General features: G+C 45.2%; 1 gene segment (V, D, J or C); it reads left to right on the top strand.

Annotated features, from left to right (window-relative positions):
- Nucleotides 1-36561: 36561 nt before the first annotated feature.
- On the top strand, nt 36562-51041 carry LOC137163320 (T cell receptor delta constant-like). The segment is given in 6 exon segments: nt 36562-36701; nt 41461-41513; nt 45924-46205; nt 47796-47858; nt 49750-49866; nt 50300-51041. Coding segments are annotated over 5 exon segments (654 nt in total).
- The last annotated feature ends 21048 nt before the right edge of the window (nt 51042-72089 follow it).

Raw genomic sequence — 72089 nt, 5'->3', positions numbered from 1 at the left:
GCTGGAAGGCACAGCTGGGATCTCAGGGGCAGCTAGCTGAGGGAGAAGCCGGATTTCAAGGCCCTACAAGCCGAGATTTCAGAACCAATACAGGGGTTTGTGTGTGTGCAGATCTCACCAAGTTTAATGGGAACTAGGAATCCCAACCGCAGTTTTTAGTTTGTGCAGGGGCCCCATCTGAGATTAGGCCTCAGTGGAGACACACAGAGTGAGAGACAGTCTCTGCCCTGGAGAATTGACCAAGAAATTCAAGTAGACAGGGGAAGAGGTTGGTTTCTCTTGCCTTTTTAAGAAGGGCGCATATGCAAATCGAGTGACCACATTTCCGGTTAGACGCCAGCCACGTCCCTGCAGAAAGCGCAGACACACTGTCTGCAGCTCACACACCCCCAGCCCCTCCTCTGCGCACACTCTCCTGGAGAACATGCTCCAAAGAACTCAGACCAAGCTGATGCTGTCGCTACCTGTCGCTTTCATGGCAGCAATTCCCAGAGGTGATTTCTTACCTGCACAGGGAGAGGAAAGTCAGTCTGACTGTGGGGCTGACTGCGATTATTACTATAGTGTTCATTTTTGTTTTGCAGGGGTCCATTCGCAGATTCAGCTGGTGGAGTCTGGGGGAGGTGTTAAAAAGTTAGGAGAGTCCGCCCGCCTCTCTTGTAAGAGCTCCGGGTTCACCTTTGGAGACTATTCGATGCTCTGGTACCGACAGGCTCCCAGGAAAGGACCAGAGTGGGTGTCCTTCATTAGCTATTGGGCCGGAACCGACAAGAGATACGCGGACTCAGTGAAAGGCCGATTCACCATCTCCAGAGACAATCCCAACAACCTGCTGTATTTGGACATCGGCAGCTTAACAGTGGAGGACGCGGCGGTGTATTACTGCCAGAGAGACACAGTGACTGGAAGGGAATCTAACCACATACAAAAACATCCCTTCACCGGCACAGCCGCCGGTGAAGGCACATTCTGGGCGAAGGGCCAGACACACGGAATTTAAAACATTGCCAACGCTGCAGTCAGAAAAGGGGAACGGCGCTGATTAGGGGTACGGAAAAGCTTCCACATGAGCAGAGATGAATAAGACTGGGACTGCCCAGCCTGGAAAAAGAGACGATTAAGGAGGGCTATAACAGAGGTCTATAAAATCAGGAATATAAATAATTTACTCCTCATAATGCAAGAACTAGGGGGGGTCACCCAATGAAATTAATCGGAAGCAGGTTGAAAACAAACAAAAGGAAGTATTTCTTCACACAATGCACAATCAACCTGTGGAACTCCTTGCCAGAGGATGTTGGAAGGCCAAAACTATAACAGGTGTTCAAAAAAAACCCAAACCCCACAACTAGAGAAGTTCATGAAGGATAGGTCCATCAACGGCTATTCATCAGAGGGCAGGAATTGCTGTTTGCCAGAAGCTGATGTTGTGAATCACTTGATGATTCTTTTTCTGTTCATTCCCTCTGAAGCACCTGGCCTTGGCCACTGATGGAGGACAAGATACTGGGCTAGATGGAACCTTGGTCTGACCCAGTCTGGCCATTCCTATGTTCGTAATCCCAGTCCCTGCCACTGGCGGTCAGCAGAACCAGTGCACACCTGCCTATCTGTGTGCACCCTCTCCCCCAGACCCGGCCCCTGTGGGGCAGCGCCCCTGCACCCCCTCACTTAGATCAGTGGCTCTCAACCGTTCCAGACCATGGTACCCCTTGCAGGAATCCGATTTATCTTTCGTACCCCCAAGTTTCACCTCATTTAAAAACTACTTGCTTAACAGAAGTCAGACATAAAAATACAAAAGCACCACAGCACGCTGTTACTGGGAAACTGCTGACACTCAATTTTACCATACAATTATCAAATATTGCACTTACATTTCGGTGGATAGTATATAGAGCAGAATAAAACAAGTCATTGCCTGGATGAAATGTCAGTTCGTGCTGACTTCGCTAGTGCTTTTCACGTAGCTTGTTGTGAAACTAGGCAAGTATCTAGATGAGTTGATGTACCCCTGAAAGACCTCTGGGTACCCCCAGGGCTACAGGTACCCCTGGTAGAGAACCACAGACTTAGATGATTACCAAGTAGCCTTTTGGGGGGGGGGTCAATCTTGCTTTGTTGCACCCTGAGCCTTGGGAGAGCTAGCTGGATTTCTAGCTGTGGCAACGGGCAGCAAAAAGGGGACAGTGCCAGATATGGCTAGCTGCTGGCTTATCTGACTCTGTCCTCTTCGCTGCTCGCCCTGCCCCAGGGAGGAATGAAACTCCGGTCTCTCGAGACCCAGGCCAGTGACTTAACCACTAGGGCCATGATTTTTCAGATGTGCAGGAAGATGAAGTTAGGCTCCCAGATCCCTCAGTGGCTTCAATGCACCTTTAATATCAGGAAGTAGGTGGTGAACTAGACACCTCAGATGTAATAATGCTAATACTGGGCCAGATGAAAACTCAGTGAAAGATATTAGCTACCCTCCTCCCTAGGATGCTAACAAACAGCTAAGCATGCAGGGGCGGGGTTTCTCTGATTTTAAATGAGGCGGGGCTATGCAAATTGAGCAACTGATTCTTGATTGATTCCCCCTCCCTCTCTGTCCCCGAGGATCTTGGAGACGCTTTGACTGGGTCTTTGCAGTTAGAAGCTAGTAACCTGCCCCCAGTTTGAGAACTGTCTCCAGATTTCCAGAGACCATGTTACTGTGGCTGCATTTTGCTTTCATTGCAGCAGCTTGTCATAGAGTCATAAAATATTAGAGTTGGAAGGGACCTCAGGAGGTATCTAGTCCAACCCCCTGTTCAAAGCAGGACTAACCTCAGCTAAATCATCCCAGCCAGGGCTCTGTCAAGCCTCAGCTTAAAAACCTCTAAAGATGGAGATTCCACCACCTCCCTAGGTAACCCATTCCAGTGCTTCACCACCCTCCTAGGGAAATATCCAAACATCCAACCTAGACCTCCCCCACTGCAACTTGAGACCGTTGTTCCTTGTTCTGTCATCTGCCACCAATGAGAACAGCCTAGCCCCATCCTCCCTGGAACCCCCTTTCAGGTAGTTAAAGCTGCTATCAAATCCCCCCTCACTCTTCTCTTCTGCAGACTAAACAAGCCTACTTCCCTCAGCCTCTCCTCATAAGTCCTGTGCTCCAGCCCCCTAGTCATTTTCCTTGCCCTCCGCTGGACTCTCTGCAACTTGTCCACATCCTTTTTGTAGTGGGGGGGCCCAAAACTGGACACAATACTCCAAATGCGGCCTCACCAATGCCGAATAGAGGGGAATAATCACTTCCCATGACCTGCTGGCAATGCTCCTACTAACGCAGCCCAATATGCTGTTAGCCTTCTTGGCAACCAGGGCACACTGCTGACTCACATCCAGCTTCTTGTCCACTGTAACCCTCAGGTCCTTTTCTGCAGAACTGCTGCCTAGCCCGTAAAAGGTGCTTCAAATTGTGGGGATGGGGGGGAACCAGGATTATGGCTGCGGAAATGATTAATATTGACTGAGCAGAGCTGGTGAGGAGAGATTCTCCCTGAATAAAGGCAAAGGGATTTTTGTTCTCTGTTTAGTACAATTCATTTGTCTGTTCCTAGCGGGAGTTGCTGAGAAGCCCCCAGACATTTTCATTTTTCTCGTGGACACCCCTATTTCTGACAGACCAGAAGGTTTTCCCGTCACATTCTGACTGAGCTAAAACAGCCGGATTTGTCCAGAAACGTTTCGACGGAATTTGCTTCCCCCAACTCCAACGTCACCCACCTGCTTTCCTTCCCAGGTGCGCGGTCGCAGATTTAGCTGGGGGAGTCCGGGGCGGGTGCAGCTCTCTTGCAAAGGAACCGGATTGACTTTCCGCAGGTACCCGATGTTCTGGTTCCGGCAGGCCCCTGGGAAAGGGCCGGAATGGGTCGCAAAGTTTGCCAGGGCTCGGGGTAGCACAAATTAGCCTAACTCCGGGAAAGGGCGGTTCCCATCCCTAGAGACAACCCCAAGAACCAGCTGTATCTGCGCAAAATCTGCGTTCAGCCCAGGCGATTGTCGTCACCTGACAACAATCACCCCCTCAACTCCGCTGTCCCTGTGCCCCTCCCCAGAGCTGGCCGCTCACCCACCCACTGCAGCCCCTGGGGGCACGCCGGGGGTGTGTGGGTGTGTCTGTGCACGGACAGGTTGCTCGCCGAGCACAGGGCGCGGGTATAAACACAGACACCCGGGTCCCAGAGCAGGGAAATAACCTGAACTCTGCTGGAGTCCCTGGCAAAGCGTCTGAACCAGAAATCCCCCAAATGCGGCCCTCAATTACACGGACGAATTCAGGGGAACCTTCCCAATTATCATTATAATTCATTAGTGGTATTATCTCGCGGCTGGGATCCCCAGCCATAGACTAAGAGCTCCCCCCCACATTGTGTTAGGCGCTGCACAAACATGGCGTCTTTCCTTCAGAGTTAATTAATTCAACTGCCCCTCGGTTATTTCTCCACCTTGGTAGCCTCGTTCAGCTGAGAGGAGCCCCCTGGCTTCTGTTTCCACTGCAATAAAACACAGGAGCATTGGTGATTAACTGGGATTAGCAGCTTCGAATCAATGCCAGCCTCCCCTGGGGGCTTTTAACTCAAGTTGTTAGCGGAGGGTGCAGAATTTCACTGCTTTTTTAACCCAGGTTAGTTAACCCAGGTTAAGAACATATCTCCTTGGTAAAGGGGTGTGGTCTAATTTAATTGCGCGCCTACAATGTGAATTACGGGACTGAATTACTGACGGGGAGCGCCGGGAAACCAGCCCCGTAATTCCCCTAATAGGTGTCGCATTAGAAAGTCTGGGCACCCTGCAGAACTGACACTCCCCTATTAGTCTTCAGGATATGAACACGGAGGCAGCTGCATTTCCGGTTTCACCCCCCCCACCCCCACCCCGCGCCTTGTCCTTCAGCCTGCAGGAGAGCCAAGCTGCAGGCCACTCTGCCTCTGCACTTCAAGACTCGTCCTTCCCTTCCCACTTTGGAATTTGCTCCCGAAAGAATCAGCTAGAAATGCTAATCTGGTTCCTGTTTGTTTTCATGGCAGCTGTTCCCAAAGGTGAGACACTGCAGCGGAAAACAGAGGGGAAACTCAGGATTATCATGTATAGTAGATTATTAATTGTACCTTTTCTATCCATCCATCTACATTGCATGTCTATCTATCTATCTATCTCCATCCATCCATCCCCAATGCACCCTAACTCCCTCCCTTTTCACGGTAGCTGATGACACTAGAACAATTACACTTAGAGTGTTGAATCTTCCTGCATTTTCTTGCAGGTGCCCGTTCGCAGGTCCAGCTGGTGGAGTCCGGAGGGGGTGAGACCAAGGCCGGAGACACTCTCCCGCTCTCCTGCAAAGCCTCCGGATTCAATTTCAGCAGCTACCACATGTACTGGTACCGACAAGCTCCCGGGAAAGGATTTGAGTGGGTTGCTAAAATCAGCGCGCCGTCGGGGAAAACCAAACAATACTCTGATCCCGTGAAAGGCCGATTCACCATCTCCAGGGACAATCGCAACAGCCTGCTGTACCTGCAAATGGCTGGCCTGAAGCCCGAGGACACCACCCAGTATCACTGTGCGAGGAGGCGCACGGTAAGCAGAAGCCAGTCTGAGCTCAGACACAAACCTCCGCCCTCCCCCTCGGGGTCCAGGCCCAGCGGGTTAAAGTCAGTGCAGTTAGCAGGTGGGGAGACATGGTGCACGAGGGTGCCTCTCTGCAGCAGGGAGATGTGACAGGAAACCCTGGCCCCACCGCTTGCAGGCTGCTGTAGCCAAATTTGTGCCATGTGGCTATGAAAATGCAAGCTCCTCTCTGTGTGCACGAGATAAAGCCAGCAAGCAGGGGTGTGTGTGCGCGCCGTGTGAACGCCTCCGTGTGCCAGTGAGGCAGCATTGGACACCAGAGGCTGCACAGGATTTGCAGCAACCCCCCGCAGCTCTGGGGCTCAGGTTTCTGCAGCAGCTGCTGGGTTGAAGGAGACTCTCCCCCCAGAGAAGCCAGTCTGCAGATCTCCAGCTGTTTTACTCTTAGCTGCCCTGGCGCCAGGTGAGTATCAGGGATGGGGGATACGGGCAGAGTGCAGGAGGCTCTTTGCTCACTGAGTCTATTCCATTTATTGCTTGGTTTGGTTATTTTACCAGGTGCCCTTTCCCGGGTGTGGCTGGTGGCAACTGGCTCTGCGGTGCACGCTCACCTGAGCTGTCTCTGGTGGCTCCATCCTTGCTGGTTGCTGGGATTGGTACCAGCAGCTGCCCCCGGGGAGGGCCGGGATGGATGGGGAGACGTAGACAGGGGACAAGTTGAAGTGGCGTCTCTCCAAGAATCACCCTCTCTGCGGATTCCTCCAAGCACCAGGTCTCCCTGCGGCGCCACTCCCTGACAGCGGCGGACACCGCCACCTATGACTGCGCCAGGACACAGCCAGTGACACAGAGACAGGGTGGACCAGGACAGAAAAGGAGGGGCGTCACCTGACTTGTCCCCGTCTCTCAGCGCCCCTTGGCTATTACTGGGGCGTGACAACGCGGGTGAGGCCGTATCTTTTACCGCACCCCACTTCTGTTCCCGAGACATCCGATCATAGATCTCACCGCACCCACCATGTCTCTCTAATATCCCGGGACTCCCAGAGCTACAGCGATACCGCAGAGAGGGTGAGAGTTAACACTGCAGGAAAGAGACATGAGGCAGAGCTCTGTGTGGTTCCAAAACTCATGGACTGTAAGGTCAGAAGGGACCGATATGACCGTCTAGTCTGACCTCCTGCACAAGGCAGGCCACAGAACCTCACCCACCCGCTCCTGTAACAGTCCCCGAACCTATAGCTGAGTTATTGAAGTCCTCAGATCATGGTTTAAAGACTTCAAGGGACAGAAAATCCACCAGCAAATGACCCTTGCCCCATGCTGAAGAGGAAGGTAAAAAAACCGCCAGGGCCTCTGCCAATCTGCCTTGGGGGAAAATTCCCTCCCGACCCTAAATAGGGTGATCAGCTAAACCCTGAGCATGTGGGCAAGACTCGCCATCCAGACACCAGGAAAGAATTCTCTGTAATAACTGAGAACCCACCCACATGAAACGTCCCATCACAGGCCATTGGGCATATCTACCACCAATAGTCATAGATCAGTCAATTGCCAAATTGGGCTGTCCCAATCCCCCTCCATAAATGTATCAAGCTCAGTTGTGAAGCCAGCTGGATTTTTTGCTCCCCTTGGCAGGCTGTTCCAGAACTCCACTCCTCTGATGGTTAGAAACTGGTCTCTCTCCACACCAACCTAAGTTGGTCCAATAAAAATGACCCCACCCACCGTGTCTCTCTAATATCCTGGGGACGCTCAACTGCACTGCAGGCAGCAGGAGAGAAAGTGAGACAGCCCCAGCTGGGACTACCTTGCCGGGCAGAGCTGCAGAGATTTCAGGAGAAGAGAGAGAGACACACACACAGGTGTGTGTACAGGGGATGCATGCGCCCATGTTTGGTGTGTAGAGAGCGGATAAATCAATACCGAGAGGTGTGTGATAGATAGGTGTATATGGGATAGAGAGAAGTGAATGAGAGGGCTAGATAGACAGTAGAAAGGTGCACACGTTCACACTGATGGAGGGAGAACGAGAGAGGACACACCCACAGAATTTCACACCCACGCATGACCCCAGTCCCCGCCTCCGAAGTCTTCCAGTTGCGAGTCACAATTGCACACAGCCCCTCCTCCCTGGACCAGGACACAGACGCGGACACACACACACACGCCGCTGCTGCTGCTGTCATTTCCCAGGTATTTATCTCCCCCAGAAGATGCATCGCTGACTGTGGGGCTCATTAGCATTCTCCCCGCCCCGTTACAGACATGCCCGGGACTTGGTGGCTGGTGCTTTTCACTCTCTTTCGCTTACCAGGTGAGCATGGATGGGCCGGCCTCTGGTAGAGCTGGGGGGGCTCAATGGAGAGTTTCGACTTACCCCTGCCTCTGTTTCCAGGTGCCTTTTCCCAGGTGGGGCTGGTGGAGTCCGGCCCTAGGGTGGGGAAGGTCTCCGAGCCCCTTGCTCTGTCCTGTCCTGTCTTTGGGGAATCAATAGCGAGCAGCGATTTTCTGTGGTACCGGATCCCGGCGTCTCCAGAGGCAGGACTAGAGCACATGGGCGTTATAACCCGCTCTGGGACTCCACTCCCTGCCTCGTCTCTCCGGGACAGCACCACCATGTCCAGAGACACTGCGTTGAACGAGGTCTCCCTGCAGCTGCTGTACCTGACCGCTGCAGACACCGCCAGGTATTACTGCACCAGCAGAGACGCACGGTCACACACAGACGGGGAGCCTGGGACAAAAAGCAAAAGGGTAAATTTCCTAGGGACATTCATGGCAATTAGAAACCGAGGGAGACACCAGGCTAGAGAAATGGATGCCTCCAGGTTAAAGAAGTGACTGAAACTCGAACCCCGTTTGCAATCCCTCCCCCTCTGCGGATATTCTAGTGGCACCAAACCTGAGCAAGATTCACTGTGTATGAAACACAGATTAAAAACATTGGGCCACATGGGGGCAGCCTGACTCCTAGCTTGGATGTGAGACTTCATTCCCCTGTAAGGAGCAGCCTCCCAATGCTAGGGGAGATAGAATCATAGAAGATGAGAGTTGGAAGGGACCTCAGGGGGTATATAGTCCAACCCCCTGTTCAAAGCAGGACCAATCCCGACTGAATCATCCTAGCCAGGGCTTTGTCAAGCTGCAGCTTAAAAAGCTCAAAAGATGGAGATTCCACCACCTCCCTAGGTAACCCATTCCAGTGCTTCACCACCCTTTAGGGAAAACGTTTTTCCTGATATCCAACCTAGACCTTCCCCACTGCAACTTGAGACCATTGCTCCTTGTTCTGTCATCTGCCACCACTGAGAACAGGCTAGCTCCATCCTCTCTGGAACCCCACTATCACATCCCCCCTCACTTTTCTCTTCTGCAGACTACACAAGCCCCGTTACCCAAATCTCTCCTCATAAGTCTTGCGCTCCAGCCTCCTAATCATTTTCATCTCTCCTGCTGGACTGTCCACATCCTTCCTGAAGTGGGGGAGTGTGTGTGGGGAGGCCCAAAACTGGACATCCAGATGTGGCCTCAACAGTGAGAAATAAAAGGGAATAATCACTTCCCTCGATCTGCTTCCAATGCTCCTACTAATGCAGCCCAATATGCTATTAGCCTTCTTGGCAACCAGGGCACACTGCTGACTCATATCCAGCTTCTTGTCCACTGCACCCCCAGGTCCTTTTCTGCAGAACCGCTGCTTAGCCAGTTGTTCCCAGTAACAGTGCAGGGATTCTTTCCTCCTAAGTGCCGGACTCTGCACTTGTCCTTCTTGAACCTCATCAGATTTATTTTGGCCCAATCCTCCAATTTGTCTCGGTCACTCTATATCCTATCCCTATTCTCCAGCGTGTCTTACACTCCACTCAGTTTACTGTCATCCACAAACTGGCTGAGGGTGCTATCCAACCCATCCTCCAGATCGTTAATGAAGATGTTGAACCAAACTGGTCCTAGGACGAACCCATTGTTACTGGCTGCCAACTAGACATGAGTAGTTGATCACTAACTGCTGAGCCCGGTGATCTAGCCAGCTTTTTATCCACCTGATAGTCCATTCATCCAGCCCAGACTGCTTTAACTTGCTGCCACGAATACTGTGGGAGACCATATGAAAAGCTCTGCGAAAGTCAAGATATATCACGCCCACCGCTTTCCCCACATCCACAGAACCAGTCATCTCATCATAGGAGCCAATCAGGTTGGTCAGACATGACTTGCCCTTTGGTGAATCCCTGCTGTCTGTTCCTGATCACCTTCCTCTGCTCCAACTGCTTCAAAACGGATTCCTTGAGGACCTGCTCCATGATAGTTTCCAGAGGAGTCACCAAGTCTCTTCTGACATTCACAGACCGTTTCTCATGAGCCTGGAGCAGCATTTGCTGTTGTGGGGCAGGTTTGTAGCAGGCTGGTCTCAGGCTGTGCTGTGGAATTACTCAGTGGGGTCTAGGTGTGAGGTCCTAGGAGTGGAGTTTGTACTTGTTCTCTGTAGCACCTAACACACGTCTGGTTGTAAGAACCACACAATAACCCGTCCTATTCCCTGGTGCCCTGACACCAACCAGAACTGACTCTCTGCCCCTCTCAAGTGGCAGGAAGTGGGGGTGACTTCATTTCCGGTTCCAAGCCAGGCAGCGAGGGCCCTGAGGCTGCAACAGGCACAAGCGGCCGCCCCTTCTGTTTGTGCAGTTAACGGTTAAACCCCTCCTGCCAGTGAGAATTTACCCTGCAGCTCAGTGAGAAATGCCAGCCTGGCTGCATTTGGTTTTCATTTTAGCAACATGCAAAGGTGAGAAAATGTATGAAAATACCGGGAATCTAGAGATTGTGTGTTTTTAATGGAAGAGTGTATCTATGTGTTTGTTGGTCTGTAAACCGCTCCTCAGTATCTATCTATCTATCTATCTCCATGCATTTCCAGCCATCTACGCATCGTCTTTCTTTCTTTCTTTTTCTTTCTTTCCCACAGTCGTATCTATACAATATTCCATGCACATTATCTATTTTTATGTATCAATTCCTCCACTATATTTTCCATCGGTTCATCCATCCATGTTTCCTGTGCTGTGTTATCTCTCTATTCATCCACACTTCCCCCTCTATTGGATTTTCACTCCATCTGTGCTTTCCTCCTGTATATTTAGCAACCTGTCTTTTTATCTCTGTTTCTTATATGCCTTTTATCACTTATTATGCTTCTTAATGTGTTTTATCCATCAGGTGTCGAGTCCCAGATTCAGCTGGTGGAGTCCGGTGGCAGTGCTGAAAATGAAGGGGGGTCCATCCGGCTGTCCTGTAAAGGCTCCGGGTTCACCTTCAGTAGCTCTACAATGTACTGGTACCGGCAGAGCTCTGGGAAAGGACCGGAGTTTGTCTCATATATTACCAGTGGGACTAGCCAACGCTATGCAGATTCAGTGAAAGGGCGAGTCACGGTTTCCAGAGACAATTCCCGCAGTGAGCTGTACCTGCAGATGAACAGCCTGAGACTGGAGGACACCGCCCGGTATTACTGTGCAGCAGACACAGTGAGGGGAAGCCAGTCTGGGCTCAGACACAAACCTCCCGCCCCGCCCCTGTGTTCCAGGCTCAGCAGATGAAAGTCAGCTCCTTTCGGGGGAGGAGAGACCTGGTGCGCTCAGTGCAGGAAGGGCGGTGTGAGCGTCACAGAGAGATTCTTCACTCCTTGTGCCTCACATCAAATGTTTCCTTGGCAGCTCGCTCTCTTCTTCCTGCAGCTGGTGGAGAAGTTCTCAGACACCCTCACGCTCCCCTGTGCAAAATGTTTTCTAAAAGCTTTTTTTAAAAAGTAATACAAAAGCCAGCGGCAATAAAAGTCTCCAAAAGCAATGAACAAAACCAAAAGATAATCACGTGAGGCTAAGCAAAACCAAGCTGTGAGCAGGGTGTTGGCACGGTGCTGAATCACTCTGTGGTATCACAATGGAGACGCTGGGTGAGCCTGAGTGCTCAGGGGTTCTGGGAGCAGGGCTCGTAGCACTAGACTGCGGCAAATCACTGAAAAGACCAAACTTGCACTTGGCACCAACGTGTGTCACAAAGGTTTGTCCAGACCCTGAGTGAGCAGCTCTGCTGGTGTGGAGACCAATGGTCACGGGCAGCGAATGGCCAGCTCGCCTGGTGTGGACATGTCTAGGTGTGTAATGGGGAATCTGGGGCGAGCTGACCTGGGCCAACCGACCCTATGGAATGACGTGACATTGGGGGCCTGGAGGGTAGTAGTTCATGATAAGTGAATATCGGCCAGTCCCTGCAGCCCCCTCCCTACTTATGAATTAATTGACATATGCTAAAAATTAAACAAAAATTATGCAAAAAAAAACAACAACGCCAAAATAATCACCAAAATGGATAAGGAATAAAGAATAAGAAATAACTACAAATAAGAAACCTCTTGGATAGCAACCAAATGAATTTCCAATACCCAGAATCAGTTAAAAATTTTGCAAGAACACTGACTGATAACAACTCTGCAGAATCAACCTGTGATCTTGAATGTGTGTTTAAATTCACTCACAATTCTTTCTAGGGGCACAATTTTTACTTTAAAAGCCTCAGATACAAAACATGGAACAAACATAGTCAAGTGTCAACCGGTTTTTACCATGAAAAAATCCCTCGCAAAGCCATGGAAAAACTGTTGCTTGAAAGAATGAAGGAAAGTGCAATTTGTCTAGCTCCCCAGTGTCTAACCCAGTGAAAGGGTTTGAGGAGGAGGTGACAGATGAAGACCTGGTGGGAAACAGAGAAAGAGGTGAAAGGAGCTAGGTGTTTGACTCTTTTTAGGGTAGGATTGGGATGTGAGTGCCTAACTCCCTTAGGCAGCTTCGGAAATCCCAACTAGATCACAAGCAGGTGGTGTGTGGAAAAGACAAGCACAGACAGAGTCAGTGTGTGTGAGACGAAAAGGACTCACACTCGCACACCGTGTTGCATCTGTTGCTTTTTATACAACATTAAGAACATGAGGAAAGCACATGGTGGGAGCTGAGTTCCCAGTCACAGCGTTTAGTAACCGGATGAAGACACAGAGTGTCTGGCTCCTTCTACACACGGCTGCTCTGATAGGCTGCGGGGGTTTTGCAGGAGAAGACAAGGCAGCCTCTAGAGGGCCCCACACTCTTTATAACACCCAATCCCTGCACAATACAGAGAGCCAGAGATCGAATCTTTGTGTGTGTGTGTGTGTGTGCGTGCGCGCGCCAGGATTTGTTACAGGTGTATGTGTCCAGGTTTCCAACCCCAGGCTCATCTTTCAGTCGACTCTCCTGAGCCTTCACAGCTCTGCTGGGTCAGGAGCTGAACTGCAGATTTTTTTTAGCCCTTCCAAATGCCCTGCTGAAATGATTGAATGTTTCCTCCTTGCGCTGGCCCTCGCCCCGTGTGAGTATGTGTGTGTGTGTGTGTGTGACTATTTGTGTTTCTCGGTGTGGGGCTGTGACGAGGGGTGTTGCCGGGAGAGCCTTTGCTCGCTCGGCGACGCATTAAACGACTTTTGGATTCTCCCCCCTTGTTTCTAGGTGCGCTTTCCCAGCTGCAGTTGGTGGCCTCCGGCCCGGAGACAGGGAAGGTCTCAGAGCCCCTCTCACTCACCTGCGCTGTCTCTGGGTTCTCCATCACTACTGAGTATTACTACTGGTACTGGATCCGGCAGCCTCCTGGAAAAGGGCTGGAACACATGGGAAGTATTTATCCATATGACGGGGATACAGGCTACAGCCCGTCTCTCCAAGGCCGAGTCACCATCTCTGCAGATAGCTCCAAGAACCAGTTCTACCTGCAGCTCAACTCCCTGACTGTTGCAGACACCGCCACGTACTACTGCGCCAGGAGAGACACAGTGACACAGACACAAGGGGGCATGGGACAAAAAGGGGGGTGAGCCAGATGCTTCGCTTCCCAGAGAGAGGGCACCTGAATTTTCCCTTTCCTTCCGCCCTCTTGTTCTTCACTTGAGGGTGGCTCTTTGCCAGCGGTAACCATGAACCAGAGAGAAGCAGAGACAGAGGAAACATCTGTGCTCGTGCCTGGGAAGCAGAGAGAATCTGTTACAGCAGCCCTGCAGTTTGGAACCTGCCCACCCCAGCCTGAGACTGTGACAAACAGGCTCTGCTGAGCACCCACGTTCTGTTCACTCGGGAGCTGAACTGCAGAGCTGTGGTTAGCTCTGCTCTGAGAATGAGGAGCTATTTCCTGGCTGCACTGGCCTTGGTCCCATGAGAGGGTGTTTGTGTGTGTGTGTGTTTGTGTGAGTATTTGTGTGTGTGTGTGTGTGTGAATGTTTGTGAGAGGTTGTGAGATTGTTTTTCCTTGTGGGAAAAAATATTTGTGGGTATGTTTGTGTGTGTATAGGGCAGATAAATCAATAGAGAGAGGGCATGATGATAGATAGACACACACACACAGGAAGCAGGCAGGCAGACAGACAGAGGGGGTGTATGAGGATAGCTAGCTAGCTAGAAGTTTATTGAGAGCGAGACAGAGCGAGGTGTATGGGATGTGTAGACAGACAGTAAAAAGATGCACAGACTCACACAGATGGAGGGAGACTGGAACAGAAAGAGAGGGAGGACCAGACACCCGGTGAATTTCACATTCGCACATGTGCTCAATCCTCTCCCAAAGTCTTCCAGTTGTGAGTCACAGTTGCACACATACGCTGTGCACCGACACACACACACACGGACGCTGCTGTTGTCATTTATGGGGTGTTTATCTCCCCAGAAGATGCATCGGTGACTGTGGGGTCATTAGATTCCTCCCCATTTCAGACTTACCAGGGGCTTGGTGGCTGGTGCTTTTTGCTCTCTCTGGCTTGCCAGGTGAGCATGCAGGGGCTGGTGTCTGGTAGAGCTGGGGGTTCGATCGAAAGTTTAGACTAATCCCCGCCTCTGTTTCCAGGGGCCCTTTCCAAGGTGGGGGTCGTGGAGTCCGGTCCTAGGGTAGGGAAGGTCTCAGAGCCCCTTATGCTGTCCTGTCCCGTCTTTGGGGAATCAATAGTGAGCAGTGATTTCCTGTGGTAGCAGATCCCGGCGTCTCCACAGGGGGGACTAGAGCACATGGGCGTTACAGCCTGGGCTGGGACTCGATTCACTGCCTCGTCTCTCTGGGACAGCATCACCATGTCCAGAGACACTTCGAAGAACGAGGTCTCCCTGGGCTGCTGTACCTGATCGCTGCATACACCGCCAGGTATTACTGCACCCGCAGAGATGCACGGTCACACACAGACGGGAAGCCTGGGACAAAAAGCAAAAGGGTAAATTTCCTAGGAACATTCAAGGCAATTAGAGACCGAGGGAGACACCAGCCGAGAGAGACGGATCCCTCCAGGTTACAGAAGTGACTGAAACTCGAACCCCGTTTGCAATCCCACCCCCCTCTGCAGATATTCTAGTGGCACCAAACCTGAGTAAGATTCAGTGTATGAAACACAGATTAAAAACATTGGGCCACATGGGGGCAGCCTGACTCCTAGCTTGGATGTGAGACTTTATTCCCCTGTAAGGAGCAGCCTCCCAATCCTAGGGGAGACAGAATCATAGAAGATGAGGGTTGGAAGGGACCTCAGGGGACATCTAGTCCAACGCCCCGTACAAAGCAGGACCAACCCAGACTAAATCATCCCAGCCAGGGCTTTGTCAAGCCAGGCCTTAGAAACCTCTAAGGATGGAGATTCCACCACCTCCCTAGGTAACCCATTCCAGTGCTTCACCACCTGCCTAGTGAATAAGCTTTTCCTAATATCCAATATTGATCTCCCCCACTGCAATTTGAGACCATTGCTCATTGTTCTGTCATATGCCATCGCTGAGAACAGCCTAGCTCCATCCTCCCTGGAACCCAGCTTCAGATATTGAAAGGCCACTATCACATCCCCCCTCACTCTTCTCTTCTGCAGATTAAACAAGACAAATTTCCTCAGTCTCTCCTCATAAGTCATGTGCTCCCGCCCCCTAATTATTTTCATCACCTTCTGCTGGACTTTCTCCAATTTGTCCACATCCTTCCTCTAGCGGGGGGCCCAAAACTCCACATGTTACTCCAGATGTGGCCTCACCAGTGCCGAATAGAGGGGAATAATCACTTCCCTCAATGTGCTGGCAATGATCCTCCTAATGCAGCCCAATATGCTATTAGCCTTCTTGACAACCAGGGCACACTGCTGGCTCATATCCAGCTTCTTATCCACTGCAACCCCCAGGTCCTTTTCTGCAGAACTGTAGCTTGGCCAGTTGTTCCCAGTAGCAGTGCAGGGATTCTTTCCTCCTAAGTGCCGGACTCTGCACTTGTCCTTGTTGAACCTCATCAGATTTATTTTGGCCCAATCCTCCAATTTGTGTAGGTCCCTCTGTATCCTATCCCTACCTCTAGCGTGTCTAACACTGCACCCAGGTTAGTGTCATCCACAGAGTAGCTGAGGGTGCAATCTACCCCATCCTCCAGATTGTCAATGAAGATGTTTAACAAACTGGCCCCAGAACCAACCCTGGGGCACTCCACTTGTTACTTGCTGCCAACTAGACACTGAGTCTTTGATCACTAATTGTGGAGTCAGATGATCTAGCCAGCTTTCTATCCACCTTATAGTCCATTCATCCAGCCCATACTTCTGTAATTTGCTGCCAAGAATACTGTGGGCGACCATAATAAAAGCTTTGCTAAATTCAAGGTATATCACACCCACCGCTTCACCCACATCCACACAGCCAGTCATCTCATCATAGGAGGCAATCAGGTTGGTCAGAGATGACTTTGGTGAATCCCTGCTGTCTGTTCCTGGTCACCTTCCTCTGCTCCAACTGCTTCCAAATGGATTCCTTGAGGACATGCTCTATGCTAGTTTCCAGAGGAGTCACCAAGTCTCTTCTGACATTCACAGACCGTTTCTCATGAGCCTGGAGCAGCATTTGCTGTTGTGGGGCAGGTTTGTAGCAGGCTGGTGTCAGGCTGTGCTGTGGAATTACTCAGTGGGGTCTAGGTGTGAGGTCCTAGGAGTGGAGTTTGTACTTGTTCTCTGTAGCACCTAACACACGTCTGGTTGTAAGAACCACACAATAACCCGTCCTATTCCCTGGGCGCCCTGACACCAATCAGAACTGACTCTCTGCCCCTCTCAAGTGGCAGGAAGTGGGGGTGACTTCGTTTCCGGTTCCAAGCCAGGCAGCCAGGTCCCTGAGTCTGCAAAAGGCACAAGCAGCTGCCCCTTCTGTTTGTGCAGCTAACGGTTAAACCCCTCACGACAGTGAGAATTTACCCTGCAGCTCAGTGAGAAATGCCAGCCTGGCTGCATTTGGTTTTCATTTTAGCAACTTGCAAAGGTGAGAAAATGTTTGAAAATACCAGGAATCTACAGATTGTGTGTTTTTAATGTCAGAGTGTATCTATGTGTTTGTTGGTCTGCAAACCCCTCCTTAGTATGTATCTATCTATCTATCTCCATGCATTTGCAGACATCTAGGCATCATTCCTTTCTTTCTCTTTCTTTCTTTCTTTCTTTCCCACTGTCTTATCTATGCAACATTCCATGCACATTATCTCTTCTTATGTCTCAATATCTCCACTATATTTTCCACCGATTCATCCATCCATGTTTCCTGGGCTGTGTTATCTCGCTATCCATCCACAATTCCTCGTCTATCGTAATCTCTCTCCATTTGTGCTTTCCTCCACTGTATATTTAACAACTCGTCTTTCTATCTCTGTTTCTCATATGCCCATTGTCTTCCTCTTATCACTTATTATGCTTCTTAATGTGTTTTATCCATCAGGTGCTCAGTCCCAGATTCAGCTGGTGGAGTCCGGTGGCGGTGTCGTAAATGAAGGGGGGTACATCCGGCTTTCCTGTAAAGGCTCCGGGTTCACCTTCAGTAACTATGTAATGCGTTGGTACCGGCTGAGCCCGGGAAAAGAAATGGAATTCGTCTCAATTATTACTGGTGATGGGACTGGCATACATTACGGAGATTCGGTGAAAGGGCGAGTCACCATTTCCAGAGACAATTCCCGCAGTGAGGTGAACATGGAGATGAGCAGCCTGAGACTGGAGGACACCGCCCGCTATTACTGTACAGTAGACACAGTGAGGGGAAGCCGTTGTGGGCTGAGACACAAACCTCCCGCCCCGCCCCTGTGTTCCAGCTCAGCAGATGAAAGTCAGCTCCATTCGGGGGAGGAGAGACCTGGTGTGCTCAGTGCAGAGAGGGCGGTGTGACTGTCACAGAGAGATTCTTCACTCCTTGTGCCTCACATCAAATGTTTCCTTTGGCAGCTCGCTCTCTTCTTCCTGCAGCTGGTGGAGAAGGTCTGAGACACCGTCATGCTCACCTGAGCAAAATGTTTTCTAAAAGCTTTTTTTAAAAAGTAATACAAAAGCCAGAGGCAAAAAAAGTCTCAAAAAGCAATCAACAAAATCAAAAAAAAATCCTGTGAGAATAAACAAACCAAAGCTTTGAGCAGGGGGTTGGACTATTTGACCCTTCTGGGCTCCCTTCCAACCCTAATCTTCTATGAGTCTATAAGGACAATCAAACAGAGGAATAATAATGAAATAAATAAATAAAATCCCACAGACCCTAAAGGATCCAAATCCCAATAAACAAATCCCACCCAACCCATTGTAAATAGCAGACACACAATATACTGACTGGTGTGCACCGTGTTTCCTTGAGTTCACCGGTAACGTTTTAGAGACACGATTTGGGAGAGGCAACTTGCAACAAACAAACAACGCCTCACCCACTGTTTAACGTGAACACACGTTATCAGCAGGAAGTGCGTGTCTTTGAAAGCAGCAAGCAAAGTGCAATGTCACATTCAGAATCCACAGCAGAGCGAAGGGACGAGTGTGCGTTTGTGAAGTGAGATGAGGAAGAGAGAAAAGGGGAAAATGTGATTTACCACATGTTAAAATCCTGGTGTGGACACGGAAGTTTTCATTCCTATGAATGATTCGACATAACAATTTGGGTCGCTGGGGTTAGCAGCCAGCTAATGTGGAAACTCTAAACTGCCTGGCCTACAGCACGGAGCATGTGTTAGCTAACACGTGGACAGTGAGTGAGGAGGATGGCAGCACACCACGTTCAGAGACAGACTCAGTGTGTGTGAGGGAGGAGCCGGACGTGAACACAAAGGGAGAGGGCGAGAGACCCGGAGACAGTGAATCCGCGTGAGTGGGTGTGAACTGTTTGTTACACGCGTGTGAACAGTTCTGGACACCAACCCGGGCCTGTCATTTCAGGGCTTTGTTAGGTCAGACGCTGAAGTGAAGATCTGATGCTGATTTTCGCTCCTCTTAAAAATGATTAACTGTTTCCTTGCTGCCCTGACCCTGGCCCCAGGTAAGTCTTTGCATCTCCGTGGGAATGTTTGCATGGCGGGGACAGCTCCCGAGATCCTTCACTGCCTGGACAGCTGAGTAAATGTTTACTTGAACTCTCCCGTCCGTCTTTCCAGGTGTGCTTTCCCAGCTGCAGCTGGTGGCCTCCGGCCCTGGGGTGGGGAAGCCTGGAGAGAACCTCGCACTGACCTGCACCGTCACTGGGGGCTCTGTTACTAGCAGCTACTACTGGGCCTGGGTCCGCCAGGCCCCTGGCAAAGGGCTGGAGTGGATGGGGTACTGGAGCAGTTATACCAGCTATGCCCCAGCTTTCCAAGACCGAATCACCATCTCTGCAGACACCTCCAAGAACCAGTTCTCCCTGCAGCTCCGCTCGCTGACAGCTGCAGACACCGCCACGTACTACTGCGCCAGAGACACAGTGATACAGAGACAAGGGGCCATGGGACAAAAAAGGGGGGTGAGCCAGCCGAGTCGCTTCCCAGAGAGAGGGCACCTGAATTTTCCCTTTTGTTCCACCCTCTTCTTCGTCACTTGACGGTGGCTCTTTGCCAGCGGTAACCATGAACCAGAGAGAAGGAGAGACAGAGGAAACATCTGTGCTCGTGCCTGGGAAGGACAGAGAACAAGGTCTCCCTGCAGCTGCTGTCCCTGAGCGCTGCAGACACCGCCAGGTATTACTGCACCAGCAGAGACGCACGGTCACACACACACAGGGAGCCTGGGACAAAAAGCGATAGTGTGTATTTCCGAGGGACATTCAGAGTAATTAGAGACCGAGGGAGACACCAGCCGAGAGAGATGGATCCCTCCAGGTTAAAGAAGTGACTGAAACTCGAACCCCGTTTGCAATCCCTCCCCCTCTGCGGATATTCTAGTGGCACCAAACCTGAGCAAGATTCACTGTGTCTGAAACACAGATTAAAAATACTGGGCCACATGGGGGCAGCCTGACTCCTAGCTTGGATGTGAGACTTTATTCCCTTGTAAGGAGCAGCCTCCCAATCCTAGGGGAGACAGAATCATAGAAGATGAGGGTTGGAAGGGACCTCAAGGGTCATCTAGTCCAAGCACCTGCTCAAAGCAGGACCAGCCCAGAGTAAATCATCCCAGCCAGGGCTTTGTCAAGCCAGGCCTTAGAAACCTCTAAGGATGGAGATTCCACCACCTCCCTAGGTAACCCATTCCAGTGCTTCACCATCCACCTAGGGAAAACGTTTTTCCTAATATCAAACCTAGATCTCCCCTACTGCAACTTGAGACCATTGCTCCTTGTTCTGTCGTCTCCCACCACTGAGAACAGCCTAGCTCCATTATCTCTGGAACCCCACTATTACATCCCCCCTCACTTTTCTCTTCTGCAGACTATACAAGCCCAGTTACCCAAATCTCTCCTCATAAGTCTTGTGCTCCAGCCCCCTAATCATTTTCATCTTGCTCCGCTAGAATCCCTCCAAGTTGTCAACATCCTTTCTGAAGTGGGGGAGGGGGAAGGAGGACGGAGGCCCAAAACTGGACACAATAATCCAGATGTGGCCTCAACAGTGAGAAATAAAAGTGAATAATCACCTCCCTCGATCTGCTGGCAATGCTCCTACTAATGCAGGGATTCTTTCCTCCTAATACTCTGCACTTGTCCTTCTTGAACCTCATCAGATTTATTTTGGCCCAATCCTCCAATTTGTCTCGGTCACTCTACTGTGATCATATCCCTATTCTCCAGCGTGTCTTACACTCCACTCAGTTTACTGTCATCCACAAACTGGCTGAGGGTGCTATCCAACCCATCCTCCAGATTGTTAATGAAGATGTTGAACCAAACTGGCCCTAGGACGCACCCATTGTTACTGGCTGCCAACTAGACAATGAGCCGTGGATCACTAACTGCTGAGCCCAGGTCTTCTTTTCAGATCTGGCTCTTTTTCCTATGATTTCCAATTACCAGCTTTTTGTGGGCTCATCACACCTGCATCTTTGAAAGTCTCACAGTCATCCAATCCAGAGCTTTAAGGGACGAGTGTGCGTTTGTGAAGTGAGATGAGGAAGAGAGAGGAGGAGGGGAAAATGTGATTTACCACATTTAAAATCCTGGTGTGAACAGGGAAGTTTTCATTCCTATGAATGATTTGACGTAACCACTAGAGGAATCAGGGGTTAACAGCCAGCTAACGTGGAAACTATAAACTGCCTGGCCTACAGGACGGAGCATGTGTTAGCTAAAACGTGGACAGTGAGTGAGCACCACGCGCGGGAGATGGCAGCACACCACGTTCAGAGACACACTCAGTGTGTGCGAGGGAGGAGCCGGACGTGAACACAAAGGGAGAGGGCGAGAGACCCGGAGACAGTGAATCCGCGTGAGTGGGCGTGAACTGTTTGTTACACGCGTGGGAACAGTTCTGGACACCAACCCGGGCCCGTCATTTCAGGGCTTTGTTAGGTCAGACGCTGAAGTGAAAATCTGATGCTTGTTTTCGCTCCTCTTAAAAATGATTAACTGTTTCCTTGCTGCCCTGACCCTGGCCCCAGGTAAGTCTTTGCATCTCCGTGGGAATGTTTGCATGGCGGGGACAGCTCCCGGAGATCCTTCACTGCCTGGACAGCTGAGTAAATGTTTAGATGAACTCCCCCGTCCGTCTTTCCAGGTGTGCTTTCCCAGCTGCAGCTGGTGGCCTCTGGCCCTGGAGTGGGGAAGCTTGGAGAGACCCTCGCACTGACCTGCACCGTCACCGGGGACTCTGTTACTTCCAGCTACTACTGGGCCTGGATCCGCCAGGCCCCTGGCAAAGGGCTGGAGTGGATGGGGTACTGGAGCAGTTATACCAGCTATGCCCCAGCTTTCCAAGACCGAATCACCATCTCTGCAGACCCATCCAAGAACCAGTTCTCCCTGCAGCTCCGCTCGCTGACAGCTGCAGACAGGGCAACATACTACTGCGCCAGGAGAGACACAGTGATACAGAGAGAAGGGGCCATGGGACAAAAAACGGGAGTGAGCCAGACAAGTCGCTTCCCAGAGAGAGGGCACCTGAATTTTCCCTTTTGTTCCACCCTCTTCTTCTGTCATTTGACAGTGGCTCTTTGCCAGCGGTAACCATGAACCAGAGAGAAGGAGAGACAGAGGAAACATCTGTGCTCGTGCCTGGGAAGGACAGAGATCGAGGTCTCCCTGCAGCTGCTGTCCCTGAGCGCTGCAGACACCGCCAGGTATTACTGCACCAGCAGAGACGCACGGTCACACTGTCAGAGATGGGGAGCCTGGGACAAAAAGCGATAATGTGTATTTCCTAGGGACATTCAGAGTAATTAGAGACCAGGTGAGACACCAGGCTAGAGAGACGGATCCCTCCAGGTTAAAGAAGTGACTGAAACTCGAACCCCATTTGCAATCCCTCCACCGCTGCGGATATTCTAGTGGCACCAGACCTGAGTAAGATTCTCTGTGTATGAAACACAGATTAAAAACATTGGGCCACATGGGGGCAGCCTGGCTCCTAGCTTGGCTGTGAGACTTTATTCCCCTGTAAGGAGCAGCCTTCCGATCCTAGGGGAGATAGAATCATAGAAGATTAGAGTTGGAAGGGACCTAAGGGGTCATCTAGTCCAACCCCCTCTACAAAGCAGTATCAATCCCAAATAAATCATCCCAGCCAGGGCTTTGTCAAGCTGGGCTTTAAAAACCTCTAAGGATGGAGATTCCACCACCTCCCTAGGTAACCCATTCCAGTGCTTCACCGCACTCCTAGGGAAAAAGTTTTTCCTAATATCCAACCTAGACCTCCCCCTAAGCAACTTGAGACCATTGGTCCTTTTTCTGCCATCTGCTACCACTGAGAACAGCCTAGCTCCATCCTCTCTGGAACCCCACTATCACATCCCCCCTCACTTTTCTCTTCTGCAGACTATACAAGCCCAGTTACCCCAATCTCTCCTCATACGTCTTGTGCTCCAGCCCCCTAATCATTTTCATCTCGCTCCCCTAGAATCCCTCCAAATTGTCCACATCCTTTCTGAAGTGAGGGGAGGGGGGAAGGAAGGGGACAAGGCCCAAAACTGGACACAATAATCCAGATGTGGCCTCAACAGTGAGAAATAAAAGGGAATAATCACTTCCCTCGATCTGCTGGAAATGCTCCTACTAATGCAGCCCAATATGCTATTAGCCTTCTTCACAACCAGGGCACACTGCTGACTCATATCCAGCTTCTTATCCACTGTAACCCCCAGGTCCTTTTCTGCAGAACTGTAGCTTGGTCAGTTGTTCCTAGTAACATTGCAGGGATCCTTTCCTCCTAAATGCTCTGCACTTGTCCTTGGACTCTGCAATTGTCCTTGTTGAATTGTTACTGGCTGCATCAGATTTCTTCCATTCATCCAGCCCAATCCTCCAAATCGCTTTGCTAAAGTCAAGATATATCATTCACTCTATATCCTATCAGAAATGGAAAATAGGAAAGTTTCCAGAAATAGGATTCAAATTTCTCATGAAGCATAGAAATGTGCTGTGGAATCACTCAGTGGGGTCTAGGTGTGAGGTCCTAGGAGTGGAGTTTGTACTTGTTCTCTGTAGCACCTAACACACGTCTGGTTGTAAGAACCACACAATAACCCGTCCTATTCCCTGGGCGCCCTGACACCAACCAGAACTGACTCTCTGCCCCTCTCAAATGGCAGGAAGTGGGGGTGACTTCATTTCCGGTTCCAAGCCAGGCAGCGAGGTCCCTGAGGCTGCAACAGGCACAAGCAGCCGCCCCTTCTGTTTGTGCAGTTAACGGTTAAACCCCTCCCGACAGTGAGAATTTACCCTGCAGCTCAGTGAGAAATGCCAGTTTGGCTGCATTTGGTTTTCATTTTAGCAACTTGCAAAGGTGAGAAAATGTTTGAAAATACCGAGAATCTAGAGATTGTGTGTTTTTAATGGAAGAGTGTATCTATGTGTTTGTTGGTCTGTAAACCCTCCTTAGTATCTCTCTCTCTCTCTCTCTCCATGCATTTGCAGCCATCTATTCATCTCTTTCTTTCTTTCTTTCTTTCCCACAGTCTTATCCATACAACATTCCATGCACATTATCTATTTTTATGTATCAATTCCTCCACTATATTTTCCATCGGTTCATCCATCCATGTTTCCTGTGCTGTGTTATCTCTCTATTCATCCACACTTCCCCCTCTATTGGATTCTTGCTCCATCTGTGCTTTCCTCCGCTGTATATTTAGCAACCTGTCTTTTTATCTCTGTTTCTTATCTTCCTCTTATCACTTATTATGCTTCTTAATGTGTTTTATTCATCAGGTGTCGAGTCCCAGATTCAGCTGGTGGAGTCCGGTGGCGGTGTTGGAAATGAAGGGGGGTCCATCCGGCTGTCCTGTAAAGGCTCCGGGTTCACCTTCAGTAGCTATACAATGTACTGGTACCGGCAGAGCCCTGGGAAAGGACCGGAGTTTGTCTCACGTATTTACAGTGATGGGACAGGCCAACATTATGCAGATTCGGTGAAAGGGCGAGTCACCATTTCCAGAGACAATTCCCGCAGTGAGCTGTACCTGCAGATGAACAGCCTGAGACTGGAGGACACCGCCCGGTATTACTGTGCAGCTGACACAGTGAGGGGAAGCCAGTCTGGGCTCAGACACAAACCTCCCGCCCCGCCCCTGTGTTCCAGGCTCAGCAGATGAAAGTCAGCTCCTTTCGGGGGAGGAGAGACCTGGTGCGCTCAGTGCAGGAAGGGCGGTGTGAGCGTCACAGAGAGATTCTTCACTCCTTGTGCCTCACATCAAATGTTTCCTTTGGCAGCTCGCTCTCTTCTTCCTGCAGCTGGTGGAGAAGGTCTCAGACACCCTCACGCTCCCCTGTGCAAAATGTTTTCTAAAAGCTTTTTTTTAAAGTAACATAAAAGCCGGCGGCAATAAAAGTCCCCAAAAGCAATGAACAAAACCAAAAGATAATCACGTGAGGCTAAGCAAAACCAAGCTGTGAGCAGGGTGTTGGCACTAGTGCTGAATCACTCTGTGGTATCACAATGGAGACGCTGGGTGAGCCTGAGTGCTCAGGGGTTCTGGGAGCAGGGCTCGTAGCACTAGACTGCAGCAAATCACTGAAAAGGCCGAACTTGCACTTGGCACCAGCGTGTGTCACCAAGGTTTGTCCAGACCCTGCGTGAGCAGCTCTGCTGGTGTGGAAAACCAATGGTCACGGGCAGCAATGGCCAGCTCGCCTGGTGTGTACATGCGCAGTCGTGTAATGGGGAACCTGGGGGAGCTGACCTGGGGGAACCGACCGTATGGAATGACATGACATCGGGTGCCTGGAGGGTAGTAGTCCACGATAAGTGAATATCAGCCAATCCCTGCAGCCCCCTCCCTACTTATGAATTAATTGGAATATGCCAAAAACATTAACAAAAAATTATGGAACTCCCCTCCCCCAAATGTAATCACCAAAACGGATAAGGAATAAAGAATAAGAAATAACTACAAATAAGAAAACTCTTGGATAGCAACCAAATGAATTTCCAATACCCAGGAATCAGTTAACAAAAATTTCACAACAACACTGACCAATAACAACTCTGCAGAATCAACCTGTGATCCTGAATGTTTTGTTAAATTCACTCACAATTCTTTCTAGGGATACAATTTTTACTTTAAAAGCCTCACATACAAAACATGCAACAAACGTAGTCAAGTGTGAACCAGTTTTTACCATGAAAAAATCCCTCTCAAAGCCATGAAATATCTGTTTCTTGAACGAATGAAGGAAAGTGCAATTTTCCCAGTGTCTATCTCAGTGACAGGGTGTGAGGAGGAGGTGACAGATGAAGAACTGGTGGGGAACAGAGAAAGAGAGGGGCTGGGGATTTCCAAAGAGGGGAAAGGAGCTAGGTGTTTGACTCTTTTTAGGGTAGGATTGGGATGTGAGTGCCTAACTCCCTTAGGCAGCTTCGGAAATCCCAACTAGATCACAAGCAGGTGGTGTGAGGAGACAGAGTCAGTGTGTGTGAGACGAAAAGGACTCACACTCACACACCGTGTTGCGTCTGTTGCTCTTTATACAACATTAAGAACATGAGGAAAGCACACGGTGGGAGCTGAGTTCCCAGTCCCGGCGTTTAGTAACCGGATGAAGACACAGAGTGTCTGGCTCCTTCTACACATGGCTGCTGTGATAGGCTGCGGGGCTTTTGCAGGAGAAGACAAGGCAGCCTCTAGAGGTCCCCACACTCTTTATAACACCCAATCCCTGCACAATACAGAGAGCCAGAGATCGAATCTTTGTGTGTGTGTGTTTGTGTGTGTGTGAGAAACCAGGATTTGTTACAGGTGTGTGTGTCCAGGTTTCCAACCCCAGGCTCACATTTCAGTCGACTCTCCTGAGCCTTCACAGCTCTGCTGGGTCAGGAGCTGAATTGCAGATTTTTTTGAGCCCTTCCAAATGCCCTGCTGAAATGATTGAATGTTTCCTCGTTGCGCTGGCCCTCGCCCCGTGTGAGTATGTGTGTGTGTCTGTGTGTGACGATTTGTGTTTCTCGGTGCGGGGCTGTGACGAGGGGTGTTTCCGGGAGAGCCTTTGCTCGCTCGGCGACGCATTAAACGACTCTTTTGCAATCTCCCCCCTTGTTTCTAGGTGCGCTTTCCCAGCTGCAGTTGGTGGCCTCCGGCCCGGAGACGGGGAAGGTCTCAGAGCCCCTCTCACTCACCTGCGCTGTCTCTGGGTTCTCCATCACTACTCGGTATTACTACTGGTACTGGATCCGGCAGCCTCCTGGAAAAGGGCTGGAATCCATGGGATATATATATCCATATGACGGGGATACACGCTACAGCCCGTCTCTCCAAGGCCGAATCACCATCTCTGCAGATAGATCCAAGAACCAGCTCTCCCTGCAGCTCAACTCCCTGACTGTTGCAGACACCGCCACGTACTACTGCGCCAGGAGCGACACAGTGACACAGAGAGAAGGGGCCATGGGACAAAAAGGGGGGTGAGCCAGACATGTCGCTTCCCAGAGAGAGGGCACCTGAATTTTCCCTTTCCTTCCGCTCTCTTCTTCTCTCACTTGAGGGTGGCTCTTTGCCAGCAGTAACCATGAAACCCAGAGAAGCAGAGACAGAGGAAACATCTGTGCTCGTGCCTGGGAAGCAGAGAGCATTTGTTACAGCAGCCCTGCAGTTTGGAACCTGCCTACCCGAGCTATTCCCTGGGCGCCCTGACACCAATCAGAACTGACTCTCTGCCCCTCTCAAGTGGCAGGAAGTGGGGGTGACTTCGTTTCCGGTTCCAAACCAGGCAGCGAGGGCCCTGAGGCTACAATACGCAGAAGCGGCCACCCCTTCTGTTTGTGCAGTTAACGGTTCAACCCCTCCTGCCAGTGAGAATTTACCCTGCAGCTCAGTGAGAAATGCCAGCCTGGCTGCATTTGGTTTTCATTTTAGCAACTTGCAAAGGTGAGAAAATGTTTGAAAATACCAGGAATCTACAGATTGTGTGTTTTAATTGCAGAGTGTATCTATGTGTTTGTTGGTCTGTGAACCCCTCCTTAGTATCTATCTCCATGCATTTGCAGCTATCTATGCATCTTTTTTCTTTCCCACAGTCTTATCTATACTACATTCCATGCACATTATCTCTTTTTATGTATCAATTCCTCCACTATATTTTCCATCGGTTCATCCATCCATGTTTCCCAGGCTGTGTTATCTCTCTATTCATCCACACTTTCCCTCTCTATTGGATCTTGCTCCATCTCTGCTTTCCTCCACTGTATATTTAGCAACCTGTCTTTTTCTCTCTGTTTCTTATATGCCTCTTATCATTCATTATGCTTGTTAATGTGTTTTATCCATCAGGTGCCCAGTCCCAGATTCAGCTGGTGGAGTCCGGTGGCGGTGTTGGAAATGAAGGGGGGTCCATCCGGCTGTCCTGTAAAGGCTCCGGGTTCACCTTCCGCAGCTCTACAATGTACTGGTACCGGCAGAGCCCTGGGAAAGGACCAGAGTTTGTCTCATATATTTTAAACAGTGGGACAGGCCAACATTATGCGGATTCAGTGAAAGGGCGAGTCACCGTTTCCAGAGACAATTCCCGCAGTGAGCTATACCTGCAGATGAGCAGTCTGAGACTGGAGGACACCGCTCGGTATTATTGTGCAGTAGACACAGTGAAGGGAAGCCAGTCTGGGCTCAGACACAAACCCCCCACCCTGCCCCTGTGTTCCAGGCTCAGCAGATGAAAGTCAGCTCCTTTTGGGGGAGGAGAGACCTGGTGCCTCAGTGCACAGAAGGGCGGTGTGACCATCACAGAGAGATTCTTCACTCCTTGTGCCTCACATCAAATGTTTCCTTGGCAGCTCACTTTCTTCTTCCTGCAGCTGGTGGAGAAGGTCTGAGACACCCTCACGCTCCCCTGTGCAAAATGTTTTTTAGAAGTTTTTTTTTTAAAGTAACATAATAGCCGGAGGCAATAAAAGTCTCCAAAATCACTCTGTGGCACCACAATGGACACGCTGGGTGAGCCTGAGTGCTCAGGGGTTCTGGGAGCAGGGCTTGTAGCACTAGACTGTGGCAAATCACTGAAAAGGCCGAACTTGCACTTGGCACCAACGTGTGTCACCAAAGTTTGTCCAGACCCTGAGTGAGCAGCTCTGCTGGTGTGGAAGACCAATGGTCACGGGCAGCCAATGGCCAGCTCGCCTGGTGTGGACAAGCGGAGGCGTGTAATGGGGAATCTGGGGCGAGCTGACCTGGGTCAATGGATCCTATGGAATGACATGACATCGGGTGTGTGGAGGGGAGGAGTCCACGACAAGTGAATATCAGCCAATCCCTGCAGCCCCCTCCCTACTTATGAATTAATTGGAATATGCCACATAATTGGCTGGCAAAGCAAATTTTGGGGACATGTGACTCCTTTGGGAGGAGGGTCTAAGGACTGATAAAAATCACATGGTATCTAGCTTTCCTTCCTATAGCCATTTAGGGGATTGATATTGTTGGACAGAAGACAGATTAAGACCAGAGGGCCTCGGGGTAACCTAGACCCTGCTCCGGTGGATCATAGATCAGAGGGCGTTGGGGTAGCCAAAACCATACTCTGAGGGACTCAGAAAGTAAACCAAGGATCTGAGGGAACCTGAAGAAGGGACAGCCTTCACCTAGGAGTGGTAGGGGTGGGTTTGTTTTGCTGTTTGGATGGTGCATTTGATATAAAACCACTAAATAATATGGAAACAAACAAAAAGGAAACCCACTGCAAACGACAACAACAACGCAATAAATAACCCCCAAAGGAATCACCAAAATGGATAAACAATAAACAATAAGAAATAACTACAAATCAAAAACTTCTTGGACAACAACCACATCAATTTCCAGTACCCATGAATCAGTTAATGAAAACTGAACAAGACTAACCAGAAATAACAGAACAGAATCAACCTTTATTCTTCAATGTTTCTTTAAATTCACTTGCGTGGGCACGGGTCCAAAAGGCCTTATGTGACTTGAAAAGTCAACAGGGTTCGCTGAGAGCAGCAGGTAGAGAAATGCCAGCCTGACGCACATGGAAACTCGGGCATCCTACCCCAGCACAGAGTCTTACTCCTCTCACAGTCAGCTCTACCCCCATCCTAGTTATAGTCACACGAACAGTCACACACAATTAAAACACAGCATCAATCCACCCTGCATATTCACACCCACTCCCAGAACGACCCATATTCACCCACCCAGAATCTCACCCCCACACCCACTCAAGAGTCTCCCACCTACACCCACTCATCCTCCTCTCCCCCCAGTACCACTCAACCTCTGGTTGCCAAGTTCTGGGACTGGACCACAGGGGATGGATCACTCCCTCATTGCCCTGTTCTGTTCATTCCCTCGGAAGCATCTGGATTCTGGGCTAGATGGATCATTGGTCTGACCCAATATGGCTTTTTTTACGTTCACTCTCAAAACGCCCACCAACCCCTGAAGAATCACATCCACCTCCCCTGACCCTTTGCAGCTCTTCCCCTGCATTACTTGCCTGTGTCATGTTTACCACCTCCCATGTCCGGGAGTGGAGCACAAAAGGAGTGGTAGCGTGCGGGGTATCTCTTTCTCAAAGATCAACCACGAGTTATTGAGGTTGAGGCCTGACTCACTGGCTAGAAATCTCTGGCCTGTGTTAAACAGGTCAGAGCAGATCCCCACAATGGCCCCTCTCACCTTACAATCTATGAAAAAAAAGGCTCGGAAGGGGGCGATTTTTGTCAGGAGATGCTGGTAAATGTCGATGTCACTGCACACACACCAACGGCTGATTAAATGGATAATCAACATTTATAGTTAGGCAAAGAAAGAAAAAACAGCGACGGAGAACTTCACATTGGAGTCTTATTTAAGGCTATTTACTTTGTATGTTTTGACATGCGATGTTGACCATTTGTTTTTAAGACTTATGAAGCTTTAACTTTTTGAATGGTAACATTTACTGTCATTATATAATTATTGTCCGACTCCCCCATTGCCTGCCCCCCCACCCAATAATTTCCCACAACTGTGAAAATTGAAATAGATAAAAAACTTAAAACCCATAAATTTGCACCATCGTGACCATTTAAATGGATAAATATTGAAAAAAATGCTTAAAAATAAACAAGAACATTAACCACGGAAATGACAAAAGAATGGAATTCTTCCAAATATATTTGTAAACAGTTTACAATCTTTTGATTAAAAAACTCACTCACAAACCTGGTTGTATGCTCTGGCCACAAGGAGGAGACAAAGTCACACTAGGTCAAGGTGTGTTAGCTGTGTTTTAGGATGAGAATGGTGTTCTCTCTCTGTGTCTCAGTTTCCCATCTGTAAAAAAACCCATCACCACTATCATCATCAACAATCATCATCAGCAATCTTTCCTTTTAGTACAGCAGAGAGTTTCAGTGGTTTTCATCACACATTGGAGGCCCATGTAAAATAATATTCACTAATAATAAATCCATTTTTTAACATCTCATGGGGACAATGTAATGTAGACACACTTCATACATGGCTCTCTCTCTCTCTCTAGCTAGATAATTAACTGTAAAATCCTAGAGGAGACAAGAGTCTGGAGTTTTACGGAGATGTAGCTAGGTGGGGGCAAAAGTGGGCGGACTGTATCAGATAGATACACACACACAGATAGGCAGGATGGTTCTAGTGAACTCTTCCCCCATTGGTTGCACTGCACAATGTTTTGGTGCCCACAACCACCCAGGGTTTCCTGTCTAGAAGCTCCCAGCTCTGCCGAAATGTTCTCCACCCAGAAGCTAATGTGGCCACCTTGTGCTGCTCTCCGGTGGTAGAAATGGGAGCATCTTGGCTCCTTCTCAGTTTTCTGGCTGCCCTGGTGTTATGTGAGTGTTTACAGAGAATACAGGGTGTTGTGGGAGCCAATCTGGCAGGGTGGGTCTATTAACTTTGCACCCCTTCCCCATTTTTCTAGGTGACCTTCCCCCGTTTCGACTGGTGGAGTTTGGCCCGGCTGTGGTGCAGTCCTCGGAAACTCTGAGACTGAACTGTGCTGTGTACGGTACCTATATCACAGATGGATGGACCTTCTGGTACTGGTTCAAGCAGAGTCCCGGGAATGGACTGGAGTACATGGGGCTGATCAACTCTAAGGGGGAGACGTCCTATGGCCCATCATTTCAGAGTCGAATAATAATCTCCAGAGACACTTCCAAAAACCAGTTTTATTTCGAGCTGAGGTCTCTGACAAGTGCAGACAGTGCCACCTATCACTGTGCCAGGCTATATGAGACACAGTGATTGAGAGTGAAGCAGGAGTGGGACAGAAATGTGAACGCTGTCTCTGAGGGACCTGAGGCCTTGCAGAGAGCAGAAGGGGGTGCTTCACGCTAGAGGCTCATAACGGCAGAAGCAGGATTTCAGCCACTTCTAATGAAACCACATGCAAACGTTACACTCTCGGCCCAAAGAGAGTTTTAAAACCGGAGTTACATTAATCTTAGCATCCAAGAATAAACAAACACAAGTTGCACAAGCCCATTGCTGCTGAGTGCTTTCAGCGGTGCACTTTCAAAGGTGCTTTGACCTCCTTAGCTGGCCTTCAATCCTTAAAAGGACGGGGTGCAGGTTAATCCAATCCTGACTTTGCCTTATGAGTGCTACATAAACTTTTAAACTCTCTCTTTTCTCCCCTCTGAACTCTCTTTCCTTCTCACACACAGATGCCCACGTGCTCTCTCTTTCTCTCCCATCACATTTATTATCGTGGTACGTGAGCGCCTCCTGCCAAGTTTTTGTTTTGAAACACACCGAAAAGAAAAGAACTTAAAAAGGCCAGTCTGCACAGCAAGGGTGCAAGCATTTTTGCAATTGCTAATTGACAGCAGCTTTCCCTGCCGATTCGGAGAAGCTGAAAGGATTGCGGTTTTGTGGGAAGGGTGGCGTAGCCAGACTTGTCCCTGAGTCCTCTGAACCAAACCACAACACACAGCGTGGGAAAGTGCACTCTAGGCAAGTCACAGGTGTGTGGCCAGCCCAGACAAACATCTTCTGTGCTGTGGGGGATTGGGTGTAAGGGGAAGATGCTTGTGTGCAGTTAGAGAGAAAATCCTCAGAACTTCCTTTTTTTACTGTAAGGGATTTAAAGACAGGCTGGAGAGAGGTTGTTCTAGCTGGTTGATTCTGTCCCCTTCATTTATGAAAAGGACAAAACAGAAGCAAACCCTGTAAAATTAAAAAGGAGAGAATAATTTAATAATTTCATATAAATATGCTCAATAGCAATGCAATGTCTTTAACAGTAGCGATGGTAATAGTTCATAATGTAATACAACCAAGCAAACAAGCAACCTACACACCAGCCAAATTATCAATCAAGAAACCAAAGAAACAATCAGACAAACAAATAACCCACAAAGTGAGCAAACAAATAAAAAAAATGAATAAATGAATAAATTAAACCAACCAAATATGTAACCCAACCCAAATCAACTAAGAAACCAAACAGCAAAGCAACCAGGCAACCAGATGGACAGGGAAATAACGAACCAACACAACACAAAGAAGTCCCCTGTGATGCTGGCAGACCAGGCCAAAGCCCCAGGCCATTGGCATATCTACCACCAGTAGTCAAAGATCAGTCAATTGCCAAATTGGGCTGTCCCATCATCCCATCCCCTCCAAAAACTTATCAAGCTCAGTCCTGAAGCCAGCTGGGTTTCTTGCCCCCACTGCTCCCCTTGGAAGGCTGCTCCAGAACTTCACTCCTCTGATGGTTAGAAACCTGCGTCTAATATCGAGTCTAAACTTCCTGATGGCCAGTTTATCGCCATTGGTTCTTGTGTCCACATTGGTGCTGACCTTAAATAACTCCTCTCTCTCCCTGGTACGTATCCCTCTGTCTGATGTATTTATACAGAGCAATCACATCTCCCCTCAGCCTTCTCTTGGTTAGGCTAAACAAGTCAAGCTCTTTGAGTCTCCTCTCATGAAGCAGGTTTTCTATTCCGCGGATCATCCTAGTAGCCCTTCTCTAAACCTGTTCCAGTTTGAATTCATCTTTCTTAAACATGGGGGACCAGAACTGCACACAGTATTCCAGATGAGGTCTAACCAGCACCTTGTATAACAGTACTAACACTATCTCTACTGGACATACCTTGTCTGGTGCATCCTAGGACCGTATTCGCTTTTTTCACGACCACATCACTTTGGTGGCTCATAGTCATCCTGTGATCAACCAATACGACCAGGTCCCTCTCTTCCTCTGTCACTTCCAACTGATGCGTCCCCAGCTTATAGCAAAAAGTTCTTGTTTTGAGTCCCTAAATGCATGACCTTGCATTTCCACTATTAAATTTTATCCTATTTCTGTTACTCCAGTTTACAAGGTCATCCAGATCTTGTTGTATGATATCCTGGTCTTTCTCTGTATTAGCAATACCTCCCAACTTTGTGTCATCTGCAGACTCTATTAGCACACTCCCACTTTTTGTGCCAAGGTCAGTAATAAAAAGGAAAATAAGATTGGTTCCAAGACCAGTCCCTGAGGAACTCCACTAGTAACCTCCCTCCAGCCTGACAGTTCATCTTTCAGTATGACTCTTTGCAGACTCCCATTTAACCAGTTCCTTATCCACCTTCCAATTTTCATATTAATCCCCATCGTTTCCAATTTAATCACACTTTTAAGTTCTCAAAAGAGTCCTCGAGTCACAGGCTCATTCTCTGTGATGCCCTAAAAGAATGCCGGCAAAGGTTTGTTTTAAGATTTTCAAAGGATCCGAAAGGATTTCAGTGGGGGCTGGGTACCTACCTTTCAAAATGTATAAAGGCCTATATTTGAAAAGAGAGGACAGTTATATTTTTTTTAAATTTCACAGGACACTAAAGGTTAGACTTCCAAAGTAGCTGAAGGAAGTTATGGACAAACCTTTTATTGACAGCCCCAGCGAATGTACATTGGCAGAGATCCTCTGACCTGAATGGAGTAACATTGATTCACACCTTCTGGGACTCTGGCTCTTAACCTTTCAAAAAAAGTAATTACGGAGCCTCTGTTTTCACTTCATAAACACAGAATTTTGGCAGGGCAATTACTGACTAGCTGGGGGGTGCTAACCCAGGTGCTCGAGAAAGCGAGATTGTGTCACGTGGTGGTGGAGTGAAGTCAGAAAGGTTTTTGTAGCACTCTTTATCACTGTGTATACTACGTACCACAGTGATTGAATGTAATTGAGTTACTGTACAAAAACCAACCGCTACAGTTTCTGGCGGGGGAGCGTGCTGTATCCTTAGATGCTCAGAAGGAAGGAGGTTAAAAAGATAATGAAAGGGAGCTGCTTTTTGTCTAAACCACAGAAAGTGATACATTCATGCACAGTTTGTTCCACTTATTATAGTCAAGATGGCATTCTTGATGAAGGAGTACCAGGCTGGGAACCAAACTTCTAGAGGGGATTTCACTACCCCACTCTGATGACCCTTTTTTTCATGCTGCAACACCTTCTTTAATAAAACTTTCACACTAGCACCAGAGTAACAGCCAAAACAGCAAATCCCACAATAAAAAACAATCTGAAACCAAACTAATTGAACCAGAAAACAAAAAACAGAAAAGAAACAAAAATTATCAGAAAACCAATAAACAAAACAAAAAAAATTAACCCCCCCCCCCACAAAACCAACCCCTTCAACTTCCCCAAAACCAAACCAACCAACCAAACAAGGAAAAAAATGGAAGAAAACGAACAATCCCCCAACCCACTCCAAACAAAGGTTCTCATAGTTAAAGAAGGCATAAAACAGAGAATTCCTAGACATCCCATGGGGACCGTGCTATTCTGTAGTGAATAACCTGAAAGGTGCTCAGATACTATGATCACGGTGAACTAGCCAGCTAGCTAGATCAGGGGTTCTCAAACTGGGGGTCGTTACCCCTCAAAGGGTCAGGAAGTTATTATGGGGGGGTCACGAGCTGTCAGCCCCCGCGCATGTCAGTAAGGGTGGAATGGCATTGGGGAGGTCATTACGTTTTTTTGGGGGGGTCGTCACAGCCTGAAATATTTTCAAAGGTCGTCCAAGCAAAAAAAAATTGAGAACAATTGAGCTAGATAATGGGGTGTGACCCAGAGGCTCATGGCTGCCAACTGGCAAAGGGTTACCAATTTGTGTCAGACCTGAAAAACTCACGACACCACTTTCATAGTATTTATCCATAAAGGGTAACAGGTGAGAGCCCGACTGAAAGCTTGTAAATTACAGCTATTCATAATTGTGGTGAGTTGTGTGTATGGGTTATATTTAAGGAATAATGTAACTATATTGAAAATGGTGCCCTTATGGTCTTGGAAGGAAAGTGAATCACGAGGGAATCCTATGTTTTGGTGATGAGCCATTCAAGCCAAAGAGTTTTCACCCCTCCCTGGCTAGCTGATTATCCATCGCAGAGATCCTACGGGACATGGCCAAGAACGACGCCTCCCTGCTGGCCCTGTGGCAGAAGATCAACGCTCTGAACACCTTCCTGATCCCCCGTATCTCATTCCTCTTGTGTGGATCCACCGTGGTGAAGGTGCCCCTCAACGAGGCAGACAGCACCATCAGGCAGCTGGTGAAGAAGTGGATGTTTCTTCCCCAAAGGGCCAGTAACGAGCTGTTGTACATCACGCACACAGACAGGATGGCGCTAATATCCCTCACATGGGCGACCTGCGTGACATCACGGTGCTCCCCCATGTGTTCCGCCTTCTGACATACCCCAGTGAAGAACGTCACAGTGACGTGATCAAGAAGCGGATCAGCAGAATCCCCTCCAGGCATGAAGCCGTAGCTCTCTGGCTGGCGAGTTTGGACGGGATGGGGGCAACTTCGCTTCACTTTGTACCCACGCCCGCAACACCACGCGACGCCTGGAGAAGCACATCAGCTGCCACTGGACGTGGTGCGAGGCACGCCAGGAACTTGGAGTCCTTGTCCCACGGGTCAAAACCACCAAAAACACAATTGATAGCCAGGAGCCTGCTGAAGGGTGCATCCCCGCGCAGTACGTGGACAACCTCAAGTAGAAGCTGAACTGGAGCAAGGCCTTCGAGGTGATGAGCAAGTGGGATGCCAGCAACCACATCCTCCCCGGGGGCAGCTTCACCCAATTCGCCGACTGGAAGTTCATCCACCAGGCCCGGCTCAACTGCGTCCCGCTGAACGGAGCCGTCTGCCACGGGAATTGGGACAAGTGGTGCAGGAGGAGAAAGACAATCTGTACCCACCGCTGGGGAGGTAACTTAATGAAATACTGGGTCCTTGCTCCTTGGGGCTAGCAAGAGCTGCAAAAGACTGAGTTTTGGGGAGAGAATCTGCTTGATTAGATAGGAAAAGTAACTACTAATAAATATAGGCCTTAGTTCACGTTTTATGACTGTGTTTTGTATGGAGCCATTTGTCTCCATCACTCACACTTATTTCTATTTCAAGCTCTGTTCTCTCTTGAATACATTTCCTTTTGATTTACTATAATGCAACCCAGGTGCTGGGTGTGGTACAGGACCAGTGGTCTAAGGTAAAACTGCTCAACGGGGTGCTAAGCCTGATGAGTCATCTGGGGTAATTACCTGCGAGTTCCAAGGGCCCAGGCAATCCACAAGCTAGGGTCTAACCAAGTGACCCCAAGGCAGGCTCCTAATGAAAGCAGCCAGTACAATTTGCTTGGTGTCATTACAGTGGCGAGATGCGCCCAGCTGCCTGCTGGTTCTGATGGACTGCTTCTTCTCCAGCCACAGCCAGTCACCAGGCTGCCCTGACACTAACGGGATTTTCAACAGCACCTAAGAAGGTTAAGGGCCAGATTTTTAAAGGTATTTAGCTAGCTAGTGAGCATTTTCAAAAGTACCTATGTGCATGATTCTCATTGGAAATGGATGGGTTTTAGCCACCTAGGTGCTTTTGAAAACCTCACTAGGCACCAAAATACCTTTAAAAATCAAGGCCTAAATGTCTAACTCCCATGGATTGCAATGAGAGTTAGGATCCTAAGCTACTTAGCTGCTTTTAACAATCCCACAAGGTGCCTATCTGTACCTATAGGTGCCTAAATACCCGTGTTAATCTGTCTCCAAATCCCTTTGATAGCTTTGAGCATCTCAGCTTGCATGTCCACCTTCCTTAGGCTCCTTTGAAAATGCCCATCTTGAATACGCACTTTGGGCCCCCATGTTGGAACATCTTGGCCTCTGTCTTCACGTTTCAGTGGTTGGAACAAAGCTGTGGTAAGCAACCACTTTCATTTCCTTGGAATAGTCTCTTGAGAAGCCACGTGACTGCATACACTCTCAGAACTCTGTCCACGGTGAGAAAGGAAGAGAGAGTTTTTGTAATGAAGTGGAACACTGTGTTGGGGGGATATACCACAGTGATACACACTCCATAGAGTGCCGTACAAAAACCTACAGACGCAAGAAAAGCAATATTTCCCGGGGAAAAATACATTAACCTGAAATTGCAGAGGAAGTAATTACAGCATTTTTTATTTCTTGTCTCCCTATTTCCATTTAATGCCTAAGAAACAGTTTGATCAGTATCCTAAAAGCTGGAGAGAGGATTTAGCTCACAAGTATCTTCTGGAACAAAGTCTTTGGAATGATTCAAATACAGAATTATTTTTTGGAATCTTTGGAGGACAGAGGACCTATTACACACACTTTTTTGCTTTGGATAATGTGTATTGGATAAAATATTGTTTTTAGTCCTCTGTCTTTACATGTCTACGGAGCTGCTGTAGAGAGATATTCTCCAGTAGGCTACAAACAATGTGGATACAAATAAGCTCATCTTCGGAAAAGGGACCTCTGTTACAGTAGAACCACGTAAGTACAAAGCTTTGTATGTTTAAAATTACATTAGAAGAAAAGGGGACCATTTCTTGGTGGTTCAACAAAGAAATGATTTTGCTTTCTGGGGTTTGAGAGGTTATTCTTGCTGACTAAGACTCAGCATTAGATGCTCAGCTCCACTGCAAAGCTCCATTGCCCTAATGGGCCAGATTCCCAACTTGTGTAAATCAACATCATTCCATTGGAGTCAAAGGACCCTCGCTGGTGTAAATTGGGGGTAGCTCTGTTGGAGTCAGTGGGCCAGGTCCCTAGATATCTGCAGTAGAGACAGTGGGCTGGATCCTTTGCTCCAGGTGTGACTTCAGTGGAGTTATATTGATTTACACTAGCTCAGGATCTGGTAATCTGGGCCAGATTTGGTGAAAAATGCCTCAGCACCACTAAACTCCAGTGGATTCGCACTGTAAGTCTCTGGGTTCAGGGCTGATGCTTTGGAGCAGTTTTGCAATGGCTCTCTAGCTGCGTGGGGGATGCAAAACTGATTTTCGGGAAAGGCACCAAAGTGACCGTGGAACCAAGTAAGTAATTAATCTGCAAAAAGCAGCGTGTATGTTTTTCATGCTCCTGAAATAATGCTTTAATAACCTTGGGCTGAAGTTTTCAAAACTGCCTAAATAATTGGGATATCCAAGTTCCTTCAAAACAAATGGGAATTGGATGCCCAAATCTCCGGGACAATTGTAAAACTGGCACCTGTATAATTTATGTTTTTTTAGGAAAGTGATTAAAGTTTGCAGATAGGGTTGAAATATGCAGTGGGTCTAAGGAACAACTTTAAGTCTGGTTGCTGGATTTCTTTGAAGTTTCTTTGGTGTAAATTGCAGAAATTGGATTAGGTGGTGTTGGGCTTCCTTTTGGAAAGTGGAGCTGTAACTCAAAGGGAAAATATTTTGTGAGTCAGTTCATGAAGTCCCAGAACTCCCCTGACAGAGATAGAACATGTAAGTTTTTGTAGGGACCATTTGAAGTGTGCTTATACAGAGCCCTTGGTATTCGGGAAAGGCACTCAGCTGAGAGTTGAACCACGTAAGTATTTATCAGACATATTTATGAGCTTTTTGGGGAAGTTATAGTGGTGGAAAGCTTGATTTTATTGTTCAGAAATATCCAGCTCTGTTTAGAAACTGACAGCAGAGCAGTCGTTGGTGGATTACGGGTAAAATTTTCAAAAGCAGCCAAGACTCAGATGTCCCAAGGTTTTATGTGTCTAACTCCCATTGAAATCATGTAAACACTTAATGATACTCAGTCCCGTAAACTTTCAATGAGGCTTCAGCTCCTAAGGTCCCGAATTTTAAATGTATGTAGATGATTACGGCCGTAAAGAGGTGCCTAGTAAGATTTTTCAAAAGCACCAAAAGGCACCAAAAGGCATCTAGACGTGATTGAAATCCCCAGTAAAGTGCCTATCCACATTTTTAAATCCCTATACAACTAGCTTAAATGCACCTAAATGCCTTTACAAATCTAACTTGTGTGTACTTTTGAAAATGTTACCCCTGAAAACCAAATTCCTGTTATAACTATTTAATTTGGGTGTCCAAATCCCCTAGTCAATCTTCTATGTTTTCAGCCTTTTGCATGCTCTATGGAGGAGATATCCAAAAAGTGCCTAAGGAAGTTAAGAGCACAATTTCCTTGGCACTTTTGAAAATTCTCTCCTCCATAAACATATCACAGAAAACCTTCAGTCACGCATATAACTGTATATTTAAAACATTGTTTGGTGGAGTGGGTTAATGGTTGGATATAGGACGAACAGTTGGAATAGTTGGATGTAGGGAGAATCCTAATATTTTGCCTGAATTTTTGCATTTTTTAGCAATCTTGTTTCTCATTGATTTTTATGAGAACACTGTTAAAAGAGATGATGAAAAATTCCCTTGTGATGGGAGGCACAAGCAAATGCATTCATTAGTGCATCTAGAAATCAACTATACCATTTTTGTCCTTGTTGGTGTTAAAATTCAAGAGAGTAAATTCCTAGGGTGAAAATATCTGCCAGGCTAACCACATTAAAATCAGACAGACCAGCTTCCCAGTTGGTGTCAATCAATATAAATCCGTGGAAATCAGTGATGCCAAATACTCACCTGGTGTAAAGGGACATAGCTCAACTGAAGTCAGTTGGACCAGGTCGTCCGCTGGTATAAATTGATATAGCACCATTGGAGGCAATGGGCCAGATCCACAGATGGCGTAAATTGACATAACTCCAGAGAAGTCAATTGGGCGAGAATCTCAGGTTATATGAATTGACACAGTCCTTTTGAGTTCATAGATTACAAATCCAGAAAGGGCCACCATGGTCATCCAATTGGACCTCCTGTATAGCATCGGCCACAGAACTTCTCCAAAACGATGCCCATAGAATAGCTTTTAGAAAAACATCCAATCTTGATTTTAAAATTGCCAGCGAGGGAGAATTAACTACAACCCTTGGTCAACTGTTCCACTGGTTAATTACCCTCACTGTTAAAAACATCTGCCTTATTTCCACTCTGAATTTACCTAGATTCAACTTCCAGCCATTGGGTCATGTTAAACCGCTCTCTGCTACATTGAAGAAATCATTATCAAATATTTGTCTCCCATGTAGATACCTATAAACTGTGATCAATTCGCCTCTTAACTGTCTCTTTGTTAAGCTAAATTGGTTGAAGTCTATCACTAATTAATCATTCTCATGGCTCTTTTCTGAATCCCCTCCAATTCATCAACCTCCTTCTTGAATTGTGGGCACCAGAACTGGACACAGTATTCCAGCAGTGGTTGCACCAGTGCCAAAGACAGAGGTTAAAATAAACTTTCTGCTCCTACAGGATATTGCCCTTTTTATGCATTCAAGGATTGTGTTAGCCCCCTTTGATCTTTTTAACACAATTGTGCGAATTTACTCGAGCTGAGAATCTGTCCCAATTAAGTTGTACCAGCAGAGTAGTTGGGCTGTATCTCAGCACTTTGATCATGTCAGAGATCAGAAAACACATTCAAGGTGTTGTCTGATAAGAATGCGATGCAGCTCCGAGGGTCTCCAGCAAAGCAGATAAAAAGACCTTAAAAGAGGAAAATCTAGGTAAACTGTTTTTGTACGGCCGGTTGTAACAGTGCTACAACAGCACTTCTCTTCGGCAGTGGGACCCGGCTAACTGTGGAACCAAGTATGTATTTGTTATGTTTTCACGTTTCTGAATCATTATTGTCTGGAACTAAGATTTTTTCATAAAGACAGGCTCGTAAGCAAATACTTTGGCACCTAATTGAACGATGTGACTTTTAAAAGTGCTGAGCACCCAGAGTTCAGCACTCCACAGGGACGTCTCAAAGACGCAGAACTTCACTGGGAGCTGTTGTACTTTCAGAATATCAGCACCTAGTTTTCTTAGGCACCTTTGGAAATCCCTGTGTTAAATCTTGTCCTCAGCCCTCACCTAATCTAACATTTGCCTGGGGTGATGTTGGGCAAGTCCAAAATGGGATTCATTTTCTCCATCTGTGAAATGAGGATAATGATACTTTAGTCTCCTTTGGAGATCTGTGTATGAAAACTAGCTATTGTTCCTATTGTTGGTTGAGAATTCATCTCTGAGACGACCCAGGTGTGTTGCGGGAGAAGGGGTGGAAAGAACTGCAGTTTCAAAAGTTTTTCCTTGCAGATAACTTAAGTCCCAGAGCATGCTGGAAATTTCTCTCAGTTGGGTGAGTTTGTTCTCTAAGGTTGACCGGTTTCAAAGCCTCTTAGTGGATTGGGTTGCTAAATGGCCATTAATGTGAACAGAAATTAGGTGCCCAAATCTTTGAGAATCTCAGTGAGGAGGTATAGTATATATTTCCCACAACTGAAGTATTTTAGCCAGGTATAAGATACCAGGGAGTATTTGTCAATCTTAAAAATACCTCCCTAATTGATCACCATTCCTCAATAGAGATCCAAGAGTCATACACAGCCATTTCCCTTTTGTTATGAGCCGAATTAACTCATTTAAATGGGAATGGAAGAGCAATTCATTTGATCCAGGTCTGTGCTAGACTAATACTGCAGGTGCCTGACACAGAGTTGGGCTTTGGTGTGAGAATTTAGCAGTTTATTTACAACTGCAAAGCTCACTTTTGGAAATGGCACTAAACATGCAGTCCAACTGGGTGAGTGGGGGACAAAAAAGTTTGATGACTTTTTATAAACTTAGAGTGAAGGTTGGGGTTTTGAAAGGAGCCTGAGGGATTTAGGCACCCGAGTCTCATTGCATTTCAATGGCAATCTGACACCTAAATCCATTAGGTTCCTTTGAAAATTCCAGGTTTGGGGCAAGATAGTGATACTCTGATGTTCCTTAATTCCTTATTGCACAAAAAGCCCCATTGGTTTGAGTAGGCCTGTCCATGGACTAAGCTGCTGCTCACTGTGAATAAAGTTAACAGAATTTGCCTCTTAGATTGCCGAATGCGTAATTCAGAAATTCACAGAGTTGAGAGTGTTTTTCAAACAGGGTTTTTAAAAGAGACTTTTCACACGGTCTGAGAAGTGCTGATTATTTAATATTTGGGAAAGGCACGACGTTAGCCATGGAACCAAGTAAGTATCATGCGTTCTGCTCTTCATATCCTGTTTACTCTTCAGTCTGCACCTTTATGCAGAATTAAATCCACTCTTTCTTTCAAAAGAGAGAGAAACAAATGAACTGTTTCTTCACTGATGGTTTTGGTGCTACAAAGAGACCAGAAGATAATTTTTTTTATGAAAAAAACTGTTTTTGTTCCTTTAGATGGTTGTAAATTGTATTTTTCTCTTTCACTGGAGAAGAGTGTTCTTCAGATTGAATGAAAACCAGGCCTGTTGATAATTATAGTTGGCTGAAACTTTTTGATCAACTATTTTTTCAAACAGAAAATATATTTTTTTTTCCAAATCAATTATTTTCAAAAACTGTCAGTTGCTTTGAAAACGTTCATAATTTTGTAATTTTTAAAGACACATTCATCATTTTTTAAATTGATGCTGCTATTGAATTTTTTCTTTTCCTGAAAACTGCGGTTTTTGAAGATAAGCAATTTTTTTAATCGCCAGTTTGCTAATATTATTGATAAAAGTTTAGCTAAATCTTCCTGGAAAAAAAAGAAGCAAGGGGGAGGGGGAATTTCAAAACCAGGAAAATGGAGACAAATTTGAAAAAAGAAAATCCCTGTTTCTACTGGTATGATGGAGGCCAAGAAGTAGTTACTATCATCTAAATTTTCAGATTAGAGTGGTCTAAGAGGCTTCCTTTTTAGTAGGTCTTAAAACAAACCATTCCGTTTTATGTCTGGAGACAAAGTGCTGTGTTTGGGATACAGCCGCTATGACTTTTGGAAATGGCGTTAAGCTTTTGGTTGGGCCCAGTAAGTAACAGCGGTGTTGTATTTTCTATAGTATTTGATTCCACTGTTTTCATTGCATAAGACAAATGGATATGTTTCGTTTCCATTATGCTGGGGAAAATCAGGCTTCCCCTGAAGTAGCTCTTAGAGCAACCCCTTGAGTTATATGTCTGGCCATACAGCACTGTGCATGGGAGACCAGAGCTATGACTTTTGGAAAAGGCACTAAGCTATCGGTTGAGCCCAGTAAGTATCATTTTTATGTTTTACATGCGAGCTGACGGCATTGCTGCAGGTTCTCAGCCAATGCAATTCAGCATAGCTCTGAGTTAAGTGCAGCCAATTTACACCAGTTGGGAGTCTGATCCTTTGTTTCCATTGCATAAATAATTGGTGTGCTAGCCAAATTATTCCCTCTTATATCAGGAGCGATACCATTAAACTGATTGAGTTCCCATGGTGAGAGTCAGGCTTCGAGGACTTTTCTGACTATAATTGGTATAAATGGAGATAGGAGTTTGCATTGCATTACAAAGGGGGTTGGTGTGACTAGCTGCAGTTAGAACTGAGGTTCTGAGGGATACATTTGCACAGTCGGATTCACACACAGCTGCCAGTCAGTATGCACATTACCGAGATCGTGGAATAGGGTTGTCAATAGGATAGATACACTAGAGAACAGAGAAGGAAATCTCTCTCTTGTACCTGTTCTTTTTAGTGTAAGTTAGACAAACAAAATACCATGGAGACACAAACAAATGGAAAACCAGCACTTCTCTTAGCAGTGTAGAAACCTCTGGATATTATTGAGCTCTAGCTGGTGTAAAGTAATACAATTTCCATTGGAGATTTGGCCCGTTGATAGAACAGAGCTATGTCAGTTTACAGCACCCCACTGTTGTATGGCTGATTGACACAAGCTGGTGTTTGGTCCCTCTGATTCCAATGGAGTAATGTGGATTTATACCAGATGCAACTTTGTTTTTCTTCATATTTACATAATTGTCACCTTATTCTTCACACATCAGAAAACCATGGCAATGTGGAGTTAAAGCTGGAGTTAAATTTCAGGCACCTAACCATGCCCTGTACTCCTCATGCCTTTCCACATTAACTAGGTTTCTGGATATTCATGTTAATTAAACATTTTGGGCCCCCTGCAGTAAGTGGTCTGCTGACATCAAATTTGCTTGCCTTTACAATGCCCATAATAATACTTCTCCAGAGAGGGTTGTGAGCCTTGATCAACTCGCTTATGGGAAACTCATTTAAAAGGTGCAGTAAGAGTTGAAAAATACTGTTATAACTCTTAGCAGAACTGCAAAATCCTCTTGAATTCGGCAGCTGTAAGCTAAGGAATTGATTTTACTGCCATTACTAGGAGTAGTACTTTACTCCACAAGTAGACCCATTGATTTCTGTGGGATTACTTGTAGAGCAAGGAGTAAAAGATAGTAGAATCTGTCTCCCAATGACTTAACTTTCTTTCTTACCGTTATTGCAATGGTTTGGCATTTTGACCACATCAAAAAGCTGTGGAACATGAAGAACGTTCCCTTGTGTGCATTTATAATTTCAGAACAGGTGCCAAGATGATGCGACTGCAGGACTAAATTATGTTTTTGAGTTTTATGCTCTAGCTGGGTGGAACTTGCTGATTTTAAGGCCCACTTGTTAAAGACTGAAGTTCTTACTCACACAAAAGAGGACACCGATGCATGTGAATTCTTAGCAATATCAGCAAGTATTAAGGACACATGGGAATTGTTTTTGATATTCATATAAATGTCCACTCGAGCTTTCAGGCTGGAATTTTGAATGCACAAATTGTTTAGTCTCCTTTGAAAATCACAGCCTTAGTTCTCATCTCTCTCTCCCTTCTGTGGTCCATTCTGCTTTCAGTATCTTTTGCTCATATTTCAGAAGGAAACCACACAGTGACAATTGCACCTAGGATAATGGTCTTTAAAAAATACATCAGGTGATATTTTTCCCAGTTACCATCAGCAGGGCCTACATTCAAACCAGTAATATGAAGATGAAGCACTGTCTATTCCATCACCATATCCAAAACTGAAGTGAAGGGATTGCTACATCTGACCCAGAGGGGAAAGTCTCCATAGTCCATGACTTTATCATATTATCCTTAACCTGACTCACCCTCCCATTCAGAATTTAATCTGATTAAATTATAACCATCAACTATTTATTTTCAGAAACTCAGACACAGTCTAAACCATCTGTCTCTGTTGTGAAATCAAAAAACCCAACTGATGGCACGGTGACGGCTGCTTGTTTAGTTAAGGATTTCTACCCCAAGAGCGTAACGGTGACCGTGAATCAAGAGTCAAACATTGTCTATGAATCGAAAGACGCCATTCTCTCTTCAGATGGGAAATACAACATGGTCAAAGTGGTCAAAGTTGACCCCAATGCAAAAGTGACATGTGCTGCTAAACATGAAGGAGAATTCTTTAACGAAACAGCGACTATTCCAGGTACAGTTACATGGTCCAAATATGGATTTTATCAGAGCTTTTCAGATGCACCTCATTTCGTGGTGTGTCATAATCTGACGTATTCCTAAATTCAAAGATACCCATGCCCAGCAAGAAATATTCAATGTAACTTCTTATGAGAGTTAGGGGCCAGATTTTTCAAAGGTGTTGAAGTGCCTAAAGAGACAGATAGGGTTTTCAAAAGCACCTAAGCAGTTCTTTTCAAGGGCGGTTAGAAACATAACTTATTTAGGGTCAGATTTTTAAAGGTACTTGGGCTCCCAGTGGGATTTTTAAAAGCAATGGGTGTTAGGCACACAGATGTTTTTGAAAAGCCCAAGTAGATACCATTACAAATCTCACCCCCTGTGACATTTTAAACAGCATCAGGACACTTAACACCACTTAGGCGCTTTTAAAAATCACATAAGACACCTAAATGCATTTTTAGTCACCTAAATCTTTGTAAATCTACGCCAAGATGGAAAGCATTTCAAACACAATGTTTCTATGTTGAAAAGTGGCCTTTTAAGAAAATGAAAAAATGTCCCCAGTTCATTTTTTATGAAAAATTGTGACTTTTTAATCAAAGCTTTTATGGAAAACGTTCTTGAAAATATCGTTGAAATGGGGATTGAAATTTTCAGTAATGTAAAGATGGATTTTAGGTAAATAATTTTGATAACTTTATAACAGATAATGATTATAACTGATAATGATTAGATTAGATTATTATAACTGATTATATTATATTATTATAACTGATAATGATTATAGTTTTGATTTAAAAAAAACCCTTCATGATAAAGTTTGAAAAAATGGCTCAGTGTTGAATCCTTAGCAATGACACTAATTCAAAATGTAACTTTTCCTTGGTGAACTAGCTTTTCATTTTTTAGTGAGTGCTAGTTGAAAATATTTCTATTATGATTTAGATTTTCACAGCTGCCTGATGTATTTGGATGTTGAATTCTTATTTACTTAAATGGGAAATAGGAGCCCAAATCTCTCTGAAAATCTCAACCTTAACTTGTGATCCAACTCCATATAAAGTCTCCTATAGATAATAATGAGTCTTGAATTAGGTGTTTAATGGAAAAAGCACTTTGTCCCATCCAATTAAGTAGGGCTTTTCAAAAATTTTATTTCCAAACCTTTTCTTGGTGGAAAGTAGGAATTTTTTGAAGTGTGGATTTTACAGAAAGTTCCTGCTTTTTGCAAATATCTTTTATTTTTAGTCAGAAAACCAAAACCATGATTTCCCCCCCAAAAGTATTTTGTTCTGCTCTGTTTTTAGCTGAAAATTTTTCAATTTTCAGCTAAACTTCTAGGTCAGAATTGCTTTGGTTTGTGATTGTTGAACACCATAACACAATGTTTTGGGTTTTTTTGGGTGGGTGGGAGGTTTGGACAAAATGTCTACTCTTTCTCTGGGGAAAAATAAAAAATATTTATGACTAACTCAAAATTTAATTTCAACCAGATTTTCAGACATTTCCATTTACTCATTACTGGGGAGAGGTTGTATTTATCATTTATTTTATACGTGTTTTAATTGAGATATATTTTCATTTTTCTATCTTCTGACAGCTACAATTCCACCCCCGACAGTGAAACCTCAAATTTGTGAATCTTCGAATTCCACCGAGGAAGGTTAGTTCCCCAAAATAAAATGAAATAAAATAAGGGGCCAGTGAAATGATGCTGATTCGAGGGTGGGAATTCAGTGTGAATGTTTGAAAATGGAATTTCTCAGTTATAAAATAACGTTTAAGTTCTGACTATTTACAGGACACTGGTAGTGTGTTCTTGTTCTTTCCACACCGCAGCTTTGGTCACCAACGCTGTCAAGAGAGGCTCATGACTGGCAGTGCCTACCTCAGGGCAGACTGTCAAAAACAGCGGTTTTCAAACTTTTTAGTCTGCATAGCCCTTGCCAAATGTAGTCTACCACTTACTCCCCTCTGAGATAGGGGCCTAATATACCTATGAACACAGGAAATAAAGGTCTGTAAGGGATAACACGATGCATTGTCTGCCATTACAGGATTTTTCTCACGTATCCCCTGATGAGAGCTTGAGTACACCTAGGGGTAGCGGTACCCCGTTTGAAAACCACTGCCTTAGACGCTCCAGTCTATCTTGCCACCCACACAAACTGGACTTGGTGATAAAAGGTCACTTACACCAGAATTCACACCACATTTAGGTTGTTTCCAGTCCCACGAGACCAGTCACTTGCCCCCAGAACAACTGGTACTCTGGATCTTATACCAAAGACAATACCTGCAGCCAAGTCTGTAATAAACTATGTTTATGAACTAGGAAAAAGGAATGGGAGAGTTATTTACAGGCTAAAGCAAGCAAACGTATCCACACCAATGAGTTACCATCTCAGTCCTAGGACTGGCAGAGTTGTCATGATGTGTCAGTTCAAAGTGTCTTTCAGAGCAGCCCCAGTAGGTAGCCTCTTGGTATCTCTGGCTTCAGTTTAGAGATTTTAGTACTGCAGAGTGCAAACAGCTAAAAAGATGGAAAATTTTCATGTGGCTTTGTTTTATTTCCTTCAGTCAGTTTCTACAGGACCAGCTTCCTTGCATGTAGCATTTCTCAGGTGCAAGGCCACAAACCAATCCTTTGTATTGTAATGGTCCTTGATGACCCATCTGAGTGTGATAATCCTTCTGGATGGGCAGGAGGAAATGGGGAGGGAGGAGGAATGAGGAGTGAGACTGGAAACAACCTAGACGTGCTGTGAATTGTGGTGTAAGGGACCTTTTATCACTAAGTCCAGTTTGTCTGGGTGGCAAGACAGACTGGAGCATCTAAGGCAGTGGTTTTCAAACTGGGATACCCATACACCTAGGGGTACATAAGCTCTCGTCGGGGGATACATGAGAAAAATCCTGTAATGGCAGACAATGCATCGTGTTATTCCTTACAGACCTTTATTTTCTGTGTTCATAGGTATATTAGGCCCCTATCTCAGAGGGGAGTAAGTGGTAGACTACATTTGGAAAGGGCTATGCAGAGTGTGTAAATTCAGAGCAAACATTTTTAAAGTTGCAAAGCAAAATTTACATATTTTCTTATAGCCTGGAATACAGCCATGACAAGTGAGACTGATGCTTTCAGCAATTTACAAGCATTTCATAGAGTCTAAACACTAAAAACATTCTTAGAAGACTAATACCTATTTTGAGCAAAACTAACATACAGGTGAGCTGGTCTTGTCTCCAGCTACGAGGTTGTCAGTTCTCAGCTAATGCCTGCAGCCAGGGCAACAGCTGGCATCTGGCCTGCCAGCATCACACAGGAGATGAATACAAATGAAATCCACAGTCTTAAGAAATGAATTCTACTTTGTCTGTCTGTGCAAAGTGTCTCTGTCTTCTCTCGTTCTAGACTGTTGTATTTTTCTTAATTATTTGTCATTCTTTCTTTCTTTCTTGTATATCATTTTTCCTGAGGTGTCTTTCACTTTCTGCTGATACAAAATCATTTGATCCAAGACGTTCCCTCCGTCCTTTTTTCCACCCCACAGAGCCAAGCTTAGACAACGTGAATATGCTGTCGGTGACTGTCCTAGGCCTGAGAGTTCTGCTTGCAAAAAGCATCGCCTTCAACACGCTCATGACGATCAAGCTGTTCATTTTCTGAGGTAGGAACTCTCATGATCATAGTGCCCATGCAGGGTTTGGAGGATCATGGGTAGGGATTTTCAAAGGACTTGATGGGAGTTTTGAGATCCAAAATCCCATTGAAAGCCAACGGGAGTCACTGGACCAGATCTCCAGCTGGTATCATTCAGCTGTAACTCCACTGGACTCAATGGACCAGATCCCTACCTGGTACAAATTGTCTGTCACGCCGTTGAAATCAGTGTGCTCAGAATGCAAGGTGACTTTTGAAAATGTTGGCCTAAGGTGCCCAAGGTCAGACAGAAAGCCTGGGAATCCAGCACAGATCTCCCCAGTCATAAAATGGCACATCACCCGTTACAGATCATCAACAGAGTGTAGACATTAGAGAGCGGGTCCTATTGAAATAAACAGTGGCCAGAACGTATAACCACAGGTCTATCTTTTTTATAGGCTGTGACAAGGAAACGAACAATGGGCTGAAGAAAGGAGACAGGAACCGCTGACAGCGACGTCCGTTGGGGCAGATTCCCAATGGGTATAAATCAGCGTAATTCTACTGGAGTTCATGGGAACAAATCCCCAACTTGTGTAAATGGGCAGTAGCTCCTTCATAGTCCATGGACCAGATGCCCAGCTGTTGGCAATGGATAACTTCAGAACATCTACATGAATTATCAGCCGCTTGGGATTTGTTCCTAGATTTTCTTAAATTATTCAGTTTTTTTCTCTTCACCTTTATTTTCATTGCTAGTTAATTCTAACTCTTAATTGATATGTCACAAGATGAGAGTATTTGGATTCTTCTTCAGTCTTGTGTTTAATAGGAATATTTAGAGGGAAGTTACGCCACCACAGTATTACATGGAGTCATCCAAATCCCTCAGGCAGCTTTGACCATCTCAGCTTGATTTTTTTCATGATAAAAAATGCTTTATTGCTTAGGAACGCCATCCATACTTTTATCATTTTAGTGTAGAAAATTTGGGCCAGGTCTGTAACTGGCATAAGTTGATATAACTCCATTAACTTCAACGGCGCTGTGCTAATGTACACCAGATTAAGATGTGGTGACATATTTACTTACATTATTTTAAGAGCAAGTAATTTCACCTTGGAGATCTGTGCATTTCTATGAAGCTAGTGTTTGTAGCTTTCTGTGCTTGTTACTGATATAATAAAGGCTCTTGTGCAAAAGGAAAGACCGACCCTTCCTTTTATGCTCTGTCTTCAGTGATTCTGAATTCATTCTAGTAATGGGTGAGTGGTTGGGTTTTGCTAATCACCAGAGATTTCATTCAATGTCCACTGAAGTCCAGAAATCTAGGGGTTTCAGCCATGAATTTCTGTGAATTGAGTTCATCTTTCTGTGGACTTGTTGCAAGGAAAACGCTGCACAAATTTGTTCCCCACTTTAATCGCTAAGGGTGGGATTTTGAAAATTGCCTATTATAGTTAGGCACAAGAAGTCCACTGAAGTCAATGAGGGTTCTGCTCCCAATTCAGGTAAGTGCTTTTCAAAAATCCAACCTTAGAGGTTTCCTGAAGAAAAAGTAACACTGCTGAAGTTTGGATTTCTCAAAGGGCCTAAAAAAATAACGAGCACAGGGCCCCATGTTTAACTTTCAATAAGATTTGGGCATGTAACTCTTTAGGTCCCTTTGAAAATACCAAAGAAAATATCCTTGATATGCTTGCATCCCACAAAAAAGATGCACAGAAAAATACATGTGCATGCACGCACATGGGTATGTATGGGAATAGTGTGAATCTGTGAGAGAGAGACGGGGGTGTATGGAGATGGACGGCTAGAGAGGCAGAGATGGGTATGTAGGGGAATAGGGAGATAGATAGAGAGATAAAAAGAAAATACAAAGTTCAGAAGAGAAAAATGGCTAGTTTTTCTGTTCACCGATAACAGGAAGACACTGGGAGGAAATAGCTTTCGGTGGTTTGCCCGATGATACAGTTGCTACAGCAACCTAGGCGAAAGGAAGTTATTCATAGTCAAAAATACATCCCTTCCCCCACCATCCTTCCCCTGTGCTATGTCAGTTACTAGCGGGCGCCGAAATGAGGCAGGATGCTGCGGTGACAGCCTTCTGAGTCACGCCTAGCAAAACATCGGCCCTCACGCTCATTTCAGAAAAACATTGTAACCACCGTCTTTGGTGGGATGTTTTTCAGATGCGGGCTCTGAGTCAGTGCAGAGCTCGGTGCCCCACGTGATGCTGAACTGTGCTGAGCTGTAGGGTGTGCCGTGGGGCAGGGTCAAGCTGAAGGTCTCGGTCCTGAGCTCCAGGGTGTTCAGTGGCCCAGGGTATCTAAAGGAGCCTGCAGCTCTGGAATGAGGACTGTGGTCCTCTGGTGAACTGGAACTTTCTGTGATAAGGGTAACACTGCTCCGGGCAGAAACCGAAGGTGAGAATCATAGAATCATAGAATATTAGAGTTGGAAGGGACCTCAGGAGGTGTCTAGTCCAACCCCCTGCTCAAAGCAGGACCAACCCCAACTAAACCACCCCAGCCAGGGCTTTGTCAAGCCGGGCCTTAAAAACCTCTAAGGATGGAGATTCCACCACCTCCCTAGGTAACCCATTGCAGTGCTTCACCACCCGCCTAGGGAAAAAGACCTAGACCTCCCCCACTGCAACTTGAGACAGTTGCTCCTTGTTCTGTCATCTGCCACCACTGAGAACAGCCTAGCTCCATCCTCCCTGGAACCCCCTTTCAGGTAGTTAAAGGCTGCTATCAAATCGCCCCTCACTCTTCTCTTCTGCAGACTAAACAAGCCTAGTTCCCTCAGCCTCTCCTCATAAGTCTTGTGCTCCAGTCCCCTGATCATTTTTGTTGCCCTCCTCTGGACTCTCTCCAACTTGTCCACATCCTTTTTGTAGTGGGGGGCCCAAAACTGGACACAATACTCCAGATGTGGCCTCACCAGTGCCGAAGACAAGGGAATAGAGGTTTCATGCTGGCTGGGTCTGAGACTGGAGAATGATCTTCCTAAGGAGCTAAGGACCATCCCAAAGCACTGTACCTTCCTCTCCAAATACAAGCTACACTTTATCAACCTGCCCTTTTCTAACACAGACACAGAGCAGCATGAGACAAACAAAACCCGACCAAAACACAGCACTCCACTGCAGACACAACTCTTTCCTTGGAGAGTGGATGGGAAAGAGAAAAGAAAGCACGTGTGACAGATGTTAGTCACATTGTCTACTGCACGGGAAACCCCAGTGTGGCTATAAAGAGTGCCGAGCTGCAGAAAACTAGCAGGTGACATGGTGGTGGAGCAGCCATTTTAGAAAAAGAAAACCGAGACCCAGATCACATTTGCTCAGGAAAGATCTCATGTAAGAGGTTATTTATATAATTGCTTATGGTGCATTAAAGACAATTCCTCTAGGGTCATGAGTATAGGTTAGATGTCCTGAGAGACCTGTTTTACATATCTCAGCCTTGGTTTATTATTTTCACTTATTTATTAGGCAAGAACATTTCTCTCCATTGCAGGAATACCCTGGGTGAAATTCTGTGGCCTGCATCAGGCAGGAGGTTTCACTAGGCAATGCTTTGCCACATAATGCACAATCAGCCTGTGGAACTCCTTGCCACAATATTTATTTGAGGCCAAGAAATTATCAGGACTCAAAAAAAGCCCCGGACATCTATATGGATAATGAGAACACTCAGAATTACTATAACGAAGATTATAGCATGAGCAAGAGCTTTGGAAGGAATAGAAACTTTTCTGCTTCATGACCTGGGCTTAATTTTAAGGGCTGGTCCACAGACAGGCTTTGTTCCCCTTTTGCCATATTTTTCTAAAATCCTTGTACATTTATGGGAATAAACTTTACTGACAAAAGCATCTTTACCCTGGTATAACTGCATCCACAAAAGTGGATTGTGCTGCTTTAATTCTATTAGCTTTTAGTGATAGAGGTTCAAAAACTGTGTGCAAACTGTGTGTAAAGACAAGATGGCCCACTGGCTAGGACACTCACCTAGGACTGGGGAAACCTTGGTTAAAATCCCTGTTCTCTCACAGACTTCCTGTGTGAGATCTTGGGAAGCCACCCAGGACTAGGTTTTCAAAGGTATTTAGGCACATAATGCCCATGGAAATGTGAGGGTGTAGGCGATGTACTGCAAAGGGAGGGCCTTTACAGGAAGTTTTTGTATAGCACTGCAGTAAGACTGTGTCATCGTGGTTCTGATGGCACAGAAATAGGAAGCTGCATCCTCAGTTCTCACTGGCGATATAACCAAGTGGAAGGTTTTCCCTGCCAAGTCATGCTCCACAGCAAAGCGTCCCTTGGCAAAATCAGCATCCCGGGCCTGGGAGTTATCCCTGTGTAGAATGAACTGCAGGGTCTTGTCAGGCAACTGGCGATACCAGTACAGATCAGGATTTGTAGAAGTAGTAGCATAATTGCAAAATATTTTAGTTTGGTTCCCCGTCTCCACCATAAGAGCTGATGGTGTCTGTGTTATCTGATTGCACAGAACACCTTTGCCTGTGAATATCAAGAAAGAAAATACGAGTTAAAAAGAACTGTTTAGTTATAAGGAATAAATGTCACCTTAGCACAGCAATGAGACTGGGAGCAGCAGCTTATTTTGCCACATTGCTACAACCAGTTGTGAACTCACTGATAAAATAACATGTACTTCTCTGTAAGCTGCGTGGCTCAAAAGCTGATCCCTCTCACCAACAGAAGTTGATCCAATAAAAGATATTACCCCACCTGCCTTGTCTCTCTCTAATGAACGTCTTTGTTAACTAGCGTTCATAGGAAAGAAAGGGAGAGAAATAAATAGCTACGAGATAAGAAAGAAAGAAGGAAAAAGCAATACTTACATAATAATATCAGTAAAAGTTTAATTAACATACGGGTCGGAATAATTTTTTCAGCCATCAGTCAGAATGGAAAACGCAAACAACTGATTTTCAGTTGACCTGAATGATTCTTAAAGATGGCAGTGGGTACAGGAGGGCGGTCCACAAAGGAAGTCACAATCTACATGTGTATGCAAGCTGCTGTGTGTGAGCTCTGAAGCAGCAAATATGGTGATAGATTTGTTGGGTGGGATGGGGAAAAAGCTGAGAGCAAGAATTTCAGCTGGTGTAAATCAGCCGCTTTATATCAACTGAGGATGTGGCCTGCATTTCTTTACCCAGTTCTGACATTTTGTACATTTGCAAAGCCACTATATGTAGGACTGGTAGTACTTGGGGGAAAATAAAAATAAAGCAAAACAATAAGATGTGCCTTGTCTTAGGACTGGGCTCCTGGCGTGAGGTGCAAGTGATAACGCCCTGCTAGTGCAGAGAGTGAGTGACATATTCTGATAACGTGAAATGCCCGTAAGTTGCCGGTGTTTTAGCGTTAGGGTACTGTGCACCAAGTTCTGTCCTCAGTCTAAACTCGTGTAGTGATTCTGGGGGGTCTCAATTTTTGGATGCCCAAATGTAGGCACCTTAAAGGGGATGGGGGCATGGCCTTTTCTGAAAAACAGGCTCCTTTTTAGGAGTGCATCCAAAATCCCCAGTCACTTTTGAAAATGTGGACAGTGGTGGTGACATCAATGGAGGTGCACGGGCTGATTGGGAAGGATGGACTCTTGAAGTCTTTAAATCAAGACTGAATGTCTCTCCCAAAGATATGCTGTAGTTCACCCAGAAGTTATAGGCTTGATGCAGAAAACACTGGGTGACATTCCAAAGCCCGTGTAATGCAAGAGATCAGACAAGATTATAACAGTGGTCTCTCCTGGCCTTAAAATCCATGAATCTTTGGAGAACACTTGTTTTCTGTGCATGTGTTTAGACAACAGATCTGTAGTTTTGACTGCCAGCTTTCACGGGGATGTGAAGGATCATTCTCACTGGAAGCTCTTCGAAAAACACCCATGTTTATATCTTTGCTAGGGATACCTATGGTCACAACTTTCGGACAGATTTTGTGGGACCAATTATTTTTTCTGCATCTATGAAATGTTTGTGACTGTAGCTACCCTGAAATCAACGGACCAGATCAGTAGAGCTCCACAGACGTTATGGAGCTATATCGATTTAAACAATTGAGATTCTGAAGCAATATTTTTTGCTCCACTGTTGCCTGTGTTTTAGTCTCTGGAAGTGCCCAGCAGAGAAGAGAATATTTTTCTTTTTGACATTTGTGTAACTATTTTGTGCACTCCCTCTGCTGGACAAACACAAATTTTCCTCTCTCAGACAACTACATAAAATAGGTCAAACAGAGAGACGTGTGCACTTTTCTGTTCACACCACAAGCTATCTCAGATGTTTTGTTGTTCTGCCCCTGATGAATGTTTCCTTAATGAAAACAAGCTATTTTTTGTATGAAGAAGTGAGACTCTCCCCCTTTGAAGGAGAGTGGATAACACATGGGCAATTGAAGGACTGGGGGGACATATTTACATGGGGGGCGAGACTAAATCACAGCATTATTCTTCTGATTAATAGTAATGGTGTTCATTAGTGAGACGGAGACGGAAGAGGTATAAGGAACACAGGTAACAAGGTGAGTATGGAAAGATTTAAACTGGGATATTCAAAAGGATCTAGGTGCCCAGTACCAATTGAATTTGCACATCTAACTCCCTTGGGCTAAAGATTTAATCTGTTGTTCTTTTGGGAAAAGACATCCAGGATCTCCTTATGGGACCATGTGGAAGCTGCTTCAGGGATTTGGACAGCAAATTCCCTGTGTAATTAATGGGAATAAGGCAAACGGATCCCCTAGCTACCTTTGAAAATCTCAGATTTAATCCCTGGTGTTACACTTATATTTACTCCAAAAACTGCAGTCTCAGTTAAGAAGGGGGTTTTCCCCATGCTTAAGAATATTCTCACAATCTGCTGCATTTGCAAACAACCAGCGTGAAACCTGAAGACATCACCCTACATCACTTTTCGAGCAACACAGTTGTTCAAAACCGGTTAGGGTTAGCATCAAAATCCATCTACTTTGACGTCCCACACGGGGGCAGCAGATGCACAAGAAACGGATCCATGAACCCCGTGATAAATTAGAGAGTTTACCAGCCTCAATTTTTAGGTCTTACCTCCTTCACGTCTCTTGCAAATCCTCTGGATTTAATTTAGACAGGCACTCTGTTTTGAGCCTACATTTTATGTGGGAAGTCAGAAAACAGGTGATTTTCCAGAGGACTCAAAGAAGCTCCTGTACTTACAACTGAAAAACTTGACTTAAAATCCAACCATACCACCAGGAGTAAGAAAAAGATGCTAAAACCAAATACTAGAGGGCAGCAAAACATTATTATTCTTGCTGTTGGAGGCCCCAACAGAAATCCAGCCTTCACTGGCTTGGAATTGTACAACCACTTAGGCTGCAATCTTGTAGCTACTGAGACTGAGATTTTCAAAGCAGACTAAGGGGAAGCGCCCAGATCCCACTGAAATTCCATAGCAAGTGGGACGCTAACTCTGTAGGGCCCTTTGGAAACCTCAAATTGCAGCATACACCAAACTTCACTCACATGAGTAATTCCACTGATGTCAGCCGAAGTACCCCAGTGCTTTAATTTAACCACGTGTGTAAGTGATTTCAGGAGCCCAGAGAGTTTAAGGCTTGGACTTTGAAAGGGGTGTGAGAGAATCAGGCACCAAAATCCAAAACCAAATTTTGATTCATCAATACAATGAAAATGTAGGCATCTAAATTTATATTAAAAATTAACAGAGAGTCAGGGCTTGTGTGCATTTAACACTAGTGTCTACAGTTGACGCTAGACAAATTAGAGGATTGGACCAAAAGGAATCTGATGAGGTTCAACAAGGACAAGTGCAGAGTCCTGCACTTAGGACGGAAGAATCCCATGCACAGCTACAGACTGGGGACCGATAGGCTAGGCAGCAGTTCTGCAGAAAAGGACCTGGGGGTAACAGTGGATAAGAAGCTGGATATGAGTCAGCAGTGTACCCTGGTTGCCAAGAAGGCTAACGGCATATTGGGCTGCATTAGTAGGAGCATTGTCAGCAGATGGAGGGAAGTGATTATTCCCCTCTATTCGGCATTGGTGAGGCCGAATTTGGAGTATTGTGTCCAGTTTTGGGCCCCCCACTACAAAAAGGATGTGGTCAAGTTGGAGAGAGTCCAGCAGAGGGCAACAAAAATGATTAGGGGGCTGGAGCACAAGACTTGTGAGGAGAGGCTGAGGGAACTAGGCTTGTTTAGTCTGCAGAAGAGAAGAATGAGGGGGGATTTGATAGCAGCTTTTAACTACCTGAAAGGGGGCTCCAGGGAGGATGGAGCTAGGCTGTTTTCAGTGGTAGTAGATGATAGAACAAGGAGCAACGGTCTCAAGTTGCAGTGGGGGAACTCTAGGTTGGATATTAGGAAAAAAATTTTCCCTAGGAGGGTGGTGAAGCAGTGGAATGGGTTACCTAGGGAGGTGGTGGAATCTCCATCTTTAGAGGTTTTTAAGGTGAGGTTTGACAAAGCCCTGGCTGGGATGATTTAGCTGAGGTTAGTCCTGCTTTGAGCAGGGGGTTGGACTAGATACCTCCTGAGGTCCCTTCCAACTCTAATCTATGATTCTATGATGACTTGAAATGCATCAACCGTGCAAGCTGCCATGCGTCAGTATAGTTACTACTGATGCCAACAGGAGGCTTTTCTCCCTTTAGTGTAGGTAATCCACCTCCCCAAGAGGTGATAGCTAGGTCGACAGGAGAATTCTTCATTGACCTACTACTGTCTACACAGGTTAATAAAATTGCTGAGGGGTGTGGATTTTTCCCACCCTGTTATAGCTGGGTCTCTCTAATATTCTACTGTAGACCAGGCCTCAGTCTTTGTAGATCATTCAAAGGGAATTTCAGGTGATTTTGTTAGCTTCTCTGGCCAAATCGCTCTTCACCCTTCCCCCACAGCTTGAACCTGCGAAACCAAGATCATCAGGACTTTGAAGTTTACGGTATGATCAAGGAGGAGAATGCAAGCTGAGTTTCCTGTTGAAAACCAGTCCTGTCTCAGGCGCCATAGCTCTCAGTGCGAGAAACAGCAGTTCATCTGCATTTAACATCTCGACCTCTCCTTAGAGTTCTACCCAGAAATAAGAACCACGATGTTCTTACTGCAGCTCATTTTCCTTGTAACGGCTTCCCAGGGTAACTATGTTGTTCAAGGCTTTGGAGCCTCCTGAGATTATTAGGTGCTAAAGTTACATCTCTCATACAAATCTTCTTTTCAGGTGTCCAGGCGCAGGTTAAATTTGTGGAATCTGGAGGGGATATCAAGAAGCCAGGAGCCTCCCTCCACCTCTCCTGTAAAGGGTCTGGATTCACTGGGCTGAGTTTCGGAGACTACTGGTTGAGCTGGCTTCGACTGTCTCCCAGAAAAGGACTGGAGTGGGTTGGCGCTATTAGCTTTTGGGCAGGAGACACTAAACGTTATGCCACTTCAGTAACCGGGCGAGTCAGCATGTCCAGAAACAATGCCCAGAATATGCTCTATTTGCAAATTAACAGCTTGAAGCCAGAAGACACTGGTATTTACTACTGCAGCGAAGCACAGTGTGCCGGAGTAATTCTGAACTCGTACAAGAACCTGGCACTGTGGCTGGTTTGGGAGCTGAGTGCTGTGGGTCAGATGAGAGATCTGGGCAGTAGGATTGAGAGTTTCAAAACTGCAGAGGGACTGCGATGCATAGTCCGCATTGCAATGAATGGGGCCTTTTCAGAAAGGTCTTTCCATTACAACACGGACACCCCCTTCTGACCCTAAACACATACAAGTAATAATAACCAAGTCCCTATTCCAAGCAGAGTTTTTCCCCCAAAGTGCCAGAGAATTCATGAAGTTGACTAGGGACTTTGCTATTGATTTTATCTGGAAGGCATCCAGATAGATAGACAGATAGATAGAACGGGTGTACGGTGATAGATAGCTAGATAGACAGACAGACAGTGGGTGTGTATGGGGATAGATAGATAGATAATAGGCAGTTTTTGTTATTTGCAATGAGATATCTCAAGCAACTCCTTGGGGGTATTAAGTCTTTATTGTGAAGTCACGTGGCCTGTCTCTGGGGAGCTTTCAGTCAAAATACGAGACAAGTGATGGATGTAAGAGATGGGGGGAAGGGGGGAGCACATGAGATGGAGTTCAATTGGCTGCTTATAAAATGAAGATATGCAAATCGGTTTCCTGTTTAACGCCAGGAATTCTCTTCACCTTTCAGCTTTCTCAGTGTGAATCCACAGCCCTCAGTGCAGTGAACACCAAACTCTCCTGGATAGGTTTTTCTCCAATATCAGAATTATGAAGTTTGGGATACATTTCATTATCTTCACAACAATTGTAAAAGGTAATTTAATTTCACTGCAGATGTCCCGATTTATCACAGATCCAATATTATGATTCTCATGCTCTCTTTCCCCTCCTCAGGTGGCTGGACTGTTAAATTCATAGAGTCGGGGGGAGACATTAGAAAACCTGGAGACTCTCTCCACCTCTCCTGTAAAACCTCCGGATTCAAATTCAGTGACTACTGGATGAGCTGGTATCGACTGTCTCCCAGCAAGGGATTGGAGTGGGTATCCAGTATGGCCCAGTCGCCTACCAGTACTAAGTATTATGCCAGTTCGGTGAAGGGGCGATTCACCATGTCCAGGGACAACTCCAAGAATATGGCATATTTGCAAATGAACAACCTGAAACCTGAAGATACTGCTATGTACTACTGCAATGATGCACAGTGTGTAAACGTGGATCTGAGCTCAGACAAAAATCTTCACTGTGGTGTGAGGTGAGACAGATCTTTAGGCACCATTGATGCAGAAAGGTGCCTGGGAATGGAGTTTTAAAGGCATTTAGGTGCCTAAAGAGGCTCCTAATGGACTTTACAAAAGCACCTAAGTCAATTAGCTTCCTAACTGCCATTGACTCCCCTGCCCAAAAGAGTAAGAAAGATTAAATGCAGAGGTAGATGGGGTGGATATGATAGAAGTCTATAAAATCATGACTGGTGTGGAGAAAGTAAATAAGGAAGTGTTATTTACTCCTTCTCATAACACAAGAACTAGGGGTCACCAAATGAAATGAATAGGCAGAAGGTTTAAAACGAACAAAAGGAAGTATTTCTTCACACACACGCACAGTCAACCTGTGGAACTCCTTGCCAGAGGATACTGTGAAGGCAAAGTCTAAAACAAGGTTCAAAAAAGAACTAGACAAGTTCATGGAGAATAGGTCCATCAATGGCTATTAGCCAGATGGGCAGGGATTGCTGTTTACCAAAAGCCGGGAACGGGCGACGGGATGCATCACCCAATGATTACCTGTTCTGTACATTCCCTCTGAAGCACCTGGCATTGGTCACCCTTGGCAGACAGGATACTGGGCTAGGTGGACCATTGCTCTGTCCCAGTCTGGCCGTTTTGATGTTCTTATGCAGAGAATCATCTCTGCAGCATGTTGATCTAGACTTGTTAATTTGATCTGACATGAACCAGGCACTGGGAAGCAGTTTCTCACACACGGCCGCCTAACTTTAGACCACCTGTACCACAGCTTTGGTTAGTACGTTTCCCAGTCCCATCCTGACTGCATGCTTTCTTTGCACAAACCAGCTTTCCCCTGCGCTAGCACTTAAATTGCACTGTTTAAAACTACAAAGCCTTGCCGTGCCAAGTGACTCCCTCCCACTTTAAATATGCCGTACTAGGTCTTAAAGTATGAGAACTGCAACTCTAGGCACTTTCCAAAGAGAGGAGGAGGAGGACCCGAGTGCCAGGTAACACACAATGTAGAAATAGACAAGTTAACAGAGGGTGGGGCCAGAGGAAAGATTTGCAACCAGCCTAGAGTTGTGTTAACAAATATTACAGAAATATGGGAACAGCAGTATAGTGAGATTGGGTTTGATTTCACCACCTCATACTTCCTCTAGAAACACACAACATGCCACACACTTAACCTGAATGTATACATCAATGTTAGGTACAGGGTAATGATGCTGGACTGCAATTAAGAATGTGTTTTATACTGTGAGGGTGATTAATGTGCTGTAAGTTTCCTTTTCTGTTGGAGGCAGAAAGAAGTTCCTTGTGAGGTTGCAGAGACCCTCCCTGTCAGTGGAAACTTAATTCCTTTATGGTTAAATTATCTCCCATAACTTTGCCCTCCATTGCTTTTCTGGGTGTGTGTGTGCGCATATGTGGTGATGTCAGACTTGGTTAACCTTAGCTGGATTTAAACAATTTTTTTCTTTGTGGAATCCAGTGAATCAGGTGAATTCTCTTTATATGATGGAAATCTGCCAGCAAGTGCATTAGCAGTACAAACCAGGCTGTGCTGCTAGAAACCAAGAGGACTCATCTGAGAGAGGATGAAGAAGGAAAGTTGAACAGCTAAACATTTCAGAACCAGGCTCTGCCTGAGTTCCAGTGAAACATTAACCCAAATGGGCAGAGCTGTGTAACAACCCATTTCTCTGGAATACAATTCTAAGAAGTTAAGTGTCGAATCCCCTTTGAGCCACAAAGACAGTTTATGTAAAGAGGTTTAGCACAGTGGTGGGGGTATACACACAGTGATACAGACACCATAGAGACCCATACAAAAACCTAGAACATAACACTTTTTTTTTTTCAGGAAAAATGTCTAGCCCTGGTTATTTTCCGACATTTTCAGAGAAAGTTACCTGAAAAGACAGCAGAAAAGGCACAAAGAATGTTTGAATGTTTCCAAAGAAACCTTAATTATGATTGAATTATTTAAATCCCTTGTTATTCACTTGCTGTGATGGAAAAGTGAGATATTATGCATACACTATTGCACTGGGTTAGTAATAATATTTTAAATACTTATTTTATCTTTCGCACTTTCTTTTTATGCTGCAGAGTACGTGAGTATAATGACTCTAAGCAGAATTTTATCCTAATTAGTTAAATCAAAGAAGTAAAACATCCATAACTGTTTTTATTATTTTCAAAACAGAGTGTCACCCTGCTACATCACTGCGCATATGATATTTTGCTGTTCTTTGGGACCCATTAATTAATCCTTCTCAACCCACTGGCAGATTTTGACTTTGAGACACTGAATTTGTTTCTGAAAGCAGGGAATTTTGGGAGTCAAGCATACAAATTCTTCTCTAAGGCCCTGATCCTTCAGAAATTGAACACCTGTTTCAGTTTATACAATGTAATAGACCCACTGAAATTTCAGTAGGGCTACTCAGTGGGACAGATCCTCTGCCAATGTACATTTTCATAGTTCTATTGGCTTCAAAGGTGTCATGACCATTTGCATCATCTGAGAATCTGCCTCAGGGTGTACAAAGTTGAACATGTTTGTAAGTCTTTGCAGGACCCAGGCTTCAATATGTTAATAGTAAAAGCTGAAATAGACAACAAGAATCATTCTTCTTTGAGCTTGTTCTGCAGCTAAAATATAAATCATTTCCTGAATGGCCCTTTTCCAATTCAGCACAAGAATACATCAGAAACGGGAGATGAATAATCTAATCCAGACTCAGAATTAAATAAATTAAATCCTAGAAGTTGTTTCCATTTTCTGGAGAGAGGTTTTTGCACAGCTGTATAGCACTGTGAACTCTGATGCTATCTTTAAAGGGACCAAAGTTTCTCTAATACCAAGTAAGTGACTGACTCTTCATGATCAGGAAAGGGTATTTTTAAACTTTAAATTTAAGAAAAAGTAACTTATTAAACATTTTTGAAGGCATATTGAAAGAGAGTTTAAAAATAAGCCAGGGACTAGATACAGATTCATTTTGTCTGTGCTTGTAGTGGTGGTTTCTAGCAATGCAAGCTTTGAATTCAGAGAAAACAGGTCCTTCTGGAGATTTGTGTGTATAAAATACCAATGTATGTCTTATTTTCAGTGACAATTTGACACTCCTTCTTTCTAGTAGACAGAAATTACCTGGAAAATATATTAAAAATAGTCATCTGTTACTCTGCAATGTTAATTCATTTTTCCAACGCAATCTTCTCAAAATGTTCTACTGAAAGGTTTTAACATTCAGATGAAGTTCACACAAAAATCGTTCAGAGAGGATTTTTATGGTTGTAGAATCAAGCACTCAAAGGTTAGGAAAGGCCAAATTAAGTTGTACGGGCAACATTAACTCTTTCTTCTCATGCTATAACTGCTAATGAAATGATCATGCAATATTTCCCCCCCACATTCCCCATCTTTAAGTTCCTATTATTATTACTGAAATCCTGCCTTAAAATGAGATTTAAGGAGCTCAGTCTATTTAGTTAATCAAAATCTAAATTAAAAATGACTATATCATGTACTTATTAGGTAGGTACTCACTGTGTACCTCCACAGGGCAAAGATACTCATTGATTTTTAAGGCCAGAAGGGACCGTTATGATAATCTTTTAATCAAATTTCAACCATGATGTTAACTTTCCAGGAGATCAAACACCTTCTGAGCCCTTTGTCTCCATTCTGAAGTCAGAAAATGAGAGCATTGCCGCTTGCCTGGCGAAAGATTTCTACCCTAAAGAACTGAAGATATCCATGAATTCTGACAGTCAAACTATATATGAAGCAACAGATCCGATCCTCACATCTAGTGGGAAATACAGTGCTATCAAAGTTGCCAAGTTGTCTTCAAGTGAAATGGTGTCTTGTTCCGTTGAACATAACAGCAAACTTTTTAAGAAAACCCAAACAGCTGAGAAACCGCCAGGTATATTTTCAGGGTTTAAGACTCAATAAGATAATACCTTTGAGATTAATTCAATTTTTATTTATCACATAGGATAACAAAGAAAGATAGAATGGATCAGAGCATTCATCTAGTCCAGTATTGGGATTCAGCTGCTTCAAAGAAAATTGCAAGAAATCCTACATAAAATTCTTAATTAAGAAAATGTTTTGTACCAGAAACTCTACAGTTCATAATTTCCTTACCAGGAAAGACCCCATTTGACTTCAAAGAACTATGGATCATGCTAGAACTGTGCACAGGGCGAATTTCAACCCTCTTGAATTTCAGATAGTTTAGTGGGATTATTATACATCTGTATAAATCATTTCTTTTGGCCATGGTTTACTGTCTTTCTTTTAGATTTCACATCTCCTCCTCCCACAACCATCATGCCCCAGCTGTGCAACATGTCAAACTCCAGCCTCGAAGGTTAGTACCCAAATGAATGATTCTGTTGCCTCAAGACTCTGTGGACACCAGGCAACTTGTGAGATGGGGGGAAAGCTATTGACGTCAACATCAGTGGAGTATCTGGCTCTTAGTGTATTTGGTAATTTAAATGTCACCAATTTAGGACCATCTTGTCCAATCTTTACTCAGGCTGGTGAGCAGTTATTCACACAAGTAATATCCTTGGTATGAATGGGAGTAGCTGCTCACCAGTTTGAACAGGGGTCATGCAGTTTAGCTCTGAGAGTCCAGTCCTGTTCCCATTGACATCAGTGGTGCAAGGATTGAGAAAAAAAATTCTTCCCTATGGTCTGCATTGTGGAGATTTTATCCCATAGTGTAAATTGCTACTACGTGTTCTTAACTCATTCCACGTGTGCCCATTTCCCACTAACCTCAATGAAAATGCATCAAATTCTCCTTCTTCTGTAATCATTTTGCATTGCAGAAGACCGAGGTAATTTGCTAGCTGTACTTTCCATAATCCTTCTCTCTAGCAAATGTATATATAGGCTTGGATGGATTACATTTTTTATTGGTATTATTCACCTTGCACACAGAAACCCACAACAACAAAAATATTTCTACTGATAATAACTGAAATGTACAAAATCAGCAAAGCAAAGTAAGAAAAATGCTGCTTGAGAACTTGCTACAGTTTGACTTAAGGCTGCTTACGCTGTATATTTTGACACGTGATGTTGACAACTTGTGTTTTAATGGTTATACAGCTTTAACTTATTGAATCTCAAAATCTACTGTCATTAAAAAAATATTGTCTGGCCCCCGTCATTTTGTATAACTGTGGAAAATTTAAATAAATAGAAAAAAAAAAGTTTAAAAACCATTGATGTTATCTAAATTATTAAAGAATAAAGCCTGAATTCTGCCAAGCCCACATATATAGATATGAATTTTCATGGTGAAACCACAACATCATTTCATATTTTATAGAGACAGAGGAGGCAAAAAACATAAAGACACTATCTGTTGCCCTGCTGGGTTTGGAAATAGTGCTCGCAAAGAGCATCATCTTTAACGTGATCATGATTGCAAGATTAGTCTTTGAGGTAAGTGATTCTGTCTAGTGTAGACGGGGCTCTGGCATTTTTAGCACTGTGTCTGCTAATAGCGCTTAGGACAGGTCTTTGTAGCATCCTAGTAAAAATGTAGATGGTGCCTAAGGCCTGCCTACACTCCCAGGACGAGAAGCGGTAGAAGGAGAAGAATTGTTTAGTCGTTAGGGAGTTGGGATCTGTTCCTGCTCTACCATGCTCTGTGTCAGCTTGAGGTTAGGTATCACTTAGGTTCTTTTGAATGTTGTACATTTAGTCTCTTTGTCTTGGGTCGCCATACGAAGAATGGGCATAACAGCCCTTTCCTAGCTCACAGAGGGCTTGTGAGGACAAAGACGTGAAAGTTCTCAGCCATTACAGTAATGGAGACCGTATAACTACCTGGGGTTGATAATGCGCACGTGGTTGCTACCGTTACTCATGAAATGGTGGTTTGCGGTGCTGTAGTAGCCATGTTGGTTTCAGGATATTAGAGAGACAAGGTGGGTGAGGTTATATCTTTTATTGGACCAACTTCTGTTGGTGAGAGAGACGCTTTTGAACTACACGGAGCTCTTCTTCAGATCTCTTTCTCCAACAGAAGTTGGTCCAATAAAAGATATTACCTCACCCCCCTTGTCACTCTGAAATAGGGGGACATTTCTCAAAATGGGTGTGTTACCAAGGTTCCTGATTTAATCAAAGATCTCCTGTCTCTCGTGTGGATGTTTATATTCATTAGTATTGCATTAGTGCCTGCTATGGGGCCCGCTGAGATGAGGGCTGTATTATTCTGGGCACTGCTCTGACACACAATGAGAGATAGTCCCAGCCTGAAATTGCTGACAATTGAACAAACAAAGCAGCTAAAAGAAGGATCAATATCTCCATTTTACAGATGCAAGAAGGGTTAAATCAAGTGTCTATGGCCACACAGGGAGTCTGTGGCAGAGCCAGGAACTGAAGCCAGGTCAGGGAGTCCCAGTGTAATTCATAACCACAGCTCCTTCCTCCATCTATCTTGGGAAGCAGGGTCTCTGAAAAAGATTTGCGAGTTGTGGTGGATAATTAGTGGGTCATGAGCTCCCGGTGTGAGGCTGTGGCCAAAAGAGCTAATACAATTTCTGGACGCATAAACAGGGGAATCCTGAGTAGGAGTAGAGAGGTTCTTTTATCTCCGTATTTGGGACTGGCGTGACCACTGCTGGAATATTATGGCCAGTTCCAGTGCCCACAATTCAAGGATGTTGATAAACTGCAGAGAGTTCAGAGAAGAGCCATGAGAATGATTAAAGGATTAGATAATATGCTGTATAGTGAGAGACTCAAGGAACTCAATCTTTGTAGTTTAACAAAGAGAAGGTTAAGGAGAGATTTGATCACCGTCTATAAATATCTATATGGGGAACACATATTTAATAAGGGGCTCTTCAAGCTAGCAGAGAAAAGTATCGCATGATTCAATGGCTGGAAGTTGAAACTAGACAAATTCAGACTGGAAATAAGGTGTAAATTTGTAATATTGAGAATAATCAACCATTGGACCAATTTACCAAGGTTTGTGGTGGATTCTCCATCACTAACAATTTTAAAATCAAGATTGGAGGCTTTTCTAAAAGATCTGCCCTAGGAATTATTTTGGGAAAGGTGTATGGCCTGTGTTATGCAGGAGGTCAGATTAGATTATCACAGTGGTTCCTCCTAGCCTTGGAATCTATAAATCTATGAATCTCTTGTTTGTAGTTGGTTCACATGTGAAACTCCCACAGATGTCAATATAACTTCAGCACCTGTCTGATGAATATGTATTTGGGAATTGCCACATGAAAAAGACAAGATAATATTGCTGTAATAAATAGATGAACATCATAATTAATAAGAATATCTGTTGTTCTTCTAGGTTTGCAAGAAACAACAAGGAAGGACCTGAGAAACAAAGCAAAATTTCTGTCAACTTCGCTTACATTAATTATATATACTGCTTTTGATACTGACAATCATTCTGCATTTGCTTTTTTTCTATGGAAAGATTTTTAACAAGCTAATTTTCATAACTGCACAAAAATTGTAGAGTTACAATGATGACTTCAGAGCTGAAGCTGGAGATTTTCCATTTTCAAGTTTATTTTGTATCCGCTCCAATCTTTCCCTGCCTCTTGAAAAAAACCAACCTATCTTTAATGCAAACTTATCATGTTTCTTAGTCTAGAATAGGAGGTTCGCCAGAGAAATTATACTGATTGTACAAGAATTTTTGAAAGAGTAGACTTTGAAAGATAATGGTCCTTTAAAAAAATATCATCTGATTTTTTTACATTCATGTATTTCCTTTCCTATTTTTATATGAAAGCATTGTTTTATGTTTTGGTGCATATTGCTTACACAATAAAAATTGTTGTACAAGAACAGTTGTTTCTTTTAACAATATTAAATTATTTTAACCTATAAATAGAATAGAAAGAACCTATAAGCGGCATACAGTCTGTCCCCTCCAGATGTGCTAATTCCAATCGGGCCCCATGTTGTGGGGAAAAGTGTCTAGTACAAGAATAAGGGAATGGAATATGGAGACTATTTAAAAATATGAATATACGAAATAAGTCAGTTTTTTCTTCTGCTACCCAAATAAAATTATTCTGCTTCTCTGTAAACCACAGTCCGTGAAACTCAGATTGTTCTGGGTGCAAGCTCGTTGGCCCCTGTAAATTGAGGATATGCAAATACATAACTAACTGAAGTAAATCAATAAAATAAAGAGGTTCATGGATCCCATTTATTTTGAATATTAAAAAAAATCTGGGTGCATTCAAGTCAGGACTAAAGCTGGGCAAATAATTCATTTTTTGGATCAGTGCTTGTATTGAAAAACAACAACAAAAAAGTTTCATTTTGTATTGAGTGGAAATGACAATTTTTCTAGCCAAAATGAAAAAAATTTGTGTTGGGTTGAATACAATGATTTGTTTGACCTGAAATGGAACATTTCAGTTCAGTTTTGGCTAGATTGGCTTTTGTTATCTTTATTCTTAAAATATGTTTAAAAATATGTTATCTTTATTTTTAAAATATGTTTAAATATGTTTTTAAAATATGTTTAAAATGTTTAGAGTTTATTAGTCTAGGCACTCATGAAAGCTCTCCAGCTATTCATTATGGACTACACAATTTTCCATAGTAAATTTTCTAGACAATCATCTCTGATCAGTTATTTTTTTTATCCCATTCCACAGTCTTTCAAAATCCCTCTCCAGATTATTGCCTTTCATACATGACATCTCCTTAGAATCAGCTCATATGTGATGATATTCTGATAGCTAGACCTTCACACGTTTTATTTAATCTATCATACTTGGCTCACTTTCGAGGTCTCAGTCCAGAATGGCCTCTGATCTAAATGATTGCTTAACAAATTATTTAAAGGAGGGAGATCTGACATTAACTTGAGGGGAAATAAGTTAAATCTAACTAACACCGTTCTGACACAAAAAGTAAAAAACAGTTTGTTTAAAAAATGTCAAAATGAAACATTTTGCCTTTTTTGGAAAGTTTTTCCCCGTTTTTTTGGCTGCAGCTATTTGCTGAATTTGACCCAAATTCATGAACAAATTTGATTGACTTGAAACTAGGCACAATAAACTAGTTACAAAACCAAAAGCACACCCCTCAGCCTGCTCTAGTCAGGCTGACGTGCATTAGCACAAAAGAGCTGGGGAAGCTTCCCGAGTGCCAAAAAGTTTCGGAATCCCACAAGGGATTTAGAAGTACAAATCCCACTGACTTGAAGTTGTGCTTCTAAATCCGAGAGGCATTTTCTAAAATCCAACCCTATTCCTGGCTCAGGACAGGGCTTTTCTGAGGCACTCTATTCTCCAAAGTGTTTTCAATTCAGGAAGACTGAGTAAGACATTAGAATGGCATTACTGATCATGTCTATTATGGTACTACCTAGAGATTGGTGCCTGGCGGTGCGGGGCACTGAACATACATACCCAGAATAACTGAGCTCTGGGTCCCATTGTGTTGGGAGCTGTAGAGACACAGAGTAAGAGACAGCCCCTGCCCTAAAGAGTTTAGTAGACAAGGCAGGAACAGGGAGGTGGAATCAGCTACAGCATAAAACAAAGGGGGCAGAGTTATGGTGCATAGCTGTTAGTTCTGTTCTTAGTACTTTCTATCAAAGAGTTATGCAGCATGCAAACCAGAGCCTCTGAAATCCAGCTCCCTCTAGGCTGCAGCTCATTGGTCTCTTATAAAATAGGGTATTATGCAAATAGCACCACCACATTTCCTGCTGAGTGCTGGCTACTTCCCCTGACCCCGCAGCTCTCGGAGAGACAATCTGCCGCCCCTCGGGTCTGTGCAGTTACCAGCCAACCCCGAGACCTCTCCCCAGAATGAGAGAGATGATGTACTGCCTCAGCATCGCATCCATTCTATTAGCTTTCAAAGGTAATTTCATTGCTAAAGACACTGGATATTGTTTTATGTATTCGTTTTAACGTCTGCTTTTTTCCATCCAGGAGTCCAGACAAACTATGAATTTGTGGCATCCGGCGGAGGAATTAAAATGCTTGGGGACTCTCTCCGGATCTCCTGCAAAACCTCTGGGCTCAGCAACTTTAAGGATTTCTGGATGCACTGGGTCAGACATGCTCCTGGGAAGGGACTGGAGTGGGTTGCCTATATTAGTAAATTGTCTGGGGATACTAAAGAGTATGCTGAATCAGTGAAAGGACGATTCACCATCTCCAGAGACAACTCCAGACACCTGCTGTACTTGGACATGAGTAAGCTGAGGCTTGAAGATGCAGCTGAGTATTACTGCATGTGGGACACAGTGTGCAGAAGGCAGTTGGAGCTCAGACAAGAACCTAGACTTGTGGTTTTGGGGGGAGCAGATGTCTGCTGAGGAGCCTGAAGGCCTGAACGCTAGAAAATCCTGATAGAAGCAGGCTCAGACAATCCACTCTGCGTTAACAATAGTCCAGGGTTACCTGCGTCCATCCACTGTCATTCTCTGGAATTGAATACCAAGAAACTTTTCCTTTTCCCCTGGTGCCCCAGCTTTCCCTCACCCCCAACACAAAACCCCAAGGAACGCCAAAATCCAAGGCATCTCATCGGGCCTTGTTATGACTCCCACCAAAGAAGCTTACCTGTGTGTTATGATGGGGGCAGAAGGAGCTCTTGAAAGGTGTGTGGGGAGGTATTCAACATGGGCTCAAGGTGGGGTTAAAGAGATTATACAAGGTTTTCTGTTTTTCTTGAACAGGGGACAAGGATTGGATGTTTCGCACATCCTGGATGTGCCCTGTGCATACATCCATCTATCTGTCTAGGTTCATTGAGGGTTGCTGTAGCCGTGTTGGTCCCAGGATATCAGAGAGATGAGATGGGTGAGGTAATATCTTTTATTGGACCAACTTCTGTTGCTGAGTGAGACAAGCTTCTGAGCTACCACACCTGAAGAGCTCTGTGTAGCTCGAAACCTTGTCTCTCTCCAGCAGAAGGCATTACCTCACCCACCTGGCTCTATCTATCAAAGGGCTATTTTATATATATAGACAACCATCGATCCACTGGATAATGGTGTACACTATGCATAAAGGATCTAGCTGGGTGCCTGGTGAATCCGCTTATGGCTGACAAGGCCAATTTGTGAGCGACACAGCTTGTTCCAAGTTTCACAGATCTATGTGTTGTCTGAGTTGGAGTCCGAGATTCCAGCATGCCGCTTTCTTCTTTCTTGCTTTGCTTCTGTCCCCTGGACCAAAGCCACTTCATCTTGAGCTGCACCCAGTGCCAGATGTTCCCTCCAGATGGGATTCTGCGCACTCCTCTCAGCTCTCTACACTGATGTTGAATGACTTCATACCATTTTTGCACACATCATGGTACCGCCATAAAGGGTGACCCTGCTTTCTAGAGCCGTCTCGAATCTCATAGACTTCAAGGTCAGAAGGGATCATTATGATCATCTA

Source organism: Emydura macquarii, unplaced genomic scaffold (assembly GCF_026122565.2).
Source record: "Emydura macquarii macquarii isolate MOO-44397 ecotype Brisbane River unplaced genomic scaffold, CSIRO-AGI_Emac_v2 contig_2506, whole genome shotgun sequence".
Taxonomy (NCBI): domain Eukaryota; kingdom Metazoa; phylum Chordata; order Testudines; family Chelidae; genus Emydura; species Emydura macquarii.
This window is presented reverse-complemented; position numbering and strand designations above follow the sequence as displayed.